General features: G+C 42.3%; 1 protein-coding gene and 1 pseudogene across 1 annotated transcript; both read right to left on the bottom strand.

The window, feature by feature from the left end:
* Nucleotides 1-7,984: 7,984 nt before the first annotated feature.
* LOC101605618 (zinc finger protein OZF-like) lies at nt 7,985-43,573 on the bottom strand. Its single transcript, XM_045148674.1, has 4 exons — nt 43,423-43,573; nt 20,058-20,184; nt 15,130-15,222; nt 7,985-9,527 (listed from the first exon to the last, which is right to left on the bottom strand). The coding sequence occupies exons 1-4, from the start codon at nt 43,423-43,425 to the stop codon at nt 8,242-8,244; spliced, it is 1,509 nt and encodes a 502-aa protein (XP_045004609.1). The 5' UTR covers nt 43,426-43,573; the 3' UTR covers nt 7,985-8,241.
* Nucleotides 43,574-59,852: 16,279 nt separating this feature from the next.
* Nucleotides 59,853-68,015, bottom strand: part of LOC101605329 — an 11,685-nt pseudogene continuing 3,522 nt past the window's right edge.

Here is a 68,015-nt window from a genome sequence, read left to right as displayed (position 1 = left end):
TCTCTCTCTCTCTCTCTCTTTTTTTTTTTTTTTTGTTGAGGTAGTGTCTCACTCTAGCCCAAGCTGACCTGGAATTCACTATGTAGTCCTAGGGTGGCCTCGAACTCACGGCGATCCTCCTGCCTCTGCCCCCGAGAGCTGGGATTAAAAGCCTGTGCCACCATGCCCAGCTGATGATTTTTCTTTTATTAACCCCTTCCATGCATACACACAATGTATCCTGATGATAATCCTCTCCCACCTCCGTCCCAGTCACCTTTCCACATTTCCTTTATTGTGATTTAAGAGCCACTGATGTCTGTCCTCAAACTCACTGTATATCTAAAGACGACCTGGAGCTGCAGAATCTCCTGCAGCTATACCTTCAAAAAAAAAATTGCCACTATTTATTGCTCCTGAAAATATAAACAGAGAATGTATCTATCAAGAAAGCACCTTTAACCACTGAGCGATCTCTTCAGCTCCAGAATGTGTTTTTAAAATGTATTCTAAAGGGCCAGAATAACCTGAAACCAAAACTAGGGAAGCTACAACAACAGAAAAGAAAACTCAAACAAAATGACCATGGCTTTGCAAGCAAGTTTCTTTAACTGCTGAGCTATCTATCTCACCCCAGAGGGTCATTTTACATTCAAGCCACCATATATGGATTAGCCAAATTAAAATTTAAAAATGTCTAAATGCTAAATTGCCAAACAATCCTGGGGGGGGGGGGAAGCACGGGCAGTATTAGAATACCAGGGCTCAACTGATACAGGAGAACTGTGGTAACAAAAACTGCATGGTTGCATGGTACTGGCTCCTCAAAAGCATACATGTATATGAATGTAATTAAAAAACAAGACATAGATCCACTGAGTTACTGTCATCTAACTTTTGAAATGGTTGCCCAAAATAAACAATGGATAGAACAGCCTCTTCACAAATAGTGCTGGGAAAATTTGATATCCACACGTATTACAATGAGTCTAGATACCTTTTTCTCACTTGTACAACATCAAATCCAAATGGATCAAAGACTTTAGTGAAGGACTCAAAATTATGAATGTACTGGAGGGAAACTCAGGGAAAGCACTTCAAGATACAGGAACAAGAACTTTGTGCCAAAGACTCCATTTCTCTGGAAATAATAGCAAGAATTGCCTAATGGGGAATGATGAAGTTAAAGAGCTTTTGCACAGCAAAGAAAACACTGGACTCAAAATACAGTTTACATAATGGGAGAAGCTGGGCATGATGGCTCATGCCTTTAGTCCCAGCATTCTGGATGCTGACAGAAGGATTGTGTGAGTCCAAGGCCTCCTAGTGTCAGCCTAGAATAGAGTAAAACTTGATCTGTTTAGTAATCCAGACATGTCTTTTGGGCGGGTGACTGAGGCTGCTGCCAGGAGTAATCCAGACATGTCTTTTGGGCGGGGTGACTGAGGCTGCTGCCAGGACTCAATTAAAAAAAAAAAAAAAAAACAAAAAAAACATTAATGTTAGAAACAGCTTTTCCAGGGATATATCTGGCAGGTAATTTAAATGTTTCTTAAATCTGTGGAACAAGGTTCATGATACTTCAAATTAAAACAAACTGGGCATTACAAGTCATGCAACTTATAATGGCCATCAAGAAAACAAAATATGCTGACAAAGTTGTAGGAAGGAAAAGTACAACATACTGTTTGGTGGGACTGTAAACTAGTACAGTAAGTTCCTAAAAGTCTAGAACTACGACTGGAGAGATGACGCTCACCTAAAAATCTAAACTAAAGCTACCATATAGCCAGGTGTGGAGAGTCAGAAACAATCTACCGACCTGGGCTACAAAGTGAGATCTATGGCTTCCTGCACTAATAATCAAGATCCTGGCTAATAAACAAAACAAATGAACATACAAAATCCAGAATCATCATATGATCCAGCTATACTACTATTGGGTATATACCTGAGGAAATCTAAGTAAGCATTCAAGAAAGATACTGTGATCATTATGGTGTCCTCAAGTTGATCTGTTTGGTAATCCAGACATGTCTTTTGGGTGGGTCTCTGAGGCTGCTTCCAGGAAAAGATTAACTGAAAGAGGAAGTTCTTCCCCCAGGGTATGCCCTTCCCCCAGAGTGGGTGGACCCTATTAGAGATGGACTTTATATAAGGAGGCTCTGGGTGAAAAGAAAACCCTTCCTTCTACCTGGCTGCCAGAGCTGCTTGCTGTCTTCCAGCATGGACTGAAGACCACTGAGGACTGAAGACCAGCAGTTCCTTAGGAAGCCTACAGGCATTCAGGGCCGGATTGGGACTGCTGAGGCATCTAGGCACGTGGACTGAGTAGCTACCTGGTTCTTTGACTCTCAGGCCTGCAACTGCTATTGGGCTGTCGTAAGCCAATCCAATAAATTCTTTCAATATAATTCATTCTATGGGTTCTTTTCTCAAAAGAACCCTCACTAATACAGATTGTGGTACTAGAAGTGGGATTCTAGAAAAACCTAATTGTAAAGATGGATTCGTCTAGTGGGCTTGATGCTATCTGGGGTTGGCTCTCCAACTTCAGTGCTACTAAAGGCTCCACAGGTAATAAGAATGCCTTTACTGGTAATAAGGGAGGCACTAATCATCCATGGTGTGAACTATTTAAAGAACTCCATCAGATAGATGTATTTAGTGATACAGAGTCATGTCTTGTGAAGAGCAAGGAATTTAGTGACTATATCTAAAACTTTGAATATTTGTGGAAAAGTAAGAAGAATGATGTTGCTGGTTGGTTGCTTCTAGCATCACTGGACAAAGTATTAAGGGAAAAGCAGAAGCTCAGCAAGGAAAATTCCAAGCTTAATACCCACATACATGATCTGAAGTTTTCTAAGGGTACCCTGGAAGAGAGTCAGAAGAGGGTACAAAGTGCAGAAAGCCAAACCCAAGCTCTCATCATAAGATTGGCTAACTTGCAATGTAAGCTCAAGTCCTAGCCTCCTTATGAAGGGCTGTGCAGACTATAGTGACTCCATTTTGTTCATGAACTCTTATTGACCTCCAGTTGGAGGACTAACCATAAGGTATTTCCATGTAACTGAGCCAACCAATAAGAAGTCAGCTCCCCTCTCAGAATACCCTCTATGCTTGCCAACACCCTGAGCCAAAACAACTAGTTCCTTAACTACAGTTATGTAGTTACAAAGTATGTCTCCACCTGGAGCCAACCAATTGTGTTAAAAGTCAGCCAACTCCTCCCTGAAATGGTTACTTTGTTTGCCCAGCACCTGGTTGTGGTTTTTTTTCTTTAAAAAGCTTGTAAGTCATTCCTTTGGGGTCACAGTTCCAGCTCCTGAGTCTGGCTGCATCCCTGATCGACCAGCCTTGTTTTGCCTTGGTTTCAATAAACTTAAGGTTTTTGTTGAGCTCACTCAGTGTCTGCCTCATTCTTAGTGTGACCCCTGACCCAACATTTTGGCACCTTCTTGAACCCCCTTTCTGTTTAAAACCTCTGGTTCCGTCTACTAACAAGTCCACGCCATTCTCCACACCTACCCAGGGGGAATGAGCTTCTCAGGGATCATGCAATTTGGGCAAAGAGAACACTGGTCACAGGCCGGCTGGTAAGTGTTTCAGGTTTCTCTTTTTGGCTTTTCTTGGTATGTAGACATTCTGGGCCTCAACAGAGAACAGACAGATGTGCTATTGGTCTCAGAGCCGGAGGACACCTTGACCCCTCCTCTGGCCATTGGGTTGGTCACCTATGACCCTTTGGGACTGGTGTGGGGTCACCTGTCACAGGCAAGCCCCAGCGCAGTGCTCTTCCTTCTGTTTTGTCTTCTCATTACTTTTGCTTCGTCTCTGTCATTTTTGTCACCTTCCTTTGTTTTACTGTCTCCCTCAACCTTATTTTAACCATGAGACATTCTTCCTCTCAGCCCTCAACTCCCCTTGATTTCATTCCCTCCCACTTTAAGGATGTTCAGGAAGCTGAAGCAGTCTCGGCAGCCAAAGTGAAATCTGGAAAACACCAGACCCTCTGCTCCCTTAGGCGGCCTGACTTCCAGTCTGCCTGGCCACTCGAGGGAACATTTGACTTGAACCTGATTCTTAAAACCCAGATGGTCATTTTTGGCCACCCTAACCACCCAGACCAAGTACCCTATATTGTGGCTTGGCACTACCTCCTCTTTGACCCCCCTTTCTGTTTAAAACCTCTGGCTCCTTCTACTAACAAGTCTGCACCATTCTCCACACCTACCCAGGGGGAATGAGAAGAACCAACCTCCAGAAGTACTTCTTACTCCTGAGGAAGATCCGGCCCTCCCTTGCAATCCCAGGCAAGGTTCCTCCAGGGCTAAGCCAAGCCCATCTCCCCAGCCCTTATCTTCCACTCCCAATGGGGGTCCCTCTCCTAGTCTCTCAATACCTGTTCAGGAAAATCCCACCCCATCCACGACTGTGGTGGCCCTTCCCCTGTGAGCTATTGGGCCACCTGATGATTATGGGAATCAGTACCTCACTTATTTTCCCTTTTCCACCAGTGACCTGTACAACTGGAAACTTCAAAACCCTTCTTTTACAGAGAAACCCCAGGGTCTCATAGACCTCCTTGACACTGTCCTCTTTACTGACCAACCCACCTGGGGTACTGCCAACAGCTTCTCCAGATTTTGTTTACCACAGAAGAAAGGGACTGTATACAGAGAGTGCCAGAAACTGGTCCCAAAGCAGGATGGACGGCTGACCACTGATGAAGCCCACATTAATGCTTCTTTCCCTACCACTTGTCTGGACCCAAGAGAATGGGACCTCAACATACCTGAAGGTACTACAGACAGCCCAGGATAATATCTTCCCAATCTTGAGGCAAGCCTGTGAATTGTCACCAGCCAAACCCTGTGGACACAAACCTGGAGACCTGGTTTGAGTCAAGAAACACCACAAGGAAAATCTTGGTCTGTGGTGGAAAGGACCACACACTGTCATCCTCACTATTCTGACAGCAGTCAAGGGTGATGGCATCTGGACTTGGATTCAACACTCCCACATCAAACCCTTGCCAGATGGAAGATATGATGACCCTGACTCCAGCTGGCGAGTTCAATGACATCCAGTCAACCCTTTAGGAGTCAAGCTGGTTCATCAGCCACAGTGACTTAAATTTCTTGTTTCCTCCTAATACCTCTTTATCTTCCAGGGCTTCCGGATCTTGAGGCAATCCATATAGGCCCCCAACTTGTGACTGGAGGTTATCTAATATGAAAACAGGGAAGGTCCTATCTAGCTTCTCTGCCAGAGACCTAAAGCAGTGCCTACCCTTTGGTTAGACTTTGTAGACCTCTGGGTCTTCATGTGGCAACTAACAACTCTAAGCAAACTGAAAGCCCCTGAAGGATCCGATATACTCCAAAACACTTACCACCTGTGCCCCATGAGTTGATATGTGGGCGGAGTCCCTGTACTGAGGGGACTGATTTCTGTGTAAAGTGGGGTTGTGAGTCTGAGACAACAGGGTTGGAAAAATGGAAGATTACCAACCCTGGTCCGACCTCATTGTTTCCCTTTCTCGCACCCGACCCTGAAATTCAAACCATACCTGTTGTTACCCTTAACCCTAACCAAAAAAAAGCTGGAATCCAACCAGCCCTGAGCCCTGGCAGACAGGGGAAACCTGGGGGCTGAAAGCTTATGTGGTCAGCCCAGACCCTGGAATCTCTTTTACCATTCAGTGTGTGCTGCAGAAGGAATCCATCCCCTATCTCCCTTTAAGACCCCTTGCCTCTCCACCCAGAGCCACACCGCCAAAGGCCCGCAGGCCTCTCCCAGGCCAAACCAAACTGGGGACCAAGCCAAGCTCTCCTTCAAATCAGACAATCCTCTTGCCCCCTCCCCTGAACTTCCCCTCAAACCTAGTCTCTCCCTCTGTTGCTACCCTATTGGACCTAGTTAACACCACATACTCATTCCCAAACTCTAGCACCCCCAACACCACTAAAGATTGCTGGCTCTTGGCGGACCCTAGACCACACCCCTACTACATAGGGGTGGTCTTTCAGGACCCCCTTCCATTTTCCAAACTAAAAGCTGTTCCCTCTAACAACTCCCGCTCATGGCCTGGAGGTCCTTCATCACTGTGTTGTCATCCCGTGGAATGGTTCCTGTTTTCACCATGAGGACTATCAGCTAGAGGATTCCCCTACTAAGTATTATGCCATCCCTCCTTCAGCCATGTTATTCGAGTCTCCAACTCCTGGGGAGGATTAGGTAAATATACTCTGTTAGTTGACGGTGCATACTTTGCTTACACCCTAGGACAGTCACAACCCTTGCCTCTCAGCATTATTCTTCACAAAGAAAAATATCCCTGAATTCTGTATTTTAATAACTGTTGTACCCGGGATATTCTATTACAGAAGGGAAGCAGACCATCAATATCTAATGCATTCTCTCTGCCCCTACTGTTTTCAGAGGGCCGCTCTCATCCTAATCCCCGCCTTAGTAAGAATAGGGAGAGTGGGGTCTACAGCAGTTGGGGCCACCTCGTTGGCCGTTGGAGTCTCTAGTCATCAACAGCTCACTGAAGTGATAAGCTAGGACTTAGCATGACAACAGTCTTAATAGAAGGCCAAGTCTGTTCCTTGGCTGACATAGTCCTTCAAAACAGAAAATGCTTAGACCTCTTGCTCCTTAAGGAAGGGGGACTGTGTGGAGCATTAGGAGAAACCTGTTGCTTTCATGCTAATCATTCAGGAGTCATCATGCAGACCCTTGAACTCCTAAAAACACACAGAAAACATGAAACAAGACAATCAATGGTCATGGTCTTGGTTTCACAAAATGTTCAACTGGTCCCCTTGGCTAACTACCCTGCTTATGCCCTCACTGGTCCATTAGTTCTCTTACTATTTGGATTAATCATAGGACCTTGCATCTTTAATTGGTTGATCTAACTTATTAAACAAAGGATTTCTTCTGTAAAACTCATGGTACTCAGAACCCAATATGACCCCCTGGGTACAGACTTATCTGAGGGACATAATCTTGAATCAAAGGTTTGATTCAGTCACAAGTCACAGGGGGGAACGAAGGGCTGTGCAGACTATAGTGACTCCATTTTGTTCATGTACTCTTATTGACCTCCAGTTCGAGGAATAACCACACAGTATTTCCCTGGAACTGAGCCAACCAGTAATAAGTCAGATTCCCCTCTCTGAATACCCTCTATGATTGCCAACATCCTGAAACCAAAACAACTAGTTCCTTAATGAGTTAATGTAGTTACAAAGTATGTCTCCACCTGGAACCCACCAATCCTGTTAAAGGTCACCCCAACTCCTCCCTGAAACTGTTACTTTGTTTGCCCAGCACCTGGTTGTGGGTTTTTTTCTTTAGAAAGCCTGTGAGCCACTCCTTTGGGGTCTCAGTTCTAGTTCCCCAGTCGGGCTGCATCCCTATCAATCAGCTTTGGTTTGCCTTGACTTTAATAAACTTTTGGTTTTCGTTGAGCTCAAGCAGTCTCTGCCTCATTATTTGTGTGACCACTGACCCAACACTTACAGTCTATCAGCAGTTAAAGTGAGGGCACTGATTGGAAAATAGTGGGATCCTCCGACTTGGGATGGGGATGTGTGAGAAGACCCTGAAGAATCTGGGACATTGAACTCTCAGATTTTGAAGAAGTTGTTATGTATGAGAATGTGATTTCCCCTTCCTTAGCAGCAGTTGCATCCCGTGCATTACCCTCTTCACCCTTGCCTGAGGAAATCCATCCTTTGTCTGAGGAATCAGCAATGACCCTTCCTGTAGAAGTGCTGATACTCCTCAGTGCCCATCCGTGTTTACTTCTAGGCCTATAACCAGACATAGGTTAGGCAGACCTTTAATGGTGAGATAGAAGCATGACACAAGAGGAATGTAGTGGTTTGATTTAAGTGTTCCCCCATAAACTTGTGTTCTGAATACTAGGTTCACAGATTAGCTTCTAAATTGAACTAAACAATGATTAAAAAGGTAAAAGCTGGCATGCTCGTATTTAAAAACATGTTTGTTTATTTGCAAGAAGAAAAGAATAAACACACCAGGGCCTTGTTGTACTGGAAGCAAAATGCAGATGCACACGCTAGTTTGTTCATTTGGCTTAACATGGGTACTAGGGAAACAAACCCAGTTTGTCAGGCTTTTTATAGCAAGCACCTTCCTTCTCCCATGACTGAATTTTGACATGGCAAATAAAGATTTCCCTTATTCATTACATATATATGGTTTCTCCCTCGTATCAGATCTCTAATGCACATTGAAATCTGACTTGGAACAGAAACCTTTGCCAGATTGATTATATTCACATGCCTTCCTATCTGTATGAATCTTCTGATGTACAGTGAGATGTGACTTATAAATGAACGTTTTCCCACACTCAATACATTTATAAGGCTTCTCACAGGTATTAGTTCTCTGATGAATTTTGAAATGCACATTTAGACTTGACTTCTGGCTGAACGTTTTCCCACATTGGTTACATTCATAAGGTTTCTCACCAGTATGAGTTCTTTGATGCAAAATGAGGTATGTTTTGATAAGAAAAGTTTTTCCACATTCATTACATTCATATTCCTTCACACCTGTATGAGTTTTTTGATGAACTGTGAGTTGTGACTTCTCCCTGAATGCTTTCCCACATTCATTACATATATATGGTTTCTCACCAGTATGAATTCTCTGATGTGCAGTCAGAATTGACTTTGTGGAGAAACTTTTGCCACATTCATTACATTTAAAGGGCTGCTCACGTGTGTGAGTTCGCTGGTGTACAGTGAGTAAGAATTTCCGGGTGAATGTTTTCCCACATTCTTTACATTCATAAGGCTCCTCACCTGTATGAGTTTTCTGATGCATAGTGAGAAGGAACTTCTGTAGGAAAGGTTTTCCACATTCATTACATTCATATGGCTTCTCACCTGTATGAATTTTCTGATGGAGAGTGAGGTGTGACTTCTGGCAGAAAGTTTTTCCACATTCATCACATCCATAAGTCTTCTTACAAATGTGAATTCTCTGATGGCCTGTGAGGTGTGACTTACGGGAGAAAGTTTTTCCACATTCACTACATTCATATGGCTTCTCACCTGTATGAATTTTAAGATGCATACTGAGATGTGACTTCTCGCCAAAAGCTTTTCCACATTCATCACATTTGTAAGGTTTCAAACCAGTATGAGTTCTTCTATGCCGAGGGAGGCTGGATTTAGAGGAAAAAGTTTTACCACATTCTTCGCATTTATATAGCCTTTCACCTGTATGACTTGTCTGATGGCCAGTGGGGTCTTGATTACATGATGAAGCATACCTGCTATCTGTACATACATATAGCTTCTCATCTTTATGAGGGAGCAGATGCAGAGTGAATTGTGATGTGCTGATTAAAACCATAGTGCATTCTTTATATATGTGTGGAATTTCAACTGGGTAAATTCTCAGATTTTTTGTGAGGGGTGATTTCCTATTGAATGTTTCCAGGCTTTGTTTACATTCATAATGACTTGTCTCGTGGATTTGCTTTTGAAAATTCTGTTCTGTGAAAAAAGATAAAGATTATTATATTTCTTATTTAAAAACGGCCTTGCCTCAGATGTACCAGCTATTATATGGTCAGGTATTATTACTTAGAGAAACATCCTCCAGGAAGACTGGTGCACATCTTTAATTTGAGCACTTGGGGGGCAGTGGTAGGAGGATCACTTTGAGATCAAGGCTAGCCGGGGATTACAGAGAGGGTTGCAGGTCAGTGTGGGCTAGAGTGAAATCCTACCCTAGGGGGAAAAAAAAAAAAAACCAAAACAATAAAACACAATAATTATGTTAATACTACTTTATACAATGACTACTTTTGAATGTACTGAATTCATTTTTGTTACAGAACAAATCACCATAAAGTGCTTGAGAGAAGATATATTTTATAAAATTAAATGTAACCCAAATAAGAGTTATTCTATATTGAATGAATGAGTTGAAAGACCCTTGAATATTAAATGTCTGAGTGACAGTTTTCACTTTCTGTAGATGACATCCAAGAGCAAATATATAATATCATACTATGAACTTTGATTATTCTTATGGAGACAAATGTGTTCTGTGTGTGAAGAGGCCTTTCTGAACTACATAACAATTACTGTGCTCCATCACAGCAGGTTCATTATGCAGATATAAGTTCAAAAACAATCACTATTGTATAGTATACATTCTTTATGTTCCAATTTGACATATGACTTGAGGGGACAGTAAGTGTGTTTGTTACCTACAAAAATGATCTTTTCACTTGATATATGGCTCTTGGTAATCCACACTTGCCACAAATGTACCTCTTGATTTTCCTCCATGATCCCAACTGGAACAATAACTATTTAAATATATAATGTGATATTAAATGACAACTGTAAATGAGTCAGGCCAGCCTGGTCTACAGCAAGACTGTACCTCCAAAGTATGTCTTTGTTTTTGTTTTTTAAAGGTGGGCGGGGGGAGGAACAATGAAAAGAAAAGAATGGGACACAGTGCATAAAAGTGCTCACTTTATAAAAACCCTGATGGCTTGGATTTGATTCCCCAGTGCCCATACATTTGCAGCCAGATGCACAATATAGTGTATGTTTCTGGAGTTCATTTGCAATGGCAGAAAGCCCTAGTGCACCTAATCTCTATCTCTGCCTCTTCCTGTCACTCTCTCTCAAATATACATACATACATACATACATACATACATACATACATACATACATATATTTTAAAAATCAACAAACTGGGCTGGTGAGATTGCTTAGCAGTTAAGGAAGGCTTGCCTGGTGCAGCCTAAGGACCCATGTTTGACTCTCCAGATCCCATGTAAGCCAGATACACAAAGGGGAGGCAAATACAAGGTTGCACATGCTCACTAGGTGGTATAAGTATCTGGATTTCGATTTCAGTGGGAGAGGCTGTGGCATGCCAATTTTCTCTCTGTCTCTCTCTCTCTCCTTTTCTAAAATAAAAAAAAGAAAACATAAATATGTCATACTTTAAAAATAAGCTTTTTGTTTTGTTTATTCAAGGGAGGGTCTCACTGTAGCCCCAACAGACCTAGAACTTGCTCTGTAGTCCCAGACTGGTCGTGAACTCATACTGATCCTCCTACCTCTTCTACCAAAAGGTGAAATAAAAGCATGTGCCACAACCCCCAGGTATACACACAAATTAAAATAATGATATATAAGTGTACATGATTTATTCCTTTATAAATATAATAGATATTGTACAGATAGTTCACATTTCTCTTATGCTTCTTATGGTGGTTTCATTCAGGTGTCCCTCATAAACTTAGGTGTTCTGAATGCTCGACTGATTCCCAGCTGATAGAGATTTGGGAATTAATGCCTCCTGGAGTGAGTGTATTATTGGGGGCGGGCTTATAGGTGTTCCAGCCAGTTTCTTCTTGCTAGTAATTGGCACACTCTCCTGTTGCTATGGTTTCCCTTATGTTGACTAGAGGGTGATGTCCACCCTCTGCTCATGTCATCATTTTCCCTGCAATCTTGGAGCTTCCCCCTTGAGCCTGTAAGCCAAAATAAACCTCTTTTCCTCACAAGCTGCTCTTGGTTGGGTGATTTTTACTAGAAATGTGAACCTGACTGCAACAGTAAAGTGGCACCGGGAGTGGGGTTGCTGCTAGACATGTGACTGTGTGGCTTTTGCCTTTTGGAGCTGATTTTCAAGAGAAATGTGGAAGGATTTGAAACCTTGGCCTAAGAGATGCCTTCCAGTGCTGTAAGTTCAGCTTGATTGACTATTCTGGTCAGAGCTGCAAGACCTGAATGCAGTAAGAACTATGAACTGTGAGGTTTGGCTTACAAGGGTGAGGAAAAGCTTTGCTTGGAATGGGCTAGAGGCAGTTTGTGTGAAAAGCTTGCAGTTATGCCCATGTCCTGAGAAGTTGTGCAGGGTTGCTTTGTGTAGAAATGAACTGGTATGACCAGAGGGATACGGCACAGAAAGAATGAAATCTTTGGGCTTAAGCTGCTGCCCACTCACCTGCAAACTGTTTGAGAGATTACAACCTTTGAGACTGGGCTAGCTGACCTGCACTGGGGCAACAGGAAAAGCATAGACTCTTTTGGAGGGGCCTGAGTGCTCAAGGAGTCCTGTTCTTCAAAGTCTTCTTTATTCCTCCCTGGATCAACAAATTGGCACCCTACCTGGTATTGTGGAGTATAAGAAATGCAGGAAAGAGAAGGTCACTGAGTTTGCAACACGGTCTCGTGTTTTGGAAATGGCCATGAGCAGTGTGAAGCAGGTTTGCTGGTTGCCTGCATGGAGACCCCATGGAGCCATGGATTGCAGTGGAGACCCAGTGGAGATGCTGGGACCACAAGATGGCTGCTAAGGAAAGCTTCCGGCCCCTCTGAAGTTTTTCAGGACTGTGAGTAGCCTAGCTGGAGGGGTGGAATTGGAATGGCAGAGATTTGATGATGTTTAGAATTATCAGACTTGGAGATTTGTCATTGACCAGAGTTGCTGTATTTGGAGCTACAGAGTTTTGTTTGCCCTGTTCAAATCTTATATTGGTTGAATATTTCTTTGCTATGCCCAATGCTATCTTTTGCAGTGTAAATGTTTATTCTGTGCCATTATGGGCTTTTTGAGGTTTTTTTTTTTGGTATTATGGCTCAGTTAAAAGACCATGGATTATGGGGTTGTTTGAACATCACTGGAATTGATAAAAAAAACTATGGGGACTTTTAAAGTTGGACTGTATGCTTTGTATTTTATATTATGTATGGATATCAGTTTATGGGGGCCAGGGGCCAAATGCGGTGGTTTGATTCAGATGTCCCCCATAAACCTAGGTGTTCTGAATGCTAGATTCCCAGCTGATAGAGATTTGGGAATTAATGCCTCCTGGAGTGAGTGTGTTCTTGGGGTGGGCTTATGGGTATTATAGCCAGTTCCTCCTTGCTAGTGTTTGGCACATTCTCCTGTTGCTATGGTCTACCGTATGTTGGCCAGGGGGTGATATCCACCCTCTGCTCATGTCATCATTTTCCCTGCCATCGTAGAGCTTCTCCCTCAAGCCTGTAAGACAAAATAAACCTCTTTTTCTCACAAACTGCTCTTGGTCAGGTTATTTCTACCAGCAGTGCGAATCAGAGTACAACACTTCTCATTTGCTGAAATATTTACTCAAGATGAAAAACAATTATTCAAAGAATCATCACTTTTTGGGGGAAGGGTTGAGTTGAGGTAGTGTCTTGCTCTACCCAGACTGACCTGGAATTCATTATGTAGTCTCAGGGTGGCCTTGAACTCAAAGTGATCCTCCTACCTCTGCCTCTTAAGTGTTGGGATTAAAAGGCATATGCCACCATGCCTGGCCTTCAACACTATTATTTCATAAGTTAGTTACTTCTCTTGTAGTTGTGCCCAAATAATACCAGAAGAAATTTAAGAGATGAAAAGTATATCCTGGAATTTAATCCACAGGAGTAGGATTCTTGGTAGCAGCACTGACAACAGATAACACTGCATTCACAGTCATGAGGTAGAATAAAAAAGAAGTGGGTCTGGGCTTTAAAAGCTCAAGGTCAAGCCATCTTTGATGCACTTCTTTTAGCAAGTTTCCATAACCTTCCTTAATAGGGCCACAAGTTGAGCGGCCAACTATTCTAAAAGTTGAGGATATGCAAAATATTCCAATTTGAAATCACAACATTGCGCTTTTCCCTCAGTTTCCATCATACTAATATATTAACAGTGCAAATAATATACCTTCATACATATTTCATAGAGCAAAAAGGGTAATTTTTTAATACTGCCACCTTAACTACTGCGTGCATAATCAAACAATGCCTCTACCAAGCAGCAATATACTATAAGGAAAGGATTCCTTACACATGTACTTAAATTTGTTTCTTCATTCTTAGACACAGATTGACATAATAACTTCTAGTGAATATTGCCTCAATGAATGTGGGCCTGCAAGAATATCTACTCTATTCTTACTTCCATCATACACATTTTTAGGGTAGAATATGTATATCAAAACTAGTCAGATTTTTTTCTCCAAAAGAATTCATGAAGTGGTTTCCAAAGTGGCTGGACAATTATCTATTATCAATAACTGTATGTATGTAAGGGTTCCTTTGCATCCTCAAGAACAAGTTGTGTCTGATTTTACTAACTGTAGACTTTCTACCTTGGATGATACTGGATCTGAATATAATTTCCATCACCTAACTCTAGCCCAGGCTGACTGGTAACTCATTCTAGAGCCTAAACTAACCTCAAAGTCATGGCAAGCCTCCAACATCCTCTCAATTGTTTGGTTTTAAAATGGTCTTACTGTAGCCCAAGCAGACCTGTAACCCACTCTGTATCCCATGGCTGGCTTTAAACTCATAACCATTCTCTTTCCACATTCTCATTAAATGCTCAGATCAAAGGCATGTCCCACAAAACATCCTGTATGGGAAAACTTCATGTTTCAGTAACCATTTAATTTCCTCTGTGTGGTGGTTTGATTCAGGTGTCCCCCATAAACTTAGGTGTTCTGAATGGTAGGTTCCCAGCTGATGGAGATTTTGGGAATTAATGCCTCCTAGAGGCAGTGTATTGTTGGGGGCAGGCTTATGGGTGTTATAGCCAATTTGCCCAAGCCAGTGTTTGGTATACTCTCCTGTTGTTACTGTCCAACTTATGTTGGCCAGGGGGTGATGTCCATCCTCTGCTCATGCCATCATTTCCCCCTGCCCTCATAGAGCTTTCCCCTTGAGGCTGTTAGCCAAAATAAGTCCTCTTTTTCCCACAAGCTGCTCTTGGTTGGGTGATTTCTACCAGCAATGAGGACCTGCTACAACACTTTACTAGATGGTTATATTTCATTTCTCCATGTTTTGACTAGAATCTTTTTTTGTACTGTTGTTTGGTTTTCTGTACAAAGTTTTATATAATATTTTAATACAATGACATAGGACATCTTTTTTATGTTTTTATTTCTCCATTATTACCCAATTATACAATATGGATTCGTATGTTAGGTTCTTACTGATGTGTGCGTGTGTGTACACAGGTGAGTGTGAGTCTGGCAGTGCATGTTACACATGAGTTTTCAGTTTGATGACTTCCTGTCCCAAGAAAGCATTCACTTACCAGGAAGGCTCAGAACTGGGGCTTGAGCCACACTCCATGATGCAAATCCATGCTCCAATTTGAAGATTAACTCTGGTTTGGTCATACAATGCCCTGAAAATGGGAAATAGTGGGATGACATGTCAGCAAATAATTCCTGGTAAAAACACTACAAAGTCAATAGGTAAGATTATATCTTAAAAAGTAAACAGGAAGTGGGACTGGGCTTTAAATATCAACATAAAAAACTAATAACTTGGACTAAATCTAACAAAGGAAGTGAAGGATCTGTATAATGAAAACTTTAAGACACTAACGAGAGAAGTTGAAGATGACACTTGGAAATGGAAAGACATCCCATATTCATGGATTGGAAGAATTAAGACTGTGAAAATATCTACCTGAACAAAAACAATCTACAGATTTAATGTAATTTCAATCAAAATTACCATAGTATTCTTCATTGTAACAGGAAAAAAAAAACCTCCTAAAATTTGGGAGTATAAAAAACTCGCACATAGCAAAAGCAATCCTGAAGGGTAAAAATAAGGCTGATGTGTTCACAATATCTGCTTTTAAGATACATTACAGAGCCATAATAATAAAAACAGGATGGTGCTGGCAAACAAAATGGACATGTAGTCTAAACAACTGTTGAAAATCTTTGCCAGCCATACTTCTGACAGAAGATTAATATTTAAGATATACAAAGACCTCAAACAAGGACCTTAAAAATTAGGAGCGCTATTACAGTGACAAACGTCATCCACAGAGGAATAAGTGACATAGGGCAAGGAGAAGGAACCAGGTATGAACCCCCAAGGGAGTATGCTCTAGTTTAGGAGCAAGATAGAAAACCACATGTGACAGGTTCTCAAAGCAACTCACTATAGACTGTAGTAGGGTTTTGACTTGGTGAAGACAGTTATGCACTCTCTGCCTGACATACACCAGTTCCAGACTCCACAGGAAGAAAGGGATCGGTGTTACCATATTGTTCATACAGGTGTGGTGAGCCACTCTACTCCTTTATGGCACTGGGAACCCCCTACCAGTCAGGTTCCCAAATGCCTGTCATGGAGAAGCCATATAAACAAGTCTTGTAAGAGATGCATTTTCAGGTCTATCAAACGAACTCTTTCACACATGCTCATTTTCTGGGTAAGGGGAGCCCAGACTGACAAGTTTCATATGGGTGGCTAGGAAACTAAACATAGGCTATAAGTTTTTGCAAGTGAGCATCTTTAACCACTGACTGGTCTCCCCAACCCCTGTTAACATTATTTCAAATAAAACTGTAAGGGGGCTGGACGGATGCCTCGGAGGAAAAATATGCCAGCTTGCATAGCCTGTAGGCACCAGTCCAACTCCCTAACACCTATATTAAGCCAGATTCAAAGTGGCACATGATTCTGTGATCCCAAGGGTAATGGGAGGTGGAGCCAAGAGAATCCAAAGCTTGTTGGCTAGGTAGTCTAACCTTTACAGTTTGACAGTTCTTTTCATTAGCAAGTGATATTGTCTCAAAGAAGGTGAAACATGTATCTTCACCCTGAAGTTGTACTCTATCACCCAGATGTGTGCTATGTATATATCCATATACATACAAATATAAATTTTTACAAAAGTTAAAAAGAGGGCTGGAGAGATGGCTCAGCAGTTAAGACGTTTGCCTTGAAAGCCTAATGATCCAGGTTCGATTCCCCAGTGTAAAGCCAGATGAACAAGGTAGCATATGCATTGGTGTTCCTTTGCAGTGGCTAGAAGCCCTGCCATGCCCATTCTCTTTCTTTCATTCTCTACTTGAAAATAAATAAAAAAAAATTTTTTTTTGAAAAAATATGCTGCGCATGGTGGCTCATACTTTAATCTCAGCATTTGGGAGGCAGTGAGTTCAAGACCTCCCTGAGACTAGTCAATTTCAGGTCAGCCTGGGCTACAGCAATAAATCATACTTAATGCCTAAAAGTATGTACTCTTCTTTAAGGGCGACACTGCAACTTTTCCAGATGTATTCCAGAAGTTCATCTTAAACAAGAAAACCAGCATTCTTTAAACAAAGTATAAATTTCATCCACAGTAAATATAGAAATGTTCCTGCAACTTGTCACCTAGGGAATTTTGGGGGGGAGGTGTGGGCTTGAGTAATGTCAGTTAAGCCCAGGTTGACCTGGAACTACCTCTCTAGCTCCAGGCTGGCCTCAAACTCATGGCAATCCTCCTGCCTCAGTTTCCCACGTGGTAGGATTAAAGGCATACAGTACAACATACCCCACTTCCTCCTAGGGTTTTGTACTGTCAGCTGTAGTCCTACCCAGTGTACTTCAACAATTACCCTCTAGTCTCATTTAAGTTCTTTAGTAACCCTTTGAGATGTAACATCACAAGCCACCAAATCATATATATAGCTACTGGTTAGACACCTGAAGGTAACTTTCTTGAGAAGACTACACCCATACTACTGGCTAGATAAATAATTTTACTCAGCCTCTTTCTTTCTATTAACTTCCTGCTTAAATCTGTGTTAGAATTTCTTAATATATACTATCTGTGCTTCATAGCAGACTCATTCTGATTTTTTTTTAATTTATTCATAATTTAGCTAAGGCACAGTCTCACTGTACCATAGGGTGACCTGGAACTCATTTTGTAGCACAAGCTAGCCTCAAACTCAAAGTAATTCTATCTCAGGCTCCAGGGTGGTGGGATTAATGGCATGAATGACTATGTTGGGATGTCCTTATTTTATTTAATATTTCTACAAATATTAACAATGAATATATGGCTGGTGGTAACTCAAAAATCCATACCTGATTTTAAGGTTTATTACAGATCCACACTAACAAAAACAGCATGGTACTAACACAAAAACAGCAATGTAGATCTATGGAACAGAATAGAGGACACAGATATAAACCCAGACAGCTATAGCTATCTGATATTTGACAAAAAAAAAAAAAAAAAATCCAAAAATATTCACTGGAACAAAAGCAAACTCCTTAACAAATGATTCTTGGGAAAATAGATATTTATATATAAAAGGATAAAAGTAAAGTTATCCATGTCATATACAAGCCTCAAGTCCAACTGGATCAAAGACCTGAATATCAGACCTGAAACTGAAAATGCAAGAGAAAAAAAAAAAAACAAAAGAAAGGCTTCAACATACAGACATGGGCAAAACCCTTCTAAATAGAATCCCAATTGCTCAGAAAGTAAAACAACTAATCAGCTATTGGGACTGCATGACATTGTAAAGCTTTTGGACAGCAAAGGACACTGAATGGAGAATAGAGGCAGCCTACAAGAAAAATCTTTGACAAAGGGTTAATTAATATTTAGGTGTGATGGCTTGATTCAGGCATCCCCCATAAACTTTGGTGTTTGGAATGCTAGGTCCACAGCTGTTGACAATTTAGGTATTAAAGCCTCTTAGAGGTAGTGTATTGTTGGGGTTGGGCTTATAAGTGTTATAACCAGCTTCCTCTTGTGTTTGGCACACTTTCTCCTGTTGTTGTCCACCTCATGATGGACAGGTGATGCCCACCCTCTGCTATCATTTTCCCCTGCCACCATGGAACTTCCCCTCAAGTCTGTAGAGACAAAATAAACCTTTTTCCCCACAAGCTGCTCCTTGTTAGGTGTCTTCTGCCATCAATGTGAACCTGATTGCAACACAAAGGTACATCAAGATTTCAAAAAATTAAATAAAGGATGGAGAGATGGCTCAAAGGTCAAGGTACTTGTCTGTAAAGCCTAATGACCCAAGTTTGAGTCCCAAGTATCCATGTAAAGCCAGATGCACAAAGTGGCACAGGCGTCTGGAGCTTGTTTTCAGTGGCTGGAGGTCCTTGTGCACCCATTCTCTCTCTGGCACAGTGGTACAGATCTTTAATCCCAGCATGTGAGAGGCAGATACAGGAGGATTGCTGTGAGTTGAAGGTCAGCCAAAGACTACATAATGAATTCCAGTTCAGCCTGTGCTGGAGTGAGACTCTTATCTCAAAAAAAAAAAAAAAAAAAAAAAATCCAAAAAACAAAAACCACACACACAAAATAACCCACAACAAAAACAATAACAAAAACCCAACCTCAAAACAGTGTTAGAATTAAAAGGTAATAAATTCTGGAGCTGGATGTGGTAGTGCACACCTTTAACCCCAGCACTGGAGAAGCAGAGGTAGGAAGATGGTTTGCCTTGGGCCTCTATATTAAACTTGTCTTCACACATTGCCTTAGCTGTGGCAAAACCAAGGATGTTGGGTCTCTAGAGTGCTTTGTAAGAAAGCAGAATCAATGTCTATAGGTGGAAACCTGACACTACATTTAGAAAGTGATTCAAAAGAGGTGTCTTCCTCATCTTGGCCCAGTCCTCTTGGTGTGATGGAGGTGGTGCATGGTGCACCTCTATTTATATCATCTTTAGCCTGAAGCTTAAACTGCGCTGCTTCTTTGTCTGCTTTAGCTGTGCACTGGATAGGCGTAGAGCACTGGGTTTTAGCTGCAGCGTTTGGTATATTAAGTTATCTTTTGGGGCTTTTGCTAGCATGCATATCCTATGACATTCTTCTTTGAGATCCTAGAAAGTCTGCTGTATAGTATCTCTTTCATGGGATACAGGAATGCCAAGACACCTTGGTGAAAATTTCTTTTCTAGAAGAAATCTCTTGTCTTCTTATTCTGAATATTTATCTTTTGATGTTCCTGGTGTCACTGAATCATGTGGTTGATCAAGAGTCAAATTCTTAGCCAGGTGTGATGGTGCATACCTTTAATCCCATCATTCAGGAGGCAGTGGTAGGTGGATTGCTTATGAGTTCAAGGTCACCATGAGACTAAATAGTGAAGTCCAGGTCAGCCTGGGTTAGATCAAGACCTCACCTCAAAAAACAACAAAAATACAATATAAAATTAGTATTCAGGGTTAGTAATTTTATCTATACGCTCACCCAAGGACACCAGGCTGCTGTAGTTCTCCAGCATCACATCCTTGTAGAGGGTCCTCTGAGCAGCATCCAGAAGCTGCCACTCTTGCTTTGTGAAATCCACTGCTACATCTTCAAATGACACCAGCTCCTACAAAGAGATATTACTCAACCCCAGACGCAAAGTGGGGGAACAGAAAATAGAAGTGCAACCCAATGAACTGGATGGAATCTGAAAGGGAGCCAGCTTCCAGATGGTTATCCCATTTAATGCTAGAAAGTGCTACATGAGCTACTGGGGGGGAAATGGCCAGCAATGATGTGAACAAGTAGGAGTCTAAACTATTCAAAAGCAATCATCCTGACAAGACATATGCACCTGTGCAATGGAGGTACACAGCCTTGGTGGGTAACCAATGGCTTTATGATTGGCTCAGAGATTTGCTCAGTGTAAAGGAACCCATGGTGGGAACTGGGAACCAGGTCAGAATCGCAAGGAGACCAAGATTATGGTCTCCAATGACAAGCTTCCACTAGTCTTTGGCCAAAAGGGGCTATATCCATCAAAACCTCTATAAATTAACAATGCTTATCCCATTTAACTATTCTGACTTCATTCCCGCTGGAGAATCTGTTTGTCTTTTTCAGAAAGTAGTAAGACCGAAGGAGATAAACCACCCCTCACACTTCAGCCAAGGCCCAGGTGAAACCACAGAGGATTTGGTGAGATGAACAAGAGTGTTGCTTCTGTGGTGAGCTTGACAATCTGCACCAGGGTGATGGAGACAGACACTGAGGATACTCAACACATACCAATGCAGAAATCCAGTAGCTCCTGAGAGCTTAACACTGAAGTAGTCTTAAAACACAGCCACCACAGTTCAGGGAATTTTGCAGAAGAGGAGACCATGATTATAAGAGCCACAGGTTGGAAGGGCATTCCCAGAGGCATTCCCTATCCATCCTGCCAGTGACTGACTTTTGTTCTCACAACACATTAATTCACAACCCCAATGGGGAATACTAGCAACCCCAGTGAGGTAGGCCTTCAGAGGAAGGAAGGCCTTCAGAGGATTGGGGACAGGGAGGAGAGAAATGATGGTACCCACAATGATGTGTCTACACAAAACATTTTCTTAATAAAAAACACATTTTCACTAAAAAAAGAAAAGAAAAATAAAATAGTAGTTCACCATTCTATGTATATGTGTACCATAGCAGGGTTTTATGTGTTTATACTTATACAGTACAGGAAAGTTTGTACTTTAATAAGCTATAATGGTTTAATAATAGATGGAAGATTTTTAATCTTTCTTTACAATTATTCCTCAGCATGTAAATATCAACTTAGAGATTATTAACTTGTATCGTTTAATAAGTAAGTTCATCTATACATATGCATAGTTGCACTTTTCTATATTAAATAGTGAACTCATATGCATTATCAGATATTTAAAATAAACTTTTAAATGAATTATTAGTAAATGTTTTATATGTATAGTCATTTTACATACTTATGTACCAGTGTTCCCATAAAAATTTCTAAAGCAAAAAGGTATTGTGCAGGGAATAAGCTTAAAAAACCCTGGAAAAGATTTCTGACTCTTCCTTACGTATGGATAGCAAGCTTAATAAACATTTACACATGTCTGAAATTCTTCACAGTGGCTGGAAAGGTAGCTCAGCAGTTCAAGATGCTTGTTTGAAAGGCTTGCTAGCCTGGATTCAATTCTCCAATACACATGTAAAGTCAGGTGCACAAGGTAGCACATATATATGGACTTCATTTGCAGTGGCAAAAGGCCTTGGTATGCTTACTAACTCTGTCTTTGCAAAATTAAAAAAGAAAAGAATTGCTTAAAAAAGTATAAATGAATCGACAGATACCTATATACTGAACAACTCAGAAACCAAAGACACAAATAAGTTGAGAATGCTCTAATACACTCAGGGATGAACTCAACTTTAGGCAGTATGTTATATTATTGGAAAATGATTCTAAATCCCTAACGCCATCCTGAAGGAAGACAGGGAACATACATGTAGCACAAAGCAAAACCATGGCGGTACATGCTCATACAAATACACACATGGCCTCCATGAGCAGGGTTCCTTTGTCATGTGGTGGTTCACTTGCAGTGGCAGGAGAGCCTGTCTTAAAGAAGGTGGAGCACAGATACCATGAAGGTTTCCTCTGACCCACACACGTATACTGTGGCACATGCATATGCAAACACACATACGGAAAGAAATAAGTATAAAGTAAAATTGGGAACAGATATTTTAGAAACCATTATTCCAGTTATTTAAAAAAATGCATCATGGGCTGGAGAGATGGCTTAACAGTTAAGGTGTTGGCCTGCAGAGCCAAAGGACCTCGGTTCAATTCCCCAGGACCCATCTAATCCAGTTGCACAAGCACAAGGGGGAGCATGTGTCTGGACTTTTGCCGTAGCTGGAGGCCCTGGCACATCCACTCTCTCTCTCCCTCTCTCTCTCTCTCCCTCTCTCTGCCTTTTTTTTTTCTATCTCTCAAAATAAAAAAATTAAAATTAAGAAGAAAGGAAGGAAGGAAGGAAGGAAGGAAGGAAGGAAGGAAGGAAGGAAGGAAGGAAGGAAGGAAGAAAGAAAGAAAGAAAGAAAGAAAGAAAGAAAGAAAGAAAGAAAACAATCTGAGCCAGGAGTGGTAGCACGCACCTTTAATCCCAGCACTTGGGGGGCAGAAGTAGAAGGATCGCTGTGAGTTTGAGGCCACCCTGAGACTACATAGTGAATTCCAGGTCAGCCTAGGCTAGAGTGAGATCCTACCCTGAAAAAATAAAAAAAGGAATACAGAACTAGTACATGATCCAACAATTACTATTGCTGGTATGAATCTAAAGGAACAGAAACTTGAAGGTCAAATAAATGGTGTACTACCATATTTGTTAACATTACTCAGTTACAAGCTAGATATGGAAGCAATTGCAGTGACACTTAGATGTGGCTACACAAGGACATTACTCCCAACTCTAAGGCATCTAGTGGTTCCAATGAGAGGCTACACACCCCCACGATGCTGCTGTTGGGATAATGGCCCAAGAATCCAGACACATGACTCCTGTGGATAGCTGGTGCTGGACAGTCCGGAAACCAAGGCCAGGAAGATAGAGTGGATGTGAGGAGACCACACCCTGTGATGTTTGAGAAGGAGAAGCTCACTAAGGGGTTTGATTCCAATAAGGCATCTGAGCTCCAGGAAGACAGGCACTGCATAAATTGATTGTTCACGTGGGGTCAAGTCAGGCTTCACAGCTTTCCTCTCATGGGATAGGTTCACTAATAGCACTTAAATGTTCTTCAAAAAGTACTTTGCAGCTGGGCGTGGTGGTACATGCCTTTAATCCCAATACTCAGGAAGAAGAGGCAGGAGGATCAGTGTGAGTTCAAGGCCAGCCTGGGACTACAGAGAGAGATTCAGTGAGACATTATCTTGGAACAAACAAACAAACTCCTTTGCTTCACTACCTAGAAAACAAAAATAATGGCAAAAGCCTGCCTGTTTGAAATACTCTATGAAAACAAATAGTTCATTATAATGAAATTTTTGCAGGTATATGGATTTTGGGGATGTTATGATGTTAGATCTAGGCAGAGCTGGAGCTGCTGTTCAGGGTTCTGGGTTTGAGTCCCTGCTTCCCATATACTTGGAAAACTCAAGGAGAAAATAGTAACCCATTGCAAGGAAAGGTAGCATAGAAAGACAGGGAGAACTATGGGTCATTAAAAGGGAAAGTTCTCACATTAGAATCTGGCTATGTGTCACAAACACAGCTGTTAAAATTGTCAGCAGAAATAATGCTTGTTTTCCTAACAATATATGAAACAAGAAGCTTTAAAGAGTATACACTCACTTAAGAGCCAGAAAATCTATGACCTTGAGTTTAACCATACCAAAATTCTTCTCTAAATGCTAAATAGAAAAAAGATGTTCAAGAACCCACTTTACACTTATTCATATGTAAGCATAAGCTAAACCACAGAAAGGGCACACTTACAACTAACAATTTACAAAGTTTCTTTACTGCCAGGAACTCTGTGATTACAGAGGTATGGAATGTTGAACATTCAAGATAGCATTCCATTATCAGGTAAAACCTTGGAGTGAATCATTCCATCACAAAGCAGCTGAAAAGTACAATAATGTTCTCCATGTTTGGCTGGAATTTACCACCCTCATGTAAACACCAACATGTTTAATAAATGTCTTGGTATATAACTATTCTGTGATTACAAAGGTTCAGATTACCACATCCATACAGGAGCACATTTTGAGGCAACCTGAGTCCATGTTCTCAAGTCATGCCCACTCACATTTTAAAACAACACTGTGTAAATTATGCTACATCATAAAATTTTGAAATAAATTACATCCTTTGACTAATGGAACCAAGGAAACCACATAGCCTACAAATAGCCATTGTGTACAAAACAAGGGACATCTCTCTCTAAAAGTCTGGGCTTAAATCTGAAGCCTGTATTATTTCTTTCTGTAATAAATTTGCTAACTTTTCATTTATCTTTCTGTCTCTTCCTGAAATTCTTTTGTTAAAGATCTGGCTTTATCTTAGTCACTTAAGGGGATGTGGAGGAGGACACAAGTGAGACTTCTTAACAGTGTTGGGCTGAAATTGCTGATACAATAGAAGGGCCAGGACAGTTCTCAGGGACCACAACTTCCTTCATAAAGTAATTTTGGACACAGTCAGCCCTGGTCATCCAGTTGGAAATCACCTAGCAACCTGAAGAAACCAGTATTCAGAGCAGAGCTGCCCAAACAGGGCTTTAACTGGAGCTGAATGCCCTACATGAATGGAATAGGACACCCAGGGTTCAGAGCCAGTACAGACCTAACACCCTTCACAGTTATCCTCCAGGGTTGCTCCAGAAAAGGGCTGTAATGTTGCAGCAACTCACTTCCAGGTTGTGTCTGCACAGTGTTTAGAATCACTTATGAACTAAGCCCTAGTCTTCTCTTTAGCCAATGGATCATAGGGCACACCCCATGATGCCATATTTGCATGCTGAGGCAAAGACAGGTTCGAACAGAAGTCAAAACCATGAGGATTTGGGTAACTATTTTGCTGGGTAAGTGTGAACATTTGTGTATGTGAGCATTTGTGTATGTGTGTGGTGCATGGGCCTGTAATATGCCCGCGCAGTGCCCCATGCACTTGCCTGTGGCAGGATGCGCTAGCCCATGCCCTATTTTTCTTCTGCTAGTTTTTTTTTTTTCTTTTTCTCAATTTTTATTAACATTTTCCATGATTATAAAAACTATCCCATGGTAATACCCTCCCTCCCCTCACTTTCCCCTTTGAAACTCCACTCTCCATCATATCCCCTCCCCATCTCAATCAGTCTCTCTTTTATTTTGATGTCATGATCTTTTCCTCCTTTTTTTTTTTTTAAAATTTTTATTAACATTTTCCATGATTATAAAATATATCCCATGGTAATTCCCTCCCTCCCCACCCCCACACTTTCCCGTTTGAAATTCCATTCTCAATCATATTACCTCCCCATTACAATCATTGTAATTACATATATACAATATCAACCTATTAAGTATCCTCCTCCCTTCCTTTCTCCACCCTTTATGTCTCCTTTTCAACTTACTGGCCTCTGCTACTAAGTATTTTCATTCTCACACAGAAGCCCAGTCATCTGTAGCTAGGATCCCCATATGAGGGAGAACATGTGGCGCTTGGCTTTCTGGGCCTGGGTTACCTGACTTAGTATAATACTTTCCAGGTCCATCCATTTTTCTGCAAATTTCATAACTTCATTTTTCTTTACCGCTGAGTAGAACTCCATTGTATAAATGTACCACATCTTCATTATCCACTCATCTGTTGAGGGACATCTAGGCTGGTTCCATTTCCCAGCTATTATAAATTGAGCAGCAATAAACATGGTTGAGCATGTACTTCTAAGGAAATGAGATGAGTCCTTGGGATATATGCCTAGGAGTGCTATAGCTGGGTCATATGGTAGATCAATCTCTAGCTGCTTTAGGAACCTCCACACTGTTTTCCACAATGGCTGGACCAGATTGCATTCCCACCAGCAGTGCAGAAGGGTTCCTTTTTTGCCACATCCCCGCCAATATTTATGATCATTTGTTTTCATGATGGTGGCCAATCTGACAGGAGTGAGATGGAATCTCAATGTAGTTTTAATCTGCATTTCCCTGATGACTAGTGACGTAGAACATTTTTTTAGGTGCTTATATGCCATTCGTATTTCTTCCTTTGAGAACTCTCTATTTAGCTCCTTAGCCCATTTTATGATTGGCCTGTTTGATTCCTTATTAGTTAACTTTTTGAGTTCTTTGTATATCCTAGATATTAATCCTCTATCAGATATATAGCTGGCAAAGATTTTTTCCCATTCTGTAGGTTGCCTCTTTGCTTTTTGAACTGTGTCCTTTGTGGTGCAAAATCTTTGTAATTTCATTAGGTCCCAGTGGTTAATCTGTGGTTTTATTGCCTGAGCAATTGGGGTTGTATTCAGAAAGTCTTTGCCAAGACCAATATGTTGAAGGGTTTCCCCTACTTTTTCCTCTAGCAGTTTCAAAGTTTCCGGTCTGATGTTAAGGTCTTTAATCCATTTGGACTTAATTCTTGTGCATGGCGAGAGAGAAGAATCTATTTTCATCCTTCTGCAGATATTTATCCAGTTTTCAAAACACCATTTGCTGAAGAGGCTGTCTCTTCTCCAATGAGTATTTTTGGCATTTTTATCGAATATCAGGTGGCTATAGCTACTTGGGCTTACATCTGGGTCCTCTATTCTGTTCTACTGATCTACATGTCTGTTTTTGTGCCAGTACCATGCTGTTTTTGTTACTATGGCTCTGTAGTATAGGTTAAAATCAGGTATGGTGATACCACCAGCTTCTTTTTTGTTGCTCAGTATTATTTTAGATATTCGAGGTTTTTTATGATTCCAAATGAATTTTTGGATTGTTTTTTCTATTTCCATGAAGAAAGCCTTTGGAATTTTGATAGGGATTGCATTAAATGTGTAGATTGCTTTAGGTAAGATTGCCATTTTCACGATATTGATTCTTCCAAGCCAGGAACAAGGGATGTTTCTCCACTTTCTAGTGTCTTCTGCAATTTCTCGCTTGAGTGTCTTAAAGTTCTCATTGTATAGATTCTTTACTTCCTTAGTTAGGTTTATTCCAAGGTATTTTATTTTTTTTGATGCAATTGTGAATGGGAGTGATTCTCTGATTTCATCCTCTGTGTGTTTGTTGTTAGCATATACGAAGGCTACTGATTTCTGTGTATTTATTTTGTATCCTGCTACATTGCTGTAGGTTTTGATCAGCTCTAACAGCTTGCTAGTAGAGTCTTTAGGGTCCTTTATGTATAGAATCATGTCATCTGCAAATAATGATAACTTGATTTCTTCCTTTCCAATTTGTATCCCTTTTATGTGTGTCTCTTGCCTTATTGCTATGGCTAAGACTTCCAAAACTATATTAAATAGAAGTGGAGACAGTGGACACCCTTGTCTTGTTCCTGATTTTAGTGGAAAAGCTTCCAGTTTTTCCCCATTTAGTAATATGTTGGCTGTAGGCTTGTCATAAATAGCCTTTATTATACTGAGATATGTTCCTTCTATTCCCAGTCTCTGTAGGACTTTTATCATGAAGGGATGTTGGATTTTGTCAAATGCTTTCTCTGCATCTAATGAGATGATCATGTGATTTTTGTCCTTCAACCCATTTATGTAATGTATTACATTTATAGATTTGCGTATGTTGAACCATCCCTGCATCTCTGGGATAAAACCTACTTGGTCAGGGTGAATGATCTTTTTGATATACTCTTGTATTCTGTTTGCCAATATTTTGTTGAGAATTTTTGCATCTATGTTCATGAGGGAGATTGGTCTGTAATTTTCTTTTTTTGTTCTATCTTTGCCTGGTTTTGGTGTCAGGGTGATGCTGGCCTCATAGAAGGAGTTTGGTAGGATTCCTTCTTTTTCTATTTCCTGGAAAAGCTTAAGAAGCAATGGTGTTAGCTCTTCCTTAAAAGTCTGGTAAAATTCAGCAGTGAATCCATCCGGGCCTGGGCTTTTTTTAGTTGGGAGATTATTGATAACTGCTCGGATCTCCATGTTTGTTATAGGTCTATTTAAGTGATTAATCTCATTTTGATTTAATTTAGGTAGGTCATATAGATCAAGGAAATTATCCATTTCTTTCAGATTTTCATACTTTGTGGAGTATATGCTTTTATAGTATGTCCCTACAATTTTTTGAATTTCTCTGGAATCTGTTGTGATGTTACCTTGTTCATCTCTGATTTTATTAATTTGTGTCTCTTCTCTCTTTCTTTTGGTCAGATTTGCTAAGGGTTTATCAATCTTGTTTATCCTTTCAAAGAACCAACTCTTTGTTTCATTAATTCTTTGGATTGTTCTTTTTGTTTCTATTTCATTAATTTCTGCCCTAATCTTTATTATTTCTTCCCGTCTACTACTTTTTGGTTTGCCTTGTTCTTCTTTTTCCAAGGCTTTAAGGTGAAGCATTAGGTCGTTTACTTGCGACCTTTCTAATTTCTTAATATAGGCACTTAAGGCTATAAATTTACCTCTTAGAACTGCCTTCATTGTGTCCCAGAGATTTTGGTATGTTGTGTTCTCATTATCATTTGACTCTATAAATTTTTTGATTTCCTTTTTGATTTCTTCATTGACCCACTCATCATTTAGTAGTGTATTGTTTAGTTTCCATGATTTTGTGTATGCTCTATAGCCTTTCTTGCTACTGATTTGTAGTTTAATTCCATTGTGGTCAGATAGAATGCAAGGAATTATTTCAATGTTCCTGAATTTGTTAAGATTTGCTTTGTGTCCTAATATATGGTCTATTTTAGAGAATGTTCCATGTGCTGCTGAAAAGAATGTATATTCTGCAGCCTTTGGATGAAATGTCCTGTATATATCTGTTAGGTCCATTCCTTCTATGACCTCATTTAGTCCAGATGCCTCTCTGTTTATTCTTTCCCTGGATGACCTGTCAATTGATGAGAGTGGGGTGTTAAAGTCACCCACCACCACCGTGTTTGGTGTTATCTGTGACCTTAGTTCTAATAGTGTTTGTTTGACGAATTTGGGAGCCCCCATGTTAGGTGCATATATGTTTAGGATTGTAATGTCCTCCTGTTGTAGTGTGCCCTTAATCAATATAAAGTGACCTTCCTTATCTTTTTTGACTAACTTCGGACTAAAGTCCACCCTGTCTGATATTAGGATAGCAACCCCTGCTTGTTTTCTAGGCCCATTTGCTTGAAACACCGTCTTCCAACCTTTCACCCTAAGATAATGTCTATCCTTTGTAGAAAGGTGAGTTTCTTGAAGACAACAAATTGTAGGATCCTGCTTTTTAACCCAGTCTGCAAATCTATGTCTTTTCGTTGGGGCATTGAGACCGTTGATATTAAGAGATATTATTGAAAGGTGTGTATTTATGTTTGCCATTTGTGTGTGTGTGTGTGTGTTACTTGTTCTACCTGTGCTCTCTTCTGTTAACTGGTATTTGAGTATGGCTGGTTTTTTCTAGGTTCCTTATATGTGTGCTTTTCCTTTTGTTCAGCATGGAGGATTCTATCAAGTATTTTCTGTAGAGCTGGTTTTGTCTTCAGATATTCCTTTAACCTGCTTTTGTCATGGAATGTCTTTATTTCTCCATCTATTTGGATGGATAACTTTGCAGGATAAAGTAACCTTGGTTGACAGTTGTTATCTTTCAGAACTTGGAATATATCACTCCAGGCCCTTCTGGCTTTAAAAGTTTGTGTTGAATAATCTGCTGTAATCCTGATGGGCTTGCTTTTGTAGGTAACTTGATTTTTCTCTCTAACTGCTTTCAATATTTTTTCTTTGGTTTGTGTGTTTGGAAGTTTGAGTATAATGTGGCGAGGAGAGTTTCTTTCTGGGTTTTGTCTGGCTGGGGTTCTAAAGGCTTCCTGTATCTGTATTGGCACCTCTTTCCCATTTTGGGGAAAATTTTCCTTTATGATTTTGTTGAAGATGCCTACTATGCCTCTGGAGTGGAATTCTTCTCCTTCTACTATGCCCTGAATTCTTATATTGGATCTTTTCATAGTGTCCCGAATATCTTGAAATTCCCACTCATACTTTTCTATAAGTTTGTCTTTCTCTTTGTTGGACTGCATTAGGTCTGCCACCTGATCTTCTAGCTTAGATATTCTGTCCTCTCCCTCATCCATCCTACTGGTGAGATTTTCTACAGAGTTTTTTATTTCATTAACTGTGTTCTTCATTGCTAGTAATTCTGACTGGTTTTTCTTTATTATTTCTATTTCTCTATTTATGTCTTGTATTGCCTTCTTTATTTCATTAAATTGGTGTCCTGCCTCTTCTTTGATTCCTTTGATTTCCTCTTTGATTTCCTCTTTGATTTCTTCTTTGATTGTTTTCATGTGTTCTTTGACCTCTTTGAACATATTTATAATTATTCTTTTGAACTCTTTCTCAGGCATTTCCTCTAACTCTTTCTCACTGGAGGACATTTCTGATGCATTAATACTTTTAGGTGGATTTATATCGTCTTGCTTTTTAGTGTTTCTTGTGTTATAATGTATATATTTTTGCATCTTGGATTAAGTTAATGCTTGGATTTTCTAGCTAGCTGTGTATTCTTAGCTGTATCAATTGATTTGATGTAATATATGTTCAGGGTAGGACCTTAAGGTATTAGGTGTGGCTCTTAAGACTCTCAGAGTATCTACAAAGATGTTGTTAGGGGTTGAGTTTCCCTACTATAGGAGTATTCAAGCAGGCTGAGTGGAATAATATACTGGTAGATTCTAAAATTTAGCTAAACACTGTACCCATTCCATCAAAAACAGCCCCAAGTATGTATGCAAGAGTAGTTATTATAATGACCAGATCCTCTATCAACAAAGAGGTTTAGATTTCTGGTCTGTTGAGGTATCCAAGTCAGCTTGTGACCAAGTGAGACCCTTCCCTGGTGCAATCCCAGTTACCTTGGGTGATTGTGGTCTCAGTCAAGTTGCTGCCTGGGTCGTCGGGCTGCTGTTCTGATTTCTGGAGCTGGGCACTTGCTTTTCCTACGGGGCAAACTGAGCCGCTGCTGCCGCCTCTGCAGCTGTTGCAGGTGCCACCCCCGGAGCCCCCACCGCTGCTGAAGCTGCCGTTGCCGTGTCCACCGCTGCTGCTCACCCCGAAGCCGCTGCTGTGGGATCTGTCACCGCTGCCGCTCCTGGGTCCGCTGCTGCTGGGGCCACTGGTACCGGTGCTGGAGCCGCTGAAGTTGCTGCCGAACTCTGCTCCTGCTTGGGTCCTGCTGTCAGCCCAAGTTGGCGTGGCCGGGTCCCGGGCCGCTGCTGTGTTCGCTGGAGCTGGGTTCAGGCGGCGGGGGAGGGGAGGGAGCCGCGGCTGCTCTGGTTGTATCGCTTCTCCACGTGTGCTTTTACCTCGCGGTCTGCTCCTCCCTCCGTTGCTCGCTGCCGCTCTCCCCTCACGTTTCCCGAGTTGCGGAGAGCGCGGTGTGAGGGGAAAATCCCGTACCTGGCTTGTCCTGCGGCTCGAGCCGAGAGTCCGGCGGTTTTCTGCTGCTCCGCGGTTGCGGCGGGTAGCCGAGCCGCCCCGGAGCCGCTGTTCCCGCCTGTGCAGGCTCTGGATGCTCTATAACTCTTCCACTTCTCCGCTGCCGCCTCAACTTCCTATACACCTCACTTTTTAGTAAAAGTGTGTATTTTGCTGAGTTTTTTTTGGTCTTTCCCCCCCCCCCCAGGCTGCTTTGGCGTGGTACCTACGCCGCCATCTTAACTGGAAGTCTGACTTCTGCTAGTTTTTAACTGAGCCAGACTTTTACAGATCCCACAGCTTGCCAGTTTTACCACAGTCCTGGTGATTCTTGGATCTCTGCTCCCTTGTGAAACTGGAGTAACAGACATACATGGCCCTTCCCCACTGTTAGTATGGTCCCTGCAGATCAAATTCTAGCACTCTCACTGGTCTCCCCAAACCCTCATGCTTGAACACAAAATGCTCTGAACACTTGACTCCTCTCCCTAGCCTGGAAAATTGTTCATGCAAACTGCTTTTGCCTTCAGGACCTGCTCAGCCCCAACTACACAATGTAACACATGATCACCACTTAAATTTGAGGGGGAACTCCTGCTACAAACATCCAACTTTATGGCTTGGTGGGGCAGATTACACCCAGTTTATAATGGGCAGCACAGATCACATGGGAATTTGGTGGCCCACTGTGAAGCCTTTAGTTTCCACTAAGGCTCAACAGCAGGCTAAGAACAGTCTCTCAGTTAGATACTGGGGAAATAACTACACTATGAATTCAGTGACTCACAGAAACCATTATGATTGGGACATTGGGTAAAAATCCATGGATTTTCTGACCTACATAAGCCTCTATTTTAAGTGACAGGCCACAATACTGTTCAGTGAGTCTCCTTGAATCAATGTCAATACAGAGCCCTGAAAAGTCTCTGGGATTTTCAGGTCCAGAAAGGGAGATTAACACTTGTCAGAACTGTAGCAAGGTCCTTCCTTAAGAGGACATGCACTCCCCTTCATCAGAGGGGTTCTGCATCTATATACTGGCACAGTCTGGAAATTGGTTCAGGGGCTGTGATTCTCTATTACTACAATTCAAAGAAGCATTTTGTTCAATTTGCTCTGGAACTTTTGTGCTTAGATAGATAAGGCAACAAATTAGTAGACTTTTTATTTATTTTATTTTATTCTGGAAATACCATGATTTATCAGCCAGTGCAAAAGAGCTACACACACAAGCCAGACCATTATGAGCATTGCTCTGCCTTTGCTGTCCATTATGGTAAATTACATTCAATGCTCCCAGTTGGTTCTCATTACCCCAGGACTGATGGATCCAGTGCATGTACGTCATCTAATTCTGCAATAGTGTCTCCCAGTGTAAGGTCTGCATCACACAGAAGAGGAATGATCGAGCTCTTCACATATGCTGGTGCTCCCCTCAGAAACATACTTCTGCTGGGCATGGTGGCACATGCCTTTAATCCCAGCACTTGGGAGGCAGAGGTAGGTAGATCACCGTGAGTATGAGGCTACCCTGAGACTACAGAGTGAATTACAGGTCAGCCACGGCTAGAGTGAGACCTTACCTTGAAAACCCACCCCCCCCCAAAAAAAGGAAAGAAAGAAAAAAAAAGAAAGAAACATATTTCTTATGGCCTAGTGAAGGGGAATATGTTCTGGAACAACCTCCCATTGTGTTGTGGAGGCTAAGGATCTAGAGGACAAATCCACTCCAGCATTCTAATTTGCCTGAGCCAATATAATCTTTCATCAACATTAAGCCAAGGGATCTCAGCTCTACTCCTACTTCAGCCAACCAAACATACAAATTTGAAAAGTATTTTAACTGTGTGAACTGCATTATGAAACCTAGAATCTCTGCTCTATGGGCCCATATCAATAAACTCAGCCTAATCTATTTTTGTTTATTCCTACATTATCCCATACCTTTAAAATCCATGCCCACACATATTCTCCGATTTTCATGTGACTACATTAGAAAACTTGTGGTGTTCCTAGGGGGCTGCATCATATCTCCTCATGGGTCAGAACTGCTACCTCACCTCTAGGGTCTGCTTAGTCTTGAGAATCATTGTAGTCCTAGAGGTAAAGATGGGTGGGGGTGGGACAGCTGCTAGGCATCTCCTGCAGGGAAGAACATTGCTAATTCCATGGTCAAAGCAGGATTATTAATTCCCTCAGGCAAAAGCTAAGAAAAATACTACAGAGTTAGGGGTTGAAGATATTTTCTGCTATGTATCAGGAAGCTACCTCTTCACAGAAAACCCATTAAAATCTGACAGTTCAATGCCCTCAGCATTACCAGAGCCATTCCACGTATCTCCAACCCAAGTTACAGGGTCCCACACTTTTCCAATCACTACCCTCAATGAAACTGCTGACATCCTTCCAAAAGGCTAATCTTTGCACAGGCTAAGCCTGAGGACACAGAAGACTATGTGCCTTGGGTAGAGCTTCTTGAAGACAAGAAACTCACAGCTTCTCCAAAGATTTCTTTTTTTTTTTCTTTAGAAAAAATATTTTATTAACTTATTTGAGAGAGAGAGAACAGGCATGCCAGGGTTTCTTGTGACAGCAAATAAACTCCAGACACATGCAACATCTTGTGCATCTGGCTTTACATAGGTACTAGGAATTGAACCCCAGGCCAGCAGTCTTTGCAAACAAGTGCCTTTAACTGCTAAGCCACTTCCCTAGTTCTTCCCCCCTTTAATTTTTTTTTTCTTTCTGGTTTTTCAAGTTAGGGTTTCATAGCCCAGGCTGACCTGGAATTCACTATGTAGTCTCAGGCTGGCCTCAAAACTCATGTTTATCCTCCTACCTCTGCTTCCTAGGGCTGGGATTAAAGGCGTGCACCACCACGTCCAGGCTCCTTTTGTTGAGGTGGGGGCGGGGGGAGTCTCACATGATATGCCAGCAATCCTCCTCTGCTTCCACCTTCCAAGTGCCATGATGCTTGGCTGGTGTTGGTCTTTTTTTTTTTTTTTTTTTTTAGTTTATTTGCAAGTGGAGAGAGACAGAACAGAGAGATAGAAAAAGAATGGGTATGCCAGGGCATCTAGCCACTGCAAACGAACTCAGACACATGTGCCACCATCTGCATCTGGCTTTATGTGGATCCTGGAGAATTGAACCCAAGCCATCAGGTCCAATAGGCAAACACCTAAACTGCTGAGCCATCTCTCCAGCCCTTGATCTTTGTTTGTTTGTTTGTTTGTTTGAGGTAGGGTCTCACCCTAGCTCAGGCTGACCTGAAATTCACTATGTAATCTCAGGGTAGCCTGGAACTCATAGAGAATCCTCCTATCTCTGCCTCCTGAGTACTGCCCTTGATCTTTTTTTTCCCCTCAATTTTTACTATAACATTTTCCATGATTTTAAAAAATATCCCATGGTAATACCCTCCCCTCCCCTCTCCAAAGATTTCTTGACGTAATAAACATAACTTGTGATCTGATCTGATACAAACTCATGATCTGTCTTATGCTCTGGCTCCCCATAGCTTTGACCGCCTGAAACTGAATAAAAGCTGCCAGTATAGTCAGTTTGGGAAGCACTTGAATGCATCCCCCAGACCCTCCATTAAATTATATTTTAGGTGCTGTGTGTTCATTTCATGTTTGTTCAAATACCACTGGACAGTATATAGATAGGAAACTCATGGACTCCAGAGAGAATCCTCTACTGCTCAGAAGTATGTATATATATAAACAGTCTTTCAAAGCTGGGCGTGGTGGCACTTGCCTTTAATCCCAGCACTTGGGAGGTAGAGGTAGGAGGATTGCCATGAGTTCAAGGCCACCCTGAGATTACATAGTGAATTCCAGGTCAGCCTAAGCTAGAGTGAGATCCTGTCTCAAAACACAAAACAGGGCTGGAGGGATGGCTTAGCAGTTAAGGCATTTGCCTGCAAAGCAAAGGACCCAGGTTCGATTCCCCAGGACCCATGTTAACCAGATGCACAGGGAGCGCATGTGTCTGGAGTTCATCTGCAGTGGCTGGAGGGCCTGGTGCACCCATTCTCTCTCCCTCATTCTCTGTCAAATAAATACATAAATAAATAATTTTACAAAAAAAACAAAACAAAAAATGTCTTTCAAATAACTGTTTATCCCTTTTATCCAAACTGCTCTCATTTTTAGCTACAGAACCTGTATCATTTTACAGATGGCAGAGAATACTAGGGAGATGCAGGACCCATCAATACAACAAGAAAAGATAACCAATTGTCTACCACAAGACATGTCACCTCTGCCATGTCTTCCAGGGCCAGGAGATTGTAGGGGATGCAGAGACATGAGTACTGGTCTCACTACTGGCCAGAAAACCAGCTACACCAGCTACATGGAGACGTCAACAGACACTGGTCACTCAAGACTCACCAAAGCAGCAAGCCAGAGGATACAGACAACACTAAATCAGATTTATAATACACACACCAAGGTGGAAGATGGGGTGGAAAGATTTGAAGAGCCACAGGGTGGATAGGAATATCCTAAGGCATGGTCCCACCTCCACAGAGACTAAAGCCTTCTGGCCCCCATAGTAAATACCAATGACCCTTCTGAGGAAAGCCATTACTAGAAAGAGGACAAAGCAGAAGGGAAATGAGCATAACCTTTTTAAGTTCATTTTTTATTTATTTACTGTTTTCTTTTAAATAGAGCTCATTACATTTCCCAAGTTTATCATGAGGTTGTTCTGAAACCCAGTGTGATCTAACCTGGGATATGTGCTCCTACTTCTGGCTCTTCAATAGCCTGGAATACAGGCCAACATCACCTAGACTTGTGGTAAGATGTGAATCAAAGTGTAGCATCCCTCCCACTTAACCTTAGCAGGGAACAGAAGGGGACATCCAGGGATAGATGAAACGAGGAAGGAACGAAGCATCTGCACATAGCCACTCCTAGAATCCTACATCCTGATTTAACCATTCTAGCTGTCCCAGCTGACCAAGACCCCTTCCCTGACTAAGGGAACACACAGAAATGGCCAGAGTTAAGTGCTTAATTAATGACAGTCAGGAAATAGGCATCCTGGTTCCAATTGACAACTTAGAGACCCCAGGATCTAAAAGAAAGATCTCATGAGGAAAAGTGCAAAACTAATAAAGATATATTAAATAAAGATAGGCCCGTAACAGGAATAATGGATCACACTCATATGCCTAGATTAGGACAGATGAAAAAATAGTCCCAGAGAATCAAAGACAGCCAGTAACACAAACCTAGAAAGACACACAAAGCTTCACAGGAGGCTATGGTGAGTGGGACATCATGCCCTGCCTGTATCTCCCAAATCACAAATGTGGGCTGAGGACTCCTTGTTAACTGGTATAGGAACCCCCCATCCTGGAAGGGGGAACTGGCTCTACTGCTGGAATCATTAACCAGGCTGAGAAAAGTCCCATCAATTCAGCAGCTAACATGGTGCCTGGCGAAAATACCTTCCCAATCCATGCAATGCCAGGGCAACAGTCTCCATATCCTAAAAGCCAGATTCTGAGTGTTAACAACCTGTATCATGAAAAAGAGGCTCAATGATCTGGGAGTTATAGCACCCCTCCCCTGGCTCACTCACAGTATGTCAGCCCACACACTCACCATTTCTGGCTGAAGTGGCATGAGGTATCTTCCCTTGATTTCCCCACAGCAGTGTTTCACAGGGAATTCCAAGGAATTTCTTTAATATCTTGAAAAGTAATAAGGACATATTTGAAGATCATCATGATTAACTTCTATTTTAACATTCTTGTTTGAAGTATCATAAAAAAGGAATGCTCTCTATATATCAGCACTATTCACAGCCAATGTTGATCACTGTGTTGTGTCTTGACTCTCAGCTGGTGAGACTTTAACCATAGTCTACCCACAGTGAGTGGCTCCATTCTCTTCACATGTCACTTTGTGGTTCCCTGTCTTCCTATCTTGTCTCATTCCTTACACAAAGTATGCCCTCACCCAACAGATCTCTTCAATTCTCCCTCCTTGTTTGTCTTCAGAACTGGCCACCACCTGCAGAACCCTTTCAAACCTCTTCTCTCAGAACCCTTTCCTGCTACGTCCACGGCGACCTCGCCTGTGTAGCAAGCAGAAATGCTTCTGCACTGGAAGAGAGCTGAGGACAGAGGGCCAGCACTCCTCGGAGGGATGCCCCCGGTGACCCCTTGGCAGTCAGTTACTGTAAAGGTTCCTGCTGCCCATGAAGTCACGACGACCTAATTGCTGGCGCCAATGCTGTTTCTTTCCTGCTTTCTTCTAGCTGTTTGTCTAAGAACAGCTAATTCAACACTTATTAGTAATCATGCACGCAATCAGAGTACAAGAAACAATCTAAGCATTGAATGTGCCCCTCCTATGATTAGGGCAATAGAGGAAATGTATAACTCTACTAGGAATAAAAAATTAACTCTAAAACAGTTTTTAGATGGTATAGAGTAGAAACAGCTTATGATGTTTTAGAACAATACTGATCCTGAGAATATGAAAGTAGAAATGTTGATCGGTAGTGTTCATAAGAAGCATGACAGTTCTGCAGAAAAGGAGTTACAAAACTTAGGCATTCCCACCAGGAAACTTCCTGGGGGATATGTTCAGTACTTGATCAAGGGCAGATGGTGGACTCCTAGAGCTGGAATCTACTTAGTTCCATTCCCCTATGAGGGAGGATATGATGAATTCGGTAATAGATGGGTGAATTATGAAGAAATAAGGAGGCTATGGCATTCTCTTCCATTTATGGGAACGCTTAACAAGGAAGCGTAAGCCTTGGTGTTTATACAGTCCTTGGGGTATAAGAAATAAGTAACCTGTTATTCACCTTACACCTAGTTTCTGTTTGTATAATGTTGTGGTCAATGATACAAGGCATCCTTCTTAAAAAATGGGTACAGTTCCTGCCTGATCAACATTACATGTATGCTTACAATAGAACAATACTTAAGATTGTTTAGATTAATGATTTCTGAAATCACTTGTTGGCTTGCTAAGTTTCCCTGTGTAATCTGTATAAAATCTTCATGAAACCTTCAGTAAATTGCAGCAGCATATTCTACCTAGAGTGTGTCTGTCTGTCATTTCCTCGCCGAATCCCGAGTTCTCCTTGAGCCTTCGCCCTTGTTCTCCCTCGGTCCTGATCTCCCCGAGAGTCAGTCCGCGGCACTTTCCCTCAAAACCCCTGGGCCTCACCTACTCCTCATACTGCTACAATCTGAGTCCCTCCACTGACCCTCACCTTCTCCCTCAGATAATCAGTCACCTCTCAGTCTACATGCCATCGCTCAAACTCTTATCCCCCTCTCTTCAAGAGTCACATCCTCCCTCAGGCAATGGCCTACCTCAGGTAACGTTGCCTCTCTCACACCTTGACTTCTTCATTTACACATCATGCCTACTTCAGCCTCCAGTTCCTCATGCCTCACCTTCATTACTCATCCATGTTCAGAGACTGGAGACTGTAAATGACTATCTCCCATTCCTTCATGGGCCGTCTAAACCTAGTACAGATGGAGCCCACAGAAAATGGTCATGGCCAAGCCCCTAACCTGCCAGCACCCAGGCAGGCAGCAGGAGTCCCCCCTCTAACCCTATTCTGGACTTGGCTTCCCATTCTATACAGTGAGACAACTATGGTTTACTCATTGCTTAGGTGTCAGGGCCTAGAGGAGATAGCTGGGGTACTATAAACCAATCCAGGCCTCTCCAAGGCAATCCTTTACTAATGCCTTGCTGTGACCCCACCACACTGGCCAGCAGATGGTGACATTATCCTGTTATCCAGGAGAACAAAGGCAGTCTCAAGGGAAGAACTGGTTTCTCTTTGGCCCCACAAGGAAAAGATAATTGAGAATGGAACTCAAGAACCCTGTTCACATAAGGCACTTGTTCTAACACTGAATTTTGCAAGCTTTGTTTTTTTGTGTATATGTGAGACAATCTCATTCACTTGTCCAGGCTGGCCATGAACTTGGGATCTTTCCTCATGAGTAGCTATAATTACGGGCCTGTACCCACACTGCCTCCCTTAGAAGTGAGATGTCCCTTTCTGTTTTAACTTAACAAGACACTGGAAGTACACATGCAGAGAGATGCAAGGAGGCAGGAAGTAAGGTCAGTGCACACAGTTACTGAAGGACTCTTATGTAGGTTAACAATCCAGCTGAGTGAGGGGCCACACCAGCCAAAGTTCATTCCCATACCATGTCTACATACCCACTTTCTGTGTCTCTGAGTCAGTCTACAGAAGACACAGAAAGGCATTGATATTGGGTGTGGCAATTACCTTTTCATTGCTAGGAGAAAATACCAGGCCAAAAGCAGCTTACACTTGATTACCCACCTGAGATAAATGGTAAGACTCTATTACTGAAGACACCATATGCTGCGGGCACAGAAAATGGAGAGACCTGCCTGGAATCCGGAAGAGAGTCTGACCCCAGACAGTTATCCTGTCTAGTGCTGGAAAGCACTACATGAGCTTCTGGGGGAAAGTGGCCAACAATGGTCTGAGCAACCAGGGGTCTAAGCTACTAGAAGCAAACACCTAACAAAATATAATAGTGGCACACAGCCTCAGTGGGTAACCAAGACTTTTCTGATACTCAGTGGAAAGGAACCCATATCTGGAATTAGGAACCAGGTCAGAATGCTATGGAGACAAATATGCTCTCCAATGTCAAGCTCCCACTAGTCTTGAGCTAAAAAAGGGGCTACATCTATCAAATTCTCCCTAAATTAATAATGCTTATCCCATTCAACCTATGCTGACTTCACTCTCTGTTGGAGAATCTGTTTTTCTTTTTCAGAAGGTCGCAAGATCCAGGGAGATAAATACCCCTCACACTTCAGCCAAGCCCAAGCTGAAACTACTGAGGAGATCGAGAGGCTCCTAAGAGCTCATTACTGAAGTAGACTTAAAACACATCCACCATGGCTCAAGGAATTCTGCAGAAGAGGGGGCGGAAATACTGAAAGAGCCACAGGTTGAGACATCAAGCCCAGAGGCACTGCCTACCCTCCAAATTGACTGCTGTTCCCACAATGCATAATACACAATTCCATAGGGAATACCTGCAACACCACTGAGGGTCCCCAGTGGAATGGGGGCAGGGACAAGGGAAAGAGTGATACCAACACATGATACATCCATACTAAATATGGCTATAATAAAAAAATAACTAAACAGATAAGAAAAAGAAAAGAGCAGCTTATGTGAAAACAAGATTTCAGGTTTATATTTTTTAGGAAAAGTTTCATCATGGTGGAGAAGACATGGCAACCAGCTCACACCTTCATATATATAGCAGCAGTGCAGGTATAACAAGAGCGAACTCACTCTGAACACCTAGGGAGCTAAACTCAATAATCTCAAGGCCCACCCCAGACACACCTCCTCTAGCAAGGCTGTACTTCCCCAAGTCTCCACCAGCTGGGGACTAACAGTAAGATTAACCATAAACAAAACACTCGAGGTTCTGGGGACACTGTATGGCCATATCACCACACAGTAACAGGAAACTGAATACTTGGCCAGAAGTTGTTGATTCACATCCTACATTCCTGACACTGAAGGGGAGACCAAGAGCGAGGTGGGACTTCCCTGAGAAACAGGTGCCTACTGGATGTCCAAGCACATCACCTCAGCCCAAATGGGTGCTCCAAAACTGCTCCAACTATCAGGTTCATATCTTAGAAAGAGTAAGGTTAGCCAGGAGTGCTGGCACATGCCTTTAATCCTAACACTTGGGAGGCAGAGGTAGGCTAATCGCTGTGAGTTAGAGACCACCGTGAGACTACACAGCGAATTCCAGGGGAGCATGGGCTAGAGCAAAACCCTACCTTGAAAAACCAAAAACAAAAAAAAAAAAGTGATAAAACAGTAGTGAACTTAAAAAAAAAGTCTCTATATAGAAAGAATAGTTTTTAAATGTTTTATTTTTATTTATTTATTTGACAGAAAAAGGGGGGAGTGAGAATGGGCACTCCAGAGCCTCTAGCCACTGCAAATGAACTCCAGACGCGTGCTCCCCTTTGTGCATCTGGCTAACGTGGGTCCTGGGGAATGGGAACTGGGTCCTTTGGCTTTGCAGGCAAACACCTTAACAGCTAAGCCATCCCTACAGACCTAGAAGGAATATTTTGTCTATGTAGGCAACCTTCACAGACAGATTTATCAACTGCTTTGGAATTCAGGTCTCTTAATAAGATCCCCTAGCAAAGAGATCTTTTCTCATGTCCCCTTTATTTCCCCTATTATTCTTTCTACATGGTTACATTCCCTCCTTAGCCTATCCCTCCTCCCTAATACTTTCAGGTCTTCTCCATCTCACTGGCCTACACCATCAGATACCTTTTACCCTCAAAAAGTTTCCCACTGTCTCCTGTCTCAAAACCACATGTGCATAAATACTTAAGATTTCTGCAGGGCTGGAGAGATGGCTTAACAGTTAAGGTACTTGGCTGCAAAGCCTAAAGACCCAGGTTCAATTCTCCAACATCCACATAAGCCAGATGTACAAGTTGACACATGTAAGCTGGGCGTGGTGGCGCACGCCTTTAATCCCAGCACTCGGGAGGCAGAGGTAGCAGGATTGCCGTGAGTTCAAGGCCACCCTGAGACTACAGAGTTAATTCCAGGTCAGCCTGGACCAGAGTGAGACCCTACCTTGAAAAAACAAAAAAAACAAAACAAACAAACAAAAAAAAAACACAAGTTGACACATGTGTCTGGAGTTAAGTTGCAGTGGCTTGAGACTCTGGCAAACCCATACTCTCACTCTCTCTCCCAAATAAATAAATAAATATTTTGAAAAAAGCTGGGCGTGGTGGTGCATGCCTTTAATCCCAGCACTTGGGAGGCAGAGGTAGAAGATTACCAAGAGTTCGAACGCACCCTGAGACTACATAGTGAATTCCAGGTCAGCCTGAGCTAGAGACCCTACCTTGAAGAAAACAAAACAAACAAATAAACAAAAATTTGGAAAAAGATTGCTGCAGACTGTGTCCTCTTCCTGAGATATTTCGAGAGTTTCTGTTTCTACACAGAAAGAATATTGGCTAAGTAGGCAAGCTTCATAGCTCAGTTTTCCAATTGTTTTAGAGCTTAGGGCTGTCACCAAAATTCCACAATAAGGAATCTCTTTCCTGTTTCATTTCTCATTTATTTTCCTTTCCTTTCTATCCTGCCTCAACCCTACTTTAAAACATATTTCCACCTCAGACTTTCAAATAGCTCTCCCTCAAAACACTTCCTTCCAGAACCCTGGCCTCATATCCCAGCCGAAATCTCATCTTCCCTTAAAACAGTGTGCGCACAGTAGCCTGCTCCACCCCACTCCGTCCTCACCTCGTGCGAACTGCTCTTCCTCCCTCAGACCCTCACCTCTTACCACAGATGAACACCTCCTCCCTCAGACATTCGTCTGTCTCCTCGCTCGGACCCACACCTCCCTCGACCCTATCCCCTCTGAGGTGGGCGCTGTCATCTGCTTTGACAGCAGACAGGAGTCCAGGGCATAAAGGCTGGTTTTCCCGCTTCCCTGCGCGGGCTCGGGACTCGGGCCGACTCCAGGGCACAGCTACACCGACAGGGCTGCAGGGGACTAAACGGGGCCGTGGAGGCAGACCCCCACCCCGTAGCCGAGGAGTCGGGGCGCACAGCGGCCGTGCGGAGGGCTCTGGCCAGGGACACCGCGGCCGCTGACCGTCCTTCCCGGGCTCAGGACGCGCCACGCACTCACCATTCCGGCTTCCTGGACACCAGCGTCCTCTCTCGGGTGTCGCCCACCACCATGGCACAGGGTCAGAGGGGATGGAGAACACTCTCCCCACACTCCAGAGAAGAAACGCAAAGCGCTAACAGCTCCCAAGATGGAGGACCGAGGGCTGCTTGGGTAAGGAAAGGCTCCCGCCGGCAGCGAAAGCCCGCCCCTTGCGCGCGATCCTCGTGTGTGATTGGACAGAACTTCAGGACCGGCAGTGAAGGCCCGCCCCCTGAATGCGATCTCCCTGTCTGATTGGACAGGACGACAGGAACAACCCCTCAGGCCCTGACTGACATACAAAGCAGGAAATGCTGGGCAAATGAATCACAAGTGCTTATCACCATGGATGTCTGGAGGTTTGGAAAGGATGTGTACATAGGGGCGTCCTGAGCTAGGGAGGAGCTGGCAGTGGCAGTGGCTTCTCCCCATCCTCCTTTCTAATGTCCCAGGCACGAATGCTCCTTTAAGGCTGGAGGATTTGGGTGCAGGGCCTGTATAGCAGGTCCTGGGAACACTGGCATCTTGTCCTGACCATGCAAGGTTCCATGGATTCACATCCAAGTTTCTAGATGATCTCATGTTTCTTCCTTGGTCATAGGCTGCATTCTGTCCCTCTACTACTGCAACCCCCATCTATATATGCGCTGAGCACAGTCTCTCAGCTCTAATGACTTGAGGTTATCCCAGCTGGCCCTGATCCTCTGGAGAAGCCTTTCTAACCTTACTAGGGAAGTATCTAACCTAGCCAGCTAATACATGAGTCAAGGATGCTCAATCACTACATCGGATCCAGCTACCTTCTCCCTGTGGGAGCAGAGAAGCAAATCTCTCATGTCTTCAGTCTTTTCTTTTTAAATATTTATTTATTTATTTATTTGAGAGAGAGAAAGAGAAAGGCAGATAGAAAGAAATAATGGGCGTGTCAGGGTCTCTAGACACATCACAGTCCTCAGTGGAGAAGCAACAGCTAACATTTTGTTAGACCTGATGCTAATTCCCAAAATTCTCAAATTGCTAGAATAAAACATAGGAAGTACATTTTGAAATATAGGCAAAGGCAGTAACTTTCTGAACAGGACTCCAATAGCACAGGAAATAGCCCAAGAATTAACAAATGTGACTACATATAATTAAAAAGTATTCTATGCATAAAATACAGTATCAACAGGGATTGTAGAAATGGTTTAGCAGTAAGATGCTTGCCTGCGAGGCTTAAGGACCCAGGTTTGATTTCCCAGTACCCATGTAAGCCAGATGCACAAGGGGGCACGTGCATCTGAAGTTTGTTTGCAGTGGCCGAAGGCCCTGGCAAGCCCTTCTCTCTCTCTCTCTCAAATAAATAAATAAAACATATTTTTTTAAAAATATAGTATCAACAAAATGAATAGGAGAAGGCCCTGGCAACCCCTTCTCTCTCTCTCTCTCAAATAAATAAATAAAACATATTTTAAAAAAATATATAGTATCAACAAAATGAATAGGAGAAAAATCTTTGCCAGTTATACTTAAGGCAGAGGGAAGAATTTGTAAAGAGTTGCAAAAATTAGCCTCCCACAATCAGCCTATCACCAAATGGGATATGATATGAATACATGGTTCAAAAATAAATACAAGCCAGGCGTGGTGGCACACGTCTTTAATCCCAGCACCAGGAGGCAGAGGTAGGAGGATCACTGTGAGTTCAAGGCCTCCCTGAGACTACATAATGAATTCCAGATCAGCCTGGGCTAGAGTGAGATACCTCAAAAAAACCAAAAAATAAAAATAATAAATACATAAATACAGCCAATAAATATTATAGAATGTATACAACATTACCAGCCATCAAGGAAATGAAAATTAAAAAAATTTTTGGGACACCCAGTCAGAATGGCTATCATGAAGAAAACAGACAACCAATATTGGTACAAGTGTGGAGAATGATAATTTTTTTTTTACTGTTGGTGGGAGTGTAAATTAGTGCAGCCATTATGGAGGTTTCTCAAAAAAAAAAAATTAGAAGTAGAACTGCCATATGATTCAGCCATACTACTCTAACACAGAGATAATTTTCACCTTCATGTTTATTGGTGTGTTTATAATAGCTATGAATTGGAACCAGCCTAAAAACCTGTCAACATATGAATGGATAAGGAAAATGTGGTACACAATGGAGTTTAACTGAGCATCATGGAAAAATAAAATTGTGAAATTTGCAGAAAAATGAATGGACACATCTAGAAAGAATTATACTGTACAAAGTGACCTACCTCAGAAAGGCCAGAACTACATGATCTGTCTCATATGCAGATCCTAACCTGTAAAATCTGTATGTATGTATTAAAGGAGGGGCAAACCTAGGCAAAAGTTAAAATAGTAGCCAAGGGAAGTTATAAAGAGGCAATAAGGAATTAGGGTGGTGGAAGAAGTAAGCACATAAGTGCCATGTAAACAGAAGTGGGGAGGGTACCAGGAGAAAGAGAGGGAAAACTGACAGAATGATACATAAACTGTTCATTCTAGCTAAAAAGTAAACAATCTTGAGGGCTGAAGAGATTCCCCAGTGGTTAAAGGTACTTGCTTACAAAGCCTGATGGCCTGGGTTCAATTTTCTAGAACCACTTGAAGCCAGGTGCATAAAGTGGTGCATGCATGTGGCACTCATTTGTAGTGGCAAGAGACCCTAGCATGCCCATTCATTCTTTTTTTCTTTTTTAAAAAATATTTTATTTATTTATTTGAGGGAGAAAGAGAGAAATAGGTAGTTAGAGAGAAAGAGAGAATGGGCACGCCAGGGCCTCTAGCCACTACAAATGAACTCCAGATGCATGCGACCTCTTGTGCATATAGCTTACATGGGTCCTGGGGAATTGAACCTAGGTCCTTAGGCTTCCAAGGCAAACGCCTTAATATCTAAGCCATTTCCCCAGCCCCCATTCATTCTTTTTCTATTTTATTCTCTGTCTTTTCTTTCAAATAAATAAGTATTTTAAAAAAAATCTTGGGCTGGAAAGATGGCTTAGCAGTTAAGGTGCTTGAATGGAAAGCCTAAGGACCTAGGTTCAACTCCTCAGGATCCATGTAAGCAAGAAGCACATGGTGGCACATATGTCTAGAGTTCGTTTTCAGTGGCTGGAGGACCCGGTGCACCCATTTTCTCACCCCCTTCTCTGGAGAAGTAAAAATAAAATTAAAGAAAAATTAAAAATCTTTAAAAGGCAACAATAAACCAGGTGTGGTGGCACATGCCTTTAACCCTAGAGCTCAGGAAGCAGAGGTAGAAGGATTTCTGACTTTGAGGCCAGCCTGGGATTATGGAGTGCAATCCAGGTCAGCCTGTACTACAGTGAGACACTACCTTGAAAATAAAAGGCATACAAAGGATTTTTTTTTTTTTTTTTTTTTTTTGGTTTTTCAGTTTTTCGAGGTAGGTTCTCACTCTAGCCCAAGCTGACCTGGAATTTACTATGTAGTCTCAGAGTATCCTTGAACTCACAGCAATCCTCCCACCTCTGCCTCCCAAGTGTTGGGATTAAAGAAGTGTGCCACCACACCCTGCTTATCTTGTGTTTTTAATGATGCATGAGTGAAAGTAATGATAGCAAGCAGCATTTGATTGTAAGAAACCAATAAAGTCATTGTATTTCATACTTATTTTTTTTAAAAAAAGGCAACACCAAAGCAAATAAGATAGGAACACAAATGGAAAAAAAATCATATACCATAAGTAAACATTGAATAAAATGTGAGTAAAGTTCAACAGAAAAACTGTAAAAATTCATGAATGTATGTGACAAATAACTGAGGCAGGGCACATGGTGAAACAGAGAAAGAAAACAACCACATGGAGGAACATATTATCTATGTCTCTTTGCATTGGTACCTGTCAGGAGGGATGAGGGTTACTCAGCTGTAGTGGGAGTCTAATGTAGTTCCTATATTCCCATCAGTTGGTGCTGGATGCTGGCTGAGGACTGGCTCATCAAAGTTATGTTGTGATCAACAGCATGACATTCATTTAAGAATGTGTGTGCATAAGGAGTTACTGCTTTGTAATTTCTAGTCTATTCACTCCAGAGTACACAAACTTTGTACATGGAGGGAAAGCAAAAGTCTTAACACAAAAGATGGGCCCGGGAGTCAGCCTGATGGACATAAAGCCCTGTCTCTAAATAACAAGAAAGGGAAAAAAATTGGCATGGGTTTTCCCTGTTCTGAGCAGGGCTTCTTGTGTTTTCATGGTTCACATTGTGGTTGGGGGCTTGGGATTTGCTTCCATGTCAAAGATGAGTATTGAGGAGGGAAGTGTTTCTTACTTTTCTTGTGTTGCCTTTGTGTTTTTCTGCTTCTTAGATGTCCTTAGTTAGAAAATAGTCATTCAAAAAGTAAAGCAAACTAAATAAATAATTCCTTAATATTTTGTTTGCTGAAAGTTGCTCCTAAAATAAAACTAAGTTTTTTATTTTCCTCTTCTTATAATAAACATTCTTGTGGCTCTTATCTGACCATGGATACATTATACCTTACCTGATATTTCTCTCATTGAATGCAAGTGATTTAAAAGGAGCTGTACTTGCATGGTTGCTATTCGTATTATCACAAACACAAAGTAACTGTCAATAGGTCATTAAAAAGCAAATGTTAGAAGAATATGATAATAAAAGACTAAAAATAACTTATGCATTTGAGAGGCAGAGATAGGAGGATTTCTGTGAGTTTGAGGCCAGCCTGAGACTACATAGTAAATTCCAGGTCAGCCTGGGCTGGAGCGAGACCCTACTTTGAAAAAAGAAAATTATGATAAAGAAAGAACCACAACTGAGAATATAGATAAATAATCAACCAACAAAAAATATCTAGCTATACGGGTGTGGTGGTGGTACACACCTATAGGCTTAGCATGTGGGAGGTAGGGCAGGAGGATCAGGAGGTCAGTGTCATCCATGAATATATAGGAAGCTTTAGGTCAGCTCGGGCAACATAATACCCTATCTCAAAAAGCCAAAGGATAATTTAAAGAAGTTCTATATATGTGGATTGATCTAAATCTAACAAAATGATTTAAATCTAACAAAATAGACTTCAACAGAAAACAAGGAGACATAGACATCCCTCTCCAAAAACTGTAGAAATAAAGTGTCACATGTATAAGAACATCTGTCTTCAGGACTGGGTTTGGACAAAAGTTTGCGAAAACAGCTGAATATGACCATTATCTTATCAGATCCCTTCTTACTGGCCTCCCTTGCTCAGTATTCATGCACTGACTTGGGGGGGGGGAGGGCTCCAGAAAGAGGCTTCTGCTGCACTCCATGGTTCAATTCATTTTCCAATTTGAAGATCACCCCAGGCTTGGTCATGCAGCACCCTAAGTGGGAACTACTATATAATAAGTGATGCCAGAGTGTAGAGTGGGGTGTAATGGTGAAAGATGACAGCTCCAATTCAGGAACTGCACTATTACTAGTGAGTAAGAAACTTTAACTAGAGAGGGTTTACATTTACATTCTTCTCTCTGTAGACTATAACCTGAAAGAGACATTAAACTGTATGCTAAGTAACCCTAAGTACTATTTTGAAAAATATTATTTGAGGAGGGTGTGGGAATAAATATGGATGTATCAGGGCCTCTTTCAGCTGCAAATGAACTCCAGATACAGGTTCCACTTTCTTCATAGCTGTAGCTTTATACACACACACACACACACACACACACACACACACACACCCTTCAAAAATAAATAAATATACACCAAGTATATGGAACCACTATCCTGATGTTTACTATATATTCAAAGAAAACATGTATTTTGCAGAGAAATCTGCAGTATTCTGTATACTGCAGTGCCGTTCACAAAAGCGAAGATATGTAATCAACATAGATATTTATCAACAGAGTGATAGATAAAGAATTTTGACACACAAGTCAACTAAATATTACTCATTAAAGTAAATGAAAATCCTGGCACTTACAGTGACATGGACAGCACTGAAAGCACTGTGTGGAGTCCCAAAACTGGTGGGGAGATTGGTGTGAGTGCTGGAACATTCCTGAGCAGAATCAGGACCTAGGGAATCAGAGAATGCTGCAAGGTGGATCTAACTCCTGACTTCCACATGGGTTCATGGGTTCTTCAGGATCCCAAGGGACTTCTCATCTACCCTAAAAGGAGTTCTCAAATACAGCCCCTCCAGCGGCTGCACTGGCACACCAGAAACTCCATACTGCTGCTTGCTGCATCTTAACTTCCTTTCAAAGAACTTGACAAAGGTGAATCTAGGATTCTTGACTTTCTTACAGAAAAGAATATCATGATGAGCTAGTATGGACTTTGAGTTTAAATTTTTTTTTATTATTCACTGACTCTTTTAAAAAGATTTATTTATTTGAGAGAGAGAAAGAGGGAGAGATGGAGAGAGAGAGAGAGAGAGAGAGAGAGAGAGAGAGAGAGAGAGAGAATGGGCCAGGGCGTTCAGCTGCTATAAATGAACTCCAGATGCGTGAGCCACCTTGTGCATCTGGCTAACATGGGCCCTGGGGAATCGAACCTGGGTCCTTTTGCTTTTCAGGCAAATGCCTTAACCATTAAGCCCTTTCTTCAGCCCATGATTCACTGACTTTTATATTCAAGTTGACCTTGAATATGACCCAAGGATGACCTTGAACTTCTGATTTTCCTGCTTCTACCTTTCCAGAGTGGGATCACATGACTGTACAACCACACCATGCAAAAACTGAACTGAAATATATATATATATATATATATATATATATATATATATATATATATATATATATATATATTTATGTGAGAGAAAGAGGTAGACAGAGGGAGAAAAATGGGCACACCAGGGTCTCCAGCCACTGCAAATGAACTCCAGATGCACGCATCACTTTGTGCATCTGGCTTTATGTGGGTACTGAGAATTGAACCTGGGACATTAGGCTCTGCAGGAAAGTGCTTTAACCACTGAACAATTTCTCCACTCCTCTGCAGTTTATTAAAAAGAAATGGGCTGGAAAGATGGCTCAGCAGTTAAGACACTTCCCTGCAAAGCCTAATGACCTGGGTTTAATTCCCTAGTACCCATGTAAAGCCAAATACACAGTGGCACATGCATCTGGAGTTTGTTTGCAGTAGCTAGAGACTCTGGTCTGCCCACTCTCTCTGCTTGCAAGTAAATAAATAAAAATATTTAAAAAAAGATATTTTAACAGATTTAAGCACAGGGGTTACTTGAAGACAGGGGCACTGGAAGGAAAAAAGTGCAAGCATAAGCTTCTTTAAAAAATGTATTTGTTTGTTTATTTGTACTCCAAGAGAGACAAACAAAGAGAAGGAGAGAGAGAGAGAGAGAGAGAGAGAGAGAGAGAGAGAAAGAGAGAGAGAAAGAGAGAAGAAATAGAGAGAGTAGGCATGCCAGGGTCTCTAGCAGCTGCAAACAAACTGCAGATGTATGTGCCTCTTTGTGTACCTGGCTTTATGTGGGTAATGGGGAACATCCATTGAGTATCTCTCAAGCCCCAGGCATAAGTTTCTTAAGAGAGTCTGTTACCAGTATCCATATGTAGTATTTTGGTGGTTTCTGAAGTTTCATCACAAAAGGCAGCCAAGAAACATAAACAGAATTATATGTGGTTCAGTAGATTGACATCTTTTCTTTCTCTTCCTGTTGCTTCTTTTCTAATTCATCCAGGGGAGGGAGAAGGAAGGACCAAGATGTCACCTGGCCAAGGAGGGCAGTGGAAAATGAAGTTCTGATGGAAGGATTAAATGGAAATTTCAGATGTTTTTACTGTAAACTAAACTAGCATTAGTATTGTTTGTGTGAGTCCCAAGATTTCCAAGGAATTACAATACAAACAAATTTTCTGAGACTCCCAGAAAAGTTTCAGGTTTGTATTTAGAAAGGTATAAGTTTATGCACAGAGATCATATATATATATAAATATTTTTTATTTTTATATATTTATTTGACAGAGAGAAAGAGGGAGAGAGAGAATGGGTATGCTAGGGCCTCTAGCCACTGCAAATGAACTCCAGATGCTTGAGCAACCTTGTGCATCTCACTAATGTGTGTTCTAGAGAATAGAACCTGGGTCCTTTGGCTTTGCAGGCAAACACCTTAACTGCTAAGCCATCCCTCCAGCCCTATATTTTTTATTTGAGAGAGACAAAGAGAAAGAGGCAGATCGAAAGAGTAAGTATGAGTGTTCCAGGGCCATCTTCCACTGCAAACAAACTCTAGACACATGTTCCACTTTGTGCATCTGACTTTAATGAGGATACTGGGGACTAGACCCCAGGCCATCAGACTTTGCAAGTAAGCATCTTTAACCACCGAGCCTTCTCTCAAGCCCAACACTCTTATTTTAAATACTACATAGAGGAATATTGTCTATATGCAGGCAAATATCACAGCCAATGTTGTAACTGTGCTGGAATTCTTGACTTCCACCAACAAGAGACTGACAAGACTCCAAAAGGAGGGGACTCCTTTCTCCTCCTCCTCCTCTTCTTTTTGGTCAAGGTAGAGTCTCACTCCAGCTCAGGCTGACCTGGAATTTACTGTGTAGTTTCAGGGCGGCCTCAAACTCACAGCGATCCTCCTACCTCTGCCTCCCGAGTGCTTGGATTAAAGGCCTGTGCCACCATGCCCAGCGACTCCTTTCTCTTCTAATGTCCCCTTATTTCTGACTTTCTTTCCACTTTAACACACTCCTGCTTTTGTGCATTCTTCAGATGCTAACTCTAGAACCTACCTTCATTCTTGGAACTAGCCTCTAACTTCAGATCTCCTCCACAACTCCTCTTCCCTCGGATCCCTCTCCCTCAACATAAAGTGTGGAAGGAATTACATGGGACAATTCCTGGAAGAAACTTGCCTCAAAGTCAGTGGGCTTATCTCGTCTCCTCTGGTGCTTAAAAAGTGACAAGGAGTCAGAACTTGATAACTCAGGTGAGGGTGAGACAAGCAGCATAGCTGGGAAAGTTAGCACATGTATATAATCTCAGTACTCAGGAGGCTGAGACAGGAGGATTGCCATAGATGTGAAACCAGCCTGACCACACAGTGAATTCCAGATCAACTTGAGCTACATAGTGAGATTCTGCCTCAAATACAAACAAATAAAAACATTGTCAGACATGGTGATTCAGAGCAGTTGGGAGTCTGAGGTAGGAGGGTCTCTGAGTTTGAAGCCAGGCTGGACTAGACAATGAGTTCCATGTCAGTTTGGGTGAAAGTGAGACCATGCCTCAAAACCGAAGGGAAAATCCTCATAGATTGGCATATGCTTACAGTCTAAGGTAGTCATAGACTGAGGTGGGAGAAAAGATACTATCTCAAGGCCATCTTGGGACATAAGATGAGATCATGTATCAAAAAGCCTAAAAAAGAAGCCTGTTAGTAGAGCACAGCAATAAAGTACCTAGCTAGTATGTTCAATGTCCTGGGTAAAATTCCCACTACTGAAAAAAATACCAAACCCAAATAAAAGAATGGATTTTGAGATAGGACTAGACATCATTACTTCATTCATTCTGTATCCTGATATCAATGTTTAGCATTCATGTGACATAAGACATTATCAACTGTTCACTGAAAATTGCTTATGAGTGTTATTATAATATTATATTGAATCTTGCAATTATATTAATGTCACCTACACTGCATCAAGCTCTTCCTTTTTTTCCTCTAGGTGCATCATGCATGTCTCAGAATCCCTCATCTCTCCAGTGGATCCTTATTGCAGCCAGGTTTGCATGGCTGGCAGAAATCACCTGAACAAGAGCAGCTTTTGGGAAAAAAGGGTTTACTTTGGCTTATCGACTTGAGGGGAAGCTCCATGATGCAGGGGGGAATGATAGCATGAGCAGAGGGTGGACATCACCCCCTGGTCAACATAAGGTGGACAATAGCAATAGGAGAGTGTGCCAAACACTGGCAAGGGGAAACTGGCTATAATACCCATAAGCCCGCCCCCAACAATACACTGCCTCCAACAGGCTTTAATTTCCAACTGCCATCAGCTGGAGAGACTAGCATTTAGAATGCCTAAATTTATGGGGGATCACCTGAATCAAACCAGCACAGTCCTCAAACCAACCTCAGATCCTGACTTCACTTTGAACCTCACCTCCTCCCTCAGACCTTCGCCTATCAGCTAGCCTCAACTCTTCCCTCACATCCTCACCTCTTCCCTCATGCCTTGTCTTCTTACCTTAACACCTCACAGTCATGCCTTACTCTCACAAACCCTTCTTGATCACACTGGTGGCCCTCCTCTATCCTTAGAAGCCTGGGGAAAATCAGCGCCATCTCTCTCAGCATTGTGAAGCTCCTCTAAGCCTAACACAGACACAGCCTTCTCAAGTGCTGTGAGGGCCAATCCACTGCCCTGAGTGACCAAGAGTGGTACACAGTGCCCTACTCTCTGGCTCTGGCTTTACTTCCATAGGCAGAGCTCTACATTTCAACTCCTCTCCTGGGTTTGAAAGTCCCAGAGAAGTGCTAACAGTTCTAAAGTAGCTTTTGGCCTTTTCAAGTCCATCCCTTAGTCTTGCATTACACTGGCCTCACTATACCAGCAGACAAGGGGTTATGGTGCCTCATTCCCCACAAGGACAAACTGAGTCTCAAGAGAGGTAATTGGCTTCTCTGAGGTGTTACACAAAGAAGGTGGCTAAGAATGGAATCTGTGCCTGGAAAGTACTCTGCCATTGAACTATTCCCCCTTGTTTTATTTTGAGACAGAGTCTCACTAGGTTGTGTACTTTTATCTAGAATGGGCTACATAATATAACCAAAGCTGATCTTGATCATTTGGAGTTTTCTCCTTTGTTAGCCTCTACAGTAGTCAAAATTACCAGGCTATATCACCTGGAATGGAGGTGAGATCTGAGTGCAGATCTAGGCTCCCTCCTGTGTTTAAGTCAGGGTAATGAGGGGGATATCCAGAGACAGTCAAGGACACAGGAAGTGGTAAGTCCTTGGCACACAATTGTTCCTTGAATCCTGAATTCACAATTAATTGTACAAGTGGCTGATGACAAGACAAAATTCCTTTCTAGAGACAGAGCTGGAAAGACAGAAAGAGACAAATTGCCAGAGTTGATGGATCACATCTATAAATGCCAAAACCCAGGCACTTAAAGCAGGAGAATTACCATAAGCTAGAAGCCAGCCTGAGCTAGACTGAGGCCATGTTTGCACAGTAAAAATGCAGCAAATCAAATAAACAGGATTGGCACTTAGGGGCAAGTGATGGAGGGACAGATTTGCAGAAAAGGAACAAGAGAGAAAATAAGGGTCTTTGTGTTTCCTGTGGCAGGTTTGCTGTGCAACTGACATTTCCCTGCCTCAGATTTCCAAAGCTCCCTCTTTGCTCCACATGACTCATATATCAGCATTCAAGTTCATGAAAATTAGAGGCTTGTGTGTGTGTGGGGGGGAACCATATCAGGTTGTAGTCTGGAAGAGGGCACATCTCTCCTGCCTCTCTAGCTCTTGAGTGTCTTCTTCATGTCCCCAATCCCTTGGCTTGTTGTGGTTCCTGAAGTATAAGAAGAAGCTAGAGAAAATGAGCCAGCTGCACTCTCCCAAAGGCCTAGGGACCTTGGGACCTACTTGAAGCCTGCTGTTGGGTCTGCCTGTTGCAATTTTGTTTTCCTCTGTCGCTCACCATCTCTACACCACTGTCTGAAGATCTCTTTGGCTGCATACCTCTGGAATTTCCAAGGAACTTGTACTTCAAGGGCTCTGGATGGAAGCAGGGACTCCACAAGCAAAGAGATTCAGTGCTGCTGGGTAACACCAACACGTACTTAAAGCACAGTAAAGTGGGGCTGGGCACAGTAATTTAATTCTGTCAGTGTTGGAATTCATGGAAAGGCTAAGAATATGCAAATGAATAGAAATAATATTTCTTGCAAGCATGTAGAGCACAGTGTACATGGTTTCAATTTTTCTTTACCATAAAAATGAAAAATATGTCATTGGTCTTTTTTATGCTTGTTATAACCCATTTGACCTGCTTTCTGTATTTTTTTTATTTTTTTATTTTTTAAAAAAAATTTTTTTTGGTTTATTTTTATTTATTTATTTGAGAGCAACAGATAGAGAACGAGGCAGAGAGAGAGAGAGAGAGGGAGAGAATGGGTCCGCCAGGGCTACCAGCCACTGCAAACGAACTCCAGACGCGTGCGCCCCCTTGTGCATCTGCTTTCTGTTTTTATATGAATATTTAAGTTTAAATTTCTTGGAATAAAGGTGACATGAAAGTCAAGGGCAGATGATCAGGGAGAGAGAGGTACCAGCCAGAGAGGGGTAGAAGGCAAAGCAGAAGGCAGTGGTCAAGGGCAATGAATGAGACATATCATAGTGATGCACACATGTGGATAATAATAAACTTAAAATGCTGTCTCACATTTTATTGCCAATTTAGAAGTTTTCTTCCCATTTGTCAGGCCAGGTTGCCACTTCAAAAAATCAAAGTTGGAAAAATTTTACATGAAATTTTATAAATTTGTCATTTTTTTCTAACTTGTGACTAAGATAGATCCCTACATATAATCATCTTGTTGCAGGAGCTAAGAACAATGAAGCCCTCTACATTCGGGATGGGCCCAAGTCAGTGGCTTTCAACTTTTAATCTTAAGAAAAGCAAATTGGTAAGTGTAGGTAAAAAGGAAGGTAGGTTATGAGAACTTTGTTTGCAGAGAGAGTAGATATAAGAGAAAGTAGAAGTAAAGCAGAAAGACCCCCAAGTTGGGGTGGGTCCCTCCGTGCTGAGAGGTGCCCTGTGTTTTAGGAGTGGGGAACCAACTGGTGATCTAGATCAGGGAGACACTGTCTACTAGTACAAATGAGGGTTACTGCTTCTCTTATCTGGATCAGGAAGCCACAGACTCACCATTTCCAGCTTGTGGGGCATATGGTGTCCTCCCTTGGGCCTTCCCTCAGTGGTGTGTCACAGGGATTCCCAGAAAATTTCAGTTTCAAGACACCTGGAAAAGAAGCAGACACGAACACCATAGGCACTCAGGGCTTAGGCATAGTCCATTGCTAGTTTGACACTCTTCGGTAAAATATCATTGTATGGAAGGAAAAAGCTCTCTGTATGTCACCAACCTTCACAGACAATGTTGCTAACTGTGACTGAATTCTTGACTCAACAATTTTTTTTTGTTTCTTTGTTTTGTTTTGTTTTTTATTTTTTGATGTAGGGTTTCACTCTGACTCAGGCTGATCTGGAAGTCACTATGTAGTTTCAGGGTAGCCTCAAACTCTCGGCGATCCTCCTACCTCTGTCTCCTGAGTGCCGGAATTAAAGGCGTGCACCACGACGCCCAGCTTTCAACAACAACAAAAAAAAATTTAAGCAGATTAGAGAATAAGGAGCTCCTTTTCCTTCCCCAAGCCCCTTAACTTTCCTCTTTCTATCCTGGTTTGTTCTTTCCATGGGCCATGGATTTACCCTTCTTTACTTTCAGATCCCCTCAAGATCTCCTCTTGGAATACGGTTTCCCCAACAATCTCCTGCCTTGGAAACTGTCACCACCCTCAGAACCACACTTTCTTGCTCAAACATGTCCTGCATCCCTGAAACCCTCACATATTCTCTCAAGGAGTCACTTTTGGCCTTAAGCACTGCCCATTGGGGCCCTGGCATTCATCCCTCAATCCCTGGTTTCCTCCCTCAGGCCCTCGCTTCCTCTCTTACACCCTGACTTCTTCCAGTACACCTTTCAGACCTGCTGTCCCCACACAGGTCCTCCTTTCACAGTCAGCTTAATTGCTCAGTCATCTACAGAGACTGGAGCCCCCTGGGAGCAAGTCTCTCCCATCCCTCTGAGGCACCTCTTTGCTTAGTGCGCCCAAAGTCTCTTTAATAACTAAGCTACTGGCCTGCCTGTTCCAAGGTAGCAGGAAATGGGAGACTCTCCCTTTCCTGGCATCAGCTTCCCTTTCTGTACAGCCAGCTTTGTACTGAGAACTTCCACTGCACAGAGAGGGACTAATTCATCGTGATCCTCAAAGCCACCCCAGGGGCGGGGGACGCCTCATTTTACTCTCTTTCACAGGTGAGAAAAGTTGAATTCAGAGAGGACAAACCACTTGGCTGGGATCACACAACTGCAGGGGATAAAACTGGAATTCAAAATCCCAATAGTTTTATTTTTTTTTTGAGACAAGGAATTACTGTGCAGTCCAAGCCTTCTGCTGCCAATTCTAGTGCACCAGCCTCCCATGTGCTAGGACTACAAGAAAACATGAACAAGCCATGCTCCATATCAAAAGTGGATACTGTCACATGTACAAATGATGACCATGTACTCCACGTTACATGACCTGGCTATCTGTGATCCCCTCACTGCAAAACCTGTGTCATTGTGTACTACACATAATATTCTGAGAAGTATTGATGGCCATAGCCAAAATCCACCCATTTGTTTTGTTCACACTGTCTGAGCAATGCAGCTGGGGGAGAGGCACACTGTTAGTTTTCCAGGTGGTCAAGGGAGCAAGCCTGATGTCACAAGAACCAGATGGGCTGATTCTGCTCTGTGCCAGGGACTCAGGCAGCTGCCCAAGATTCTAGGGTTGGAGGAGCTGGGAGATGCAGGCCTTGCTTCAAGAAGCTTGCTTGCTGATTCTGGAGGCCAGATTACATTGGGGAAACAGAGCCTTGTGGTCTCAAAGTGGCTAACTAGCCATGGACACAGCGAAAGACTTCCTGACCTTGGACCTAGAGGCCTTGGGACCTAACTGTAGCCTTCTGGTTTTCTGTGCATCTTATTAAGAGGGTCTTTGTCTTCCTCTCACTATCTCAGCACCTCTGTCTTCTAGTTTCTTTGGTGATTCCCCGGACTCAATTTGTACAAAGGTCTGGCCAGATGCAAGATCCCTGCAAGGTTAAATACATTTAACCCTTGTTGTATAATCCCCGCTCCCAAGACCTGCTCTTGGTAGTGTGTACAGAAGTCCAAAGTGGAGCAAGGGAGGGAGAAGAGTAGCCAGTACCTGGGTCCCTGCCATGTGCCAGTCACGGCCCTGGGCTCCAGTCTTCACTCCACAAAAGAGATCACAGAGTTGACCCTGTTGGTTCAGGTCTATAGTCCTGCCCTTCTAGGCCTATAGAAGGTAAAGATCTACCAGGGTTAGAGAGATCATGTTTCCAAAAAAAAAGTAAGGACTAGCAAGATGGCTTAGGAGTTAAAGTTGCTTGCTTGCGAAGCCTACCAGCCTGAGTTGCAATTCCCAAATCACCCATATAAGCCAGACCAGAAAAGTGGTATATTGTGGACCTGTGGCCCCCTGACACTTCAGCGGGGGTATCTTCCATATTTGCAAAGTTGCACACTATTGTTTATGCCACTGCTTTCTGTCCTGGTCCCCAAGTCCTTCAGCATCTCCATTGTTCTAAAACCTGGGTCCCACAGCTTTGCAACCAGTGTGTAAAGGATGTCATATCTGTCCTTGGGACACCAGGTTCCATTCTGCCACTCAGGTATCCACAACACCATATTTGTAGACTGGGCTCTTTATTATTGCTCTGGTGCCCTTAGGTGGTTTCCACCTGGCCCTAACCTTGGAGGCCACCAACTCTGGTAGTAAAGCATCTCTGGCCAGGCCAGGGCCATGGTGGGAATCTCCAAACATTCTCAGCTCCCACACAAATGTCATGGGGACTGGAAGGACCTACAGTGCATGGGTGGCTAAGTGCTGGGATGATCATGCATAAGTGATGATCATGCATCAGAGTGGCAAGGGAGTGATGGTGGCTGCAGTGGTGCACAGGAGGACTGGACACTCATGAAAAGCCCTTGCTGAGCTTGGCATAGACCTAGAAGGCCGACTTCTCTCTGGCTCAGATACTCCAGACGTCACCTGTGTGCCACATTTGTTTCCTGGAACTAGGCTGCCCTGTGCATCGCTAAGGCTCCCAATTCCACCATGACTCTGAATCTTTGCATGTGTCTGTCTCTGGCTACGTATGTATGAGTCTCTGTGACTATCTCTCTGCAGATTCTAGGCAGGTAAGAGCAACTTCTTTCCTCTCTGTTGTTTCCCTATTGTTTTACCGCCTCTTTCTTAGGGGCCATTTGCTTGAGGCTCTCAGGTCACTAGCACATGAATTATAATCCCATTCCCTACTTCCTTGAGTGACCTTGATTAGGCAATATCCTTCTAAGCCACTTTCCCAATGTGTGTGTGTGTGTGTGTGTGTGTGTGTGTGTGTGTGTGTTTTACTGGAGATGGAACCTAGAGACTTCTGTGTCTTAAGCAAGTATTCAGTCTTAGGCCATATCACTCCTTGTCCATTTTTGTGTTCCCACCCCTGTCTCTGTGCTGCATAGCATGTCTCTGAGGTCCTGAAAGTGCTGTGAAGCCTAGCTGAACAGGGCTTTTGTTGTCTTCCCTCACCCAGGTGGATGGTTCACCCACATGTAGCCTTGTGCAGAGGCCTTGCCCCTATCGCTCTCCTTCTGTCTCTGCAGGTTCATCTCAGCGTCCTGTTTAGATAAACCAAAGAAGGTCGACAAGCCTGGGCTACAGAGTGAGCTCAAAGCCAACCTCATTGGGCAGCTTAGTAAAACCAAAAGATGGAATATCAACAGAGAACAGTTTAGAGGCAGAGTATGTGACTGAGAGGTACAGGGAACTGGGCTCTAGTCCCAGTCACTTCCCTGTGTGTCCTCAGAGAAGCCAGTCCCCTCTCTTAAGAATTTGTTGTATCAGAGAATTGGACACTGTCGCCTACTAACTCCTGGAGTAGTTGGCAAGACAGGAGTTAGGAATTACCTTGGATAGGCTCAAGTTGCTAGGAACCTTCCAGTCTTCTGATCTTGGACTCTCAAACCCAGTAGAGGCTTGGGGTAAAGCCACTCCCTCTTCAGAAGGAATGATGGGGTGAGGGATTGGGACTTGGGGGTCACTGACTCCATCACTATCAGGCATCCTGAGGCAGGTATGGCAGTGATGTGGCACTTACTGGACTGGAGAAAGTGTCTCTGTGCCAGGCCTTGAGGGACTTCAAAAATTGGGAGAGATGGTACTGATGTGTTCCAGGTTCTAAGCATGCCCGAGGGACGGCTGAATGGTCTGAGGGAAGAGCATCTGTGAATGGAAAACAGGCCTGATTGTTGTGAGAGAAGACAGGGTGTGAGGGAAGAATTAAGGGCATGAGTAAAGTTGAGGGCCTATAAGAGGAAGTGAGAGATGGTGACATTCGATGGTTTTGGTGAAGATCTGAGGGAAGACGTGAGGCTGTAAGGGAGGAGGTGAAGCATGAGGACATAATGTGGATAAGCGGTCTGAGGGAGAGCACACCGTCTAAGTCTGAGGACTAAGTTGGGAGAAGTAGTTTTGGTTTTTTTTGTCCAAGGTAGGGTCTTGCTGTAGCCCAGGCTGATCTGGAATTCACTCTGACATCTTGGGCTGGCCTTGAACTCACGGCGGTCCTCCTACCTGTCTCCTGAGTGCTGGAATTTGTAAAGACGTGCACCACCATGCCTGGCCCAGAAGTGGTTTTGAGGGAAGAAATTTGGAGACATCTTGAGCCTAAAGGCCAGTTCTGAGGGAGAAGGGAAATTTGAGGTAAAAAAATCTAAACTTCTGAGAATGTGGGGGAAGAGGAACTCTTCTCCATTATTTGTGGGAATGTAAACTGGTACAGCCATTATGGAAATCAGTGTGGTGGCTCCTGAGACAACAAGAAATAGATTTACCAAATGGCTCACTATATCACTCCTTGGCATATACCCTAAGGGCTCTACTCAGTGTAGAGATACTTGCTCATCCATGTTTATTGCTGGCCTATTCACAATAGTTAGGGAGTGGGACCAGCCCAGGTTCTCTTCAACTGATGAAAGGATAATGAAGATGTAGCAAAATTACACAATCAACCTTTAGCTGTTAAGAAAACATGAAATTTTCAGAGAAATGGATGGATCTGGAAAACATACTTAAGTGAGGTAACCCAGGCACAGAAAGTCAAATGTGGATCCTCCTTTTTCAAATGGTTAGATTTGTATGAGAGTTAGAGTAAAAAGCAGTAGTAGGGGCCAGGAAGCCAGAAACTGGCTATGAGGGAGGGAGAAGAGCGGAGAGCTTAAGGGGAGGATATAGTCGATATCTAAGTTGCAGGGCAGAATACTGGCGGTGAAGGGGTCTAAATGGGGTCAGGGGAGGGATGGAGGAGGAGATGGGATGGGGAGATTCAAAATTAAAAATGTTATGAATAAGCCAAATGGAAACCCACTTCTTTGCTTGCTAAATTATGGATGTTAAAAAAGAGAGTTTTGGCAGACATGCCACATGGGGGTGGACAATGCTGCGCTCAGAAGCCACAGACCATTACAAGAAAATGTCAGGGCCAGCGCTGGGATGCCTTCAGCAAGCCAATGGCCAGGAAGGCCCCTGATGCCCTACCACATGTTGCAAGACTCTTTGTTGCCCACAAGAACTGTTTGGTAAGACCCTGTTTCTGAAGATACCACACGATTGGGCTGAAGGACATTCTTTTATTTCTATATTTTAAAACTAAGTCTCAAACACTCCTTTTTATACCTTATTTGGTGAGCAAAGCAATTTTTATAAGACATTTTACAATTCGTAGCCCTGCTATTTACAAAAATGACTGCTAGGTGGCGCTGCTTACCTTCACTTTGGGAGGATCAGTGCAGGTAGATGTTTCCGTGAGGAAGGTAGATAAGGGGAAGTGGGGAAAGAGACTGGGAGAAAGAATTTTGCTTAATTCTCATGATTTTTCATTTTCTTTCTGAAGTATATATATGAAGATGTGTAGGATTAAGAAAATTTGAAGATAGTGCCACAGTTACATGCAAAATAGAGGAAAACATCATGGTGCTGAGGATGGTGTGGATGGACAGAGAGGTTTGATTTTTTTTTTTTTTTAACTTGAAAGTCACTCAGAGGCCTAGGCTCAGCTCCACAGTAGTTCTGTGTGTGTGTGTGTTGTGTGCTCAACTCTCTCTTGCTTGCTTTTCTTTCTTTTTCTTTTTTTTCTCTTTTTAAATGTTTTTTATTATTAACAAGTTGTTTCATGTGGATACATCATGTTTTGGTACCCTCTTTTCCCTTGTCCCTGTCCCCACCATTCCGCTGAGGATGTCTTTTTCTTTTTGGAATGAAAATTTCACTCTATAGCTTGGACTTATTACACTAAGAGGCTCACTTTAGCCCTGAACTTGCTGTGGTCCTGTTGTTTCTATATCCCCAGGGATGACAAGCAAGTGTCATTGCCCTTCCTCTCAGACAGTGAGATTTTGGGGATACTACATCAGGGAAGTGATTACTTCTGCCTGACAGGTATATTATTGAATAACCTGATGGATGAGCCTTATATTTCTGATGTACATGCATAGCTACAAACCAATATACATACATACACACATGTGCTAGGAAACTTGAGTTGCATTGGAGCCTTATCTTGACTCTTGAGATACCGAAGCAACGAGGTTCTTAAGGCATTGAGGTAGTGGTCTCCAGATTTTTGTCATATGAATGTAAAGACTTGAAATATACAGACAACAGGGTAAGATTTAGAAAGATTTTTTTTTAAATAAGGTTTTTTTTAATTAATTAATTTATTTATTTGAGAGCGACAGACACAGAGAGAAAGACAGATAGAGGGAGAGAGAGAGAATGGGCACGCCAGGGCTTCCAGCCTCTGCAAACGAACTCCAGCCCTAGAAAGATTTTTTTTAAAGTTATGGCTTAGAGCTGGAGAGACGGCTTAGCGGTTAAGTGCTTGCCTGTGAAGCCTAAGTACCCCAGTTTGAGGCTCGATTCCCCAGGACCCACGTTAGCCAGATGCACAAGGGGGCGCACGCATCTGGAGTTCGTTTGCAGTGGCTGGAGGCCCTGGCGCGCCCATTCTCTCTCTCTCTCTCTGCCTCTTTCTCTCGCTGTCTGTCACTCTCAAATATATATATATATATATATATAATAAGTTATCGCTTAGGCGAGAGAAAACTCAGTTTAGAGCTAAAGGAAAGGGATAAAAAGGCAAGCCTACTGCCCATTTCCACAGGGACCAGGCTTCTGGAGCCCATCCCAAACCCAGGGCTGTAGTCTTTTGTGGAAGTGGGAACAGACCTACTCAGTCTAGTCCTGATGTGGGGCCTGGGGTGAGGGTTTCTGGGAAATGCTAATCCCTCTACACTCCTTCCTCTCCCAGGAAAGGAAGAGATAAGAACACAGCACTTATTAACTTCCTCTGTTGAGGCTTTAGGAGGTAAGAAAAAAGCCAGACTCCCCCCTCTGATTATTTTTGACCTGTAGTAAACAGGAATGACTTACATTCTCCTACAGGGTCAAAAACATTCCATGATTCCTACTTTTGAGGGGCCCTGTTACCTCTAGACTGCCTCACATGCATACACACATTATACATACAACAGGTGAGTAGCAACTTGGGGGGGGGGAAGAAAAGAAAACTTGGTCTGTGTACATAGGTATACATAAGAGCCTGTCTCAAAATGAACAAAAGAAATGTGATACCTAGAGATCTTTGTATTTCTAAAGCTCTCATAGAAACCAATTTTTTAGCCTCCAAACCTCTGAAAATGTGTTGGCGGGAGGTGGGGGAACAGCTCATAGGAGTGTCCACTTACCCCACCCCAATGTGTTTTGACGGACTCTCTCTGTGGCTTGCCTGTCTCCACCTCTTAGGTGGTTATAATTGTACATGATCACACTTTTTATGTCCTTTTAAAATTAATATAAGAAGTCTTTACCATTAATTTTTAAAATTTATTTGCAAGGAGAGAGAGTGTGTTACAGTCAGATTGCTGGTAGAAATCACCCAACCAAGAGCAGCTTGTGGCGGGGGGGAAGGTTTATTTTGGATTATAGGCTGGAGGGGGAAGCTCCATGATAGCGGGGAAAACTATGGCATGAGCAGAGGTTGGACATCACCCCTTGGCCAACATAAGGTGGACAATAGCAACAGGAGAGTGTGCCAAACACTAGCAAGGGGGAGCTGGCTAAATAAGCCCGCCTCCAACAATACATTGCTTCCAGGAGGTGTTAATTCCCAAATCTCCATCAGCTGGGAACCTAGCATTCAGAACACCTAAGTTAATAGGGGACACTTGAATCAAACCACCACAGAGAAAGAGAGAAAGAGAAAGAGAATATGAATGGGTGTTCCAGGTCCTCTATCTGTTGCAAATGAACTCCAGATGCACGCATCATTTTGTGCATCTGGCTTTACATGGGTATGGGGGAATTGAACCCAGGTCATAAGGCTTTGTAGGCAAGCATCTTAATGGCTGAGCCATCTCACAGGTGATTAATAGGCATATAATCCAAACCCAATACTCCTTTTTCTTTCATTAGTTTCATCTTTGCTTAGTAGGATTCCCATTTTATTAGTGAGATACTTTTATTTATTCCATGATTGGTAGTCTTCTAATTCAAGGGCCTCTTATGCCAATCACTGCTTGTGGTATCTGTTAATAAATAAATAAATCCATTAGGTAATAAGATGGTAAGAGAGTAAGTTAGGTGATCATTGCCAGTCTTTCGCATGTGTTACTGGCTTGCTTTCTTTTTATTCCCCTCTTTCCCTCTCTTTTTCTTTCTTCCTCCTTCTTTCCCCATCTTCCTTCCCTTCCTTCCTTTTTCCTTCCTTCCCTCCCCCTCCCTCTCTTTCTTTTTTAAAAACTAACTCATGGATAAACACTCCTTATTTGGCTACTAGAAATTAATTGTATATGGCAATGTAGCCCTAGTATTTACAGAAAATGAATGGTAGGTGGCACCGTCTACCTTTACTTTGTGAGGACAAGTGCAGGTGTCTGTGTGTGTAAGGATAGAGTAGGACAGGGAAGGTGGATGCAATAAAAGGACAGATTTTTTTTTTTTTTTAATTCTTGTGATTTTTCATTTTCTTTCTGCTTTATATGAAGATGTGTGTGTGTGTGTGTGTGTGTGTGTGTGTGTGTGTGTGTGGTGGTTTGATTCAGGTGTCCCCTATTAACTTAGGTATTCTGAATGCTAGGTTCCCAGCTGATGGAGATTTGGGAATTAACGCCTCCTGGAGGGAGTGTATTGTTAGGGGCGGGTTTATGGGTGTTGTAGCCAGTTCCCCCATGCCAGTGTTTGGCACACTCTCCTGTTACTATTGTCCACCATATGTTGTCCAGGGGGTGAGGTCCACCTTCTGCTCATGCCATTGTTTCCCCCTGCCATCATGGAGGTTCCCCTTGAGCCCGTAAGCCAAAATAAGCCTCTTTTTTTCCACAAGCTGCTCTTGTTTGGGTGATTTCTACCAGCAATGCGAACCTGACTACAACAGTGTGATAAGGAAAATTAGAGGGTAGCATCACAGTAACAAATGCAAAAAAGAGAAAGAAATAAAGGTGCTGAAATTCATTTATAGTGTGGATGGACAGCGACATTTGATGTTTTTGTCATTTAAATTTTGGACCTGAAACTCACTCTGAGTCCCAGGCCGGCCTCCACAGTGTTTTTTTGTGACATGTGCAACTTTTTTTTTAAGCCAAAGTTTCACACTGAAGCCTGGACTTACTTCACTTTGAAGCTCACTTTAGCTCTAAACTTGGTGTTGTTCTACTAAACATGTGTTCCACCACCTTTTCTTTCAAAGAGTGAAAATTTGGGGAATACCTCAAGAGTGGAACATCTAACTTCTACTTGGTAGGTATCTTAGAGAATAACTTCATAGAAGAGCCTATGTTTCTGATGTACATGAATGACCTTGGATCTATGAACATTTGATCTGCATACAAAAAATGTGTAAGAGTTGAGACAAAGAAAACTGAATGAAAACTTGGTCTTTGTACATTCTCATACATAAGATCCTATCTCAAAAAGAAAAAAAAAAGGTATCTAGAGTTCCTGTATTTAGAAAGTTATCAAAGGAACTAATTTTAACCTACAAACTTGTGAAAGGTGTGCTTATGTGGAGGGGTTGCTGGGAAATGCCTATGTATCCTATATGCTGGCTTGGGTGAAATCTCACTCTGGCCTTCCTGCCTCTACCTCCCACGTGGTGGCATTTGTACATGACCACACATTTTCTTTCCTTTATTGATTAATATAAGAAGCTCTTTACCATTCTTTTAAAAATATTTTGTTTATTTGTTTCCTTATTTCACAGACAGACTCCTGCTATGCAGCTCAGAGAGTAATCACCCTGCTTCTGCTTCACAGATGATCAGTTGGTAAGCGTATGACCCAAACCCAGAACTCTCCTTAACTTTTCTTTTATGTCATTACTTCCAACTTTAATACTGGGATTCTTAGTTTATTAATAAAATACTTTAAGCATATTTTATCTTTATTTTTTTTGAGAGAGAAAGGCAGAGAGAAAGAGAGAGAATGAATGAGAGAATGAGTGTGCCAGGGCCTCCAGCCACTGCAAACAAACTCCAGATGCATGTGCCACTTTGTGCATCTAGCTTTCATGGGTCCTGGGGAATTGAACTGTGGTCCTTTGGCTTTGCAGACAAGCGCCTTAATGGCTAAGCCATCTATCCAGCCCATAATGAGATACTTTTTAAAAAAGTCTGTGACATGGAAGGTCCTCCTGTCTGACCCAAAGACCTCCTAGTCTAGTCACTGCCCCTGGACTTTGTTAATAAATAAATAAATTCATTAAGTAATAATTTGGTAAGAGAGTAAGTTCAGGTGATCATTTGTGATCTTTCGCATCTTACTTGATTACTTTCTTTTTATTCATGTTTCATTTCCTTCTTTTTTATTCTTTATATTTTTAAAGCCTAAGTCTTTTAAAAATATTGTATTCATTTATTTATTTGAGAAGGGGGAGAGAGAAAGAGAGAGAGGGAGAAAGAGGCCAATATATATAAAGAATGAGCATGCCAAGGCCTCTAGCCATTGCAAATGAACTCGACGCATTTGCCACCTGTGCATCTGTCTTATGTGGGTACTAGAGAATCAAATTTGGGTCCTTGGCTTCACAAGTAAGTTCCTTAACCATTAAACAGGAACAAATGCAATACAGAAAATATGGGTTGAAGATACACTCATGATTTTGTCTTTGTTTTTAACCTGGGACTCTGAGGCTCAGGCTTGCTACCCATTGATTTTATTTATTTTGTAGCATGCTAAACTTTTCTTTCCTTTGTTTTTATTTGTTTGTTTGTTTTACCAGGTAGGGTCTCACTCTAGCCCAGGCTGACCTGAAATTCACTATGGAGTCTCAGGGTGGCCTCGAACTCACAGTGATCTTCCTACCTCTGCCTCCAGAGTGCTGGGATTAAAGGCGTGTGCCACCACACTTTCTTGTTTTTTTAAAGCTTTTATGCTTTTTTTTTTTTTTTTTTTTTAATGAGAGAGAGAGAGAGAGAAAGAATTGGCACACCAGGGCCTCAAGCCACTGTAAGCGAACTCCAGAGTATGCTACCTGTGTGCATGTGTGACATTGTGCATGTGTCACCTTGTGTGTCTGGCTTACATAGGATCTGGGAGTAGAACATGAGTCCTTAAGCTTCGCAAGCAAGCACCTTAAGTGCTAAACCATCTCTCCAGCCCTTCTTTTATTTATATTTTTTTTAAGGAAAGGTTCC

Source organism: Jaculus jaculus, chromosome 5, assembly GCF_020740685.1.
Source record: "Jaculus jaculus isolate mJacJac1 chromosome 5, mJacJac1.mat.Y.cur, whole genome shotgun sequence".
In the NCBI taxonomy this organism is placed as follows: domain Eukaryota; kingdom Metazoa; phylum Chordata; class Mammalia; order Rodentia; family Dipodidae; genus Jaculus; species Jaculus jaculus.
This window is presented reverse-complemented; position numbering and strand designations above follow the sequence as displayed.

What these genes read in the sequence shown, in the direction of transcription:
- LOC101605618 (XM_045148674.1), bottom strand. An exon ending in CAGCAGCCTGGTGTCCTTGG is followed by an intron (nt 15,223 to 20,057) that starts GTGAGCGTATAG and finishes TCCCATTTTCAG; the next exon opens with GGCATTGTATGACCAAACCA. An exon ending in CCCAGTTCTGAGCCTTCCTG is followed by an intron (nt 9,528 to 15,129) that starts GTAAGTGAATGC and finishes CTTTTTTCACAG; the next exon opens with AACAGAATTTTCAAAAGCAA.